Source organism: Schistocerca piceifrons, chromosome 5, assembly GCF_021461385.2.
Source record: "Schistocerca piceifrons isolate TAMUIC-IGC-003096 chromosome 5, iqSchPice1.1, whole genome shotgun sequence".
In the NCBI taxonomy this organism is placed as follows: Eukaryota; Metazoa; Arthropoda; class Insecta; order Orthoptera; family Acrididae; genus Schistocerca; species Schistocerca piceifrons.
The window spans coordinates 650,634,172-650,706,260 of NC_060142.1; the positions used below are offsets into that span (position 1 = coordinate 650,634,172).

Consider the following 72,089-nt stretch of genomic DNA (forward strand, 5'->3'; position numbering starts at 1 on the left):
TTTCTCCAACGGCTACAAAAAAGAATTTCAGTTCCCAGTCATTCTTAAACGACTGAGAACATAGATCTCCCGTCCTTTGCTTTTTCACAATACCTGCCATTACTCAGTACTTCTCTGTTAATGTTACGGTTACCAGGAGTAAACAAGACTGGGTATGTTGCGCTCTCGCTTGTACCACATAAACGGGGAAGTGGAGCCGCCGCCGACATTTAGGACGCATGTCTAATAGCAGCTGTCGCTGTCGCTCGCTGTCGCACACGTGCGCACATGTGCAGCACTTCCGCACGTCTGCACACTGTGCAGCGTTTGGCCGGCCCTGCCGTACACGTTCACGACCATGCATCCGATGGAGCATCCGAGAAAGGCTACCTGTCATCACTCAGTGGACGTACAGATACGGTACTGGTGTGTAACTTCCAGCCTTAGTCGCCGGTGAACAGCAGTCAGCATGGGCTTACGTATCAGGCGCCTTCTGCGGAGTCCTGTACACAATAACATTGGCAGGACGATCGTTGATGAGACACTGTTGGCATTCCCCTGGTTGATCTGGGCGGTCAGTTGCTCAGCATTTGCACGCCTATTCGCCAGTACACATCGTCACAGCCGCCGTTCACCTCTGTTATCTGTGACCCGTGGTGCATCACAGCTCCATCGTCGTTGGTCTTTGAGAGCACCATTTTGCCATGCACGGCATACTTTGACCACGGCGGCGCGCGAACAGTTTGCAGAGTTTGCTTTTTCTGAAATTTCTCCTCCTTTTTCCCGAGAGCCAATAATCTTGCCCTTTTGGACGTCAGATAAATCGTTCCGTTTCCGCATTACGACAACGACTACACTGTTTTCCGCATGTCATCTTCCCCTCCTCCAATCACGCTTTACATATAGTACACTACAGTGCTGTCATCTATCGTCTGTGAGTAATTATTGAACTTTGACGTCGAACACTGGCGGTGATGACATCGGTGTGACTGGGCCGTGTGTACCGTGGCACTGCACAAGCGTTCACCCCTCTCACACAACCTACGAACATACTATTCGTAATAAGCTGGAGGAAGAGACCAAGAAAGCACCTACGCCCAGAGCTTAACCAGAGCGACAGTTAGTGTTTCTCTCATTGTGCCCAAGAATGATTGGCTTCTTATAGGACAGACGTCGTCCAACTCATGTTGTGTATCGCAGAAGAATATTGGCTCTTCCACGGTTGTATTCTTCAGTATAAAACCATCAATTTTAAGTTGTACACTCATTATGTATAAGAAAAATTTGCGTATCATCAAAGGCCTCAAACGATACTGAAGTTTATAAACAAAATTTATTTTTTTAGTAAAAATAAACTTTCACTAAAGTAAGCTCACCGAATAAAATACAGGGCTACAGGGCTACTATTAAAGTATTAATAATACTTTCGTTTTCAGGTCTCTGTATTCTCGGAAGTGTTATACTTACAAATGTTTTTTTGTTGTGGTCTTCAGTCCAGAGACTGGTTTGATGAATCTCTCCATGCTACTCTATCCTGTGCAGTTTTCTTCATCTCAGAGTAACTACTGCAACCTACATCCTTCTGAATATGTTTAGTGTATTTACCCTCTGCACTTCCCTCCAATACTAAATTGATGATCCCTTGATGTCTCAGAGCTAGTCCTACCAACCGATCCTTTCTTCTAGTCAAGTTGTGCCACAAATTCCTCTTCTCCCCATTTCTGTTCAGTACCTCTTCATTAGTTGCGTGATCTACCCATCTTATCTTTAGCATTCATCTGTAGCATCACATTCCGAAAGCTTCTATTCCCTTCTTGCCTAAACTATTTATCGTCCATGTTTCAATTCCGTATATACCTATACTCCATACAAATACTTTCAGAAAAGACTTCCTGACACTTAAATCTATACTCCACGTTAACAAATTTCTCTTCTTCAGAAACGATTTCCTTTCCACTGCCAGTCTACATTTTATACCATCTCTAATTCGACCATCGTGAGTTATTTTGCTGCCCAAATAGCAAAACTCATCTACTACTTTCCTAATCTAATTCCCGCAACATCACCTGATTTAATTCGATCGTCATATTATTTCTAGTTCAAACATGCTCACGTGTCGCTGCTGGTGTAACAAACCCATAAATCCTTCTGTCAAGACACTGTCCATTCCGTTCAACTGCTCTTCCAGGTTCTTTGCTGTCTCTGACAGAATTACAATGTCATCGGCGAACCTCAAAGTTTGTATTTCTTCTCCATGGATTTTAATTCCTGCTCCGAATTTTTCTTTTGTTTCCTTTACTGCTGGCTCAATATACAGATTGAATAACATTGGGGATAGGCTATAACTCTTTTTCACTCCCTTCTCAACCACTGCTTCCCTTTCATGCCACTCGACTCTTGTAACTGCCATCTGGTTTCTGTACAAATTCTAAATAGCCTTTCGCTCCCTGTATTTGACGCTTGCCACCTTCAGGATTTGCGGTCAAAATTATCAAAAGTTTTCTCTATGCCTACAAATGCTAGAAACGTAAGTCTGTCTTTCCTTCATCTACCTTCTAATAAAAGTTATAGGGTCAGTGTTACGACACTTGTCCCAACATTTCTACAGAATCCAAACTCATCTTCCTGGAGGTCGGCTTCTACCAGTTTTTCCATTCGTCTGTAAAGAATTCGTGTTAGTATTTGGCAGCCTTGACTTATTAAACCGATAGGTCGGTAATTTTCGCACCTGTCAACACTTGGTTTACAAATATGATTGATGAAAGAATGGAACGGAAAACTGAACAAGTTTGCATCCTGCATTCAAAAAATGTTCTATGAGTGCCCCTCTAGCCATACGCCAAATGTCTGTGCGGTAGTCCAGCTCGTTGCGTACCTTATGCAGCAGCGTCCCGTCAACTGTCATCACAGCAGCACTGATGCATTCTCTGTGCTGTTCCATTGTTCTTGGCGGGAGTGGGGGAAGATGTAAACACTGTTCTTAATGTATCCGCAACGGAAAATTTCACAAGACGTTATGTCAGACGAGCTGGCGGTCAAAGGAAAAAGAGCAATAGCTTCACCACTATGCCCTTTCAGCGATGTGAAAGTTCGTCGTTTAGGTAGTGACGGAAATCGATACCAAAATGAGGGGTGTCCCATCTTATTGGAAGGTCAAATTCTGGGAAACAGTAGTCTGTTTTGGAAACACAACAAATGCAACATATCTCGGTAAGTCTTACGACTTACAGGCTTCTCACCGGATAACATTTGGTACGAAGGAAATCCGCAACAATTCATAGCAGAATCAATCAACTACTTCAGACGTAAACAGTTTCATTGGTTCAAAAATATGACTAGTTTCGGGTAATTATAAGCTCATCTTCAGGTGTACAAAAAACATGCGGCGCGTCGTCACCAGGCTCACAAGAAAAACGGCGCATACCGCTTCGAATGTAACATTGCACATGAAATATTAACCTTCGCCGAATAGCGCTCATGCGCCGCAATTTCATGAATAAGTTTAGTGCCCCATCCACTCACTTTGTGGGGAATAACCTTTCCAGATTAATGGAAGGTTGCTTAATTACTCAATAACAAAGTAGAGGCAAAACGTTCATTCCAGTGTTCGCTGGTTGCGATGCAAAACTGAAGATGGTGGCCATAATCATTCACTTGTAGTCAATGCACGAGGTTGGTTTGAAATGCAACCGCCGTCGCAAAGTTTTCCACAGTTTGCTGTCGTACACCAAGCTCGTGGCTTGCGCGGACCGTTAACTTCCTTGGACCGCGTTCGAACCTGTACCTCACCCCCTCCTCGGTTGCATCTGGCGTACTTGGTCGACTGGTACTTTTCTGTCAGCAGAGATGACCGGTGTCCCTAACTAGCCGATACCAAGGCACAATGCTCTGTTTACATGGCGGAGTATGTGCGTGTGACTAGGGCCTCCCCTTTTGATAGACCAGTCACCTGGTGCAAGTTTTTTAGTTGACACTACTTCGGCGACCCGCGCGTTGATGAGGATAAAATGGTGATGAGGACAGCACAACAACAATTTCCGAACGAAGAAAAATCTCCTACTCGTTCGGAAATCGAATCCGGGCCCCTTTCATGGTATTTTGTCGTGTTCACCACATTTGTTTAACTTGGTTTATTCACACCAGTGATATACAGAGCTTGACCCCGTTAAAAATGTTACAACTCATACCATTAAAGTGAAAGTCGTTGAAGAGTGGCCAACAGCAGGGTGACTACACTTTTAAAGACGTACATGACATCCATTATTCATTCCATTATTTCACTGTAAGACCGTAATCGGTGCAGGAGATGTACAGCTTCAGGCTTCTTCTTGGAAGGACAGCCGTCGATCAGGTGAAGTGTAGCCGCAGTCGTCTATGCTCGCCTTCGCAGCATGAGAAATCAGAACTCAGTGACTGCTTCAAGTTGGTCTTCTCGAAGAGTAGTTTCCTGGTTTTCCGTTTCGTGTCGGGTATGTATCCACACTCTGGTTTCCCGAGTTTGGGTTTCTCTGTTTATCTTCTCTAAGCTCTCAGCGTCACGCTCTGAAAGATCCTTTCTCCCAGCTTGCCGGCTGGTGCGGCCGTGCGGTTCTAAGCGCTTCAGTCTGGAACCGCGTGACCGCTACGGTCGTAGGTTCGAATCCTGCCCCGGGCATGGATGTGTGTAGTAGTTCTAAGTTCTAGGGGACTGATGACCACAGGTGTTAAGTCCCATAGTGCTCAGAGCCATTTGAACCATTTTTTTCTCCCAGCTTGGGTGCATCAGAATATGAGGAGGATATCACATTGATATAGTGGGTTTCTTCATTTAGTATCCAAATGAATGTTGCACTTCAATGCTATCCGCAACAAATAAATGTAAATAAAAGGAAGGAATGAAACTTCCTGGCAGATTAAAACTGTGTGCCCGACCGAGACTCGAACTCGGGACCTTTGCAAAGGTAGAGCACTTGCCCGCGAAAGGCAAAGGTCCCGAGTTCGAGTCTCGGTCCCGCACACAGTTTTAATCTGCCAGGAAGTTTCATATCAGCGCACACTCCGCTGCAGAGTGAAAATCTCATTCTGGAAAAGGAAGGAATGTTGCTTCTTCTGTGGTGGTAGCTTCTCACCATTTGGAAATGAAATTTACTCCGCAACAACATGTAGCCCTCAGTTTCAAATAAAGAAAATAAAAGCAAAGGAAAGATTTCTCCAACAAATTACATAGCATTCCTCCTTTAACTATTTAAAGTTTTCTTGACAGATGTGTGTACATGTGGCTTTGTCGCCCTTGCACTCCTCAACAATGTGTAAGTTGCCTTTCCGAATACGAAGTAATGCAATGTGGAATGACTCAGTTTTGAGGTAAAGTGCAAATAGAAAAGTTTTGGAACAACTGTTTATATTTAGGATGTTTTTCCAAATTACGATGTTGTTCCTGAATATACGAAATGAATGCATTGAGGTCTGCATATTGTTGCGTAACAATGTGGTACGCAGATTGTCTGAGGAGCCAGGTTCTTCGCGGAAGGGAAGGCGGAACACATGACGGGTTTTTTGCATTATTTCTTCAGACTGCACGCTGCGCTGTTGTAACAGATAAAAATTTCGCATTTTCTAAGACATAAAAACACTTTTCTTGCTTTGTCATCATTTTGTCAAGCCATTGCACTAGTTGGGTCGCTAACATAAGACATTGTTGCAAGGGATCTACAAAACGTTCTTGAAACCAACAAAGGCGGATTATGACGTAATAAATATCGCACTCGAGGTCACATTTTTCAGGCTGAATACAAACTCAGTGTGGTCCAACATGCTGAAAGTAAAGTGCTCCAATACTACGAAGTTGTAAGGTTTTGGTCGTGATGTTGGAGAGAAGTTCGTCAGCACTGACTGAGAGACATTACTTTGCAAACTACGTGAAATTAAACTTAGTGCAGAAAAGCACTCTAACGTGCAGCAACATTGTAATACCTTCAAATACAGCAGCTGTGTGAAGACAAGTGCAGAAAACGACAGCACACAAACGCCATTATTTGACAGAAAGGTCCATCTTCAACCGTGTAAACATTCGTGAACGACTTGCATGAGATGATGGTATCCCGCAACATCAACGCTTTAGACAGTTCTTGAAGAAATATGCAACACGTTCACCTCCAGTTGAATTGAACTATTTATCCGTTTGCTTGGAGGAGATGCTCAAGAAACTGTCCACAACTGAAACCAAATGTGTGGTGTGGGTGACCGTTTTGCTGCAAATTTTGTTGTTGTAATAAGGGAAAGGCAACCACTCATCTATAGTTGATCGATGCGTGGAGCACAGTAACACATAAGAGAGAACAGTATGCACACTAGCTTTCGAGCACTTGTTCTTTTTCCAGCAGAAGTACACACATTCTAACAAACAACCACACAGACACCCAAACGCGCACTCCTGTGGCCAGTGCTCGAAAGCTGGTGTGAAAGTTGTTCTCGTTATGGGTTACTTTGCCCCACGCATAGATTCGCTATAGGCGAGTGGTTGCCCTATTTTATGTATTGCCCATCCAAGAATTTCCAAATGATTTTGCTGTGGTTCTAAAAGTCGACGGGCCTGGAGAAATGTTCCTCCTAACGTGTTAAGCTCTCCAGAGAATAAATACCTCGACAACGGCCCTTTGTTTGGCATTTCTATGAAGCTGCTGTGGTCATATAGTGTGAACGAGACAACGTTTTGCTGCTAGTAACAGATGGTGCTTCATACGTGGCTAAAGCAACCAAGGGGCTTCAGATTCTCTAACCCAATATGATGCAGTCAGCTGCCCTGCACGTGCGTTACACAGAGATACAGAATAGGTGCGATTACCCCGATGTACACAAATTAATTTTTTGGGGAAAGGAAACGGAGCGAAAGCTTCACCCTCCGCCACACACCGTCAGGTGGCTTGCGGAGTATGGATGTAGATGTAGATTTACGGGAATTAGGTGATCTGTGTGTGCAGATGTGGTGCCAAATCACTCCAGTGACCTACCAAGGCCTCACTGCTTCCACGCTACGACGATCCGCCGCTGCTATCCGTGCCAAAGGTGGATATACCGGTTGTTAGGTAGCTGGTCATAACATTCTGGCTGATCAGCGTAGTTTATCCAGAGCGTGGTCAATAACTCTTTTCAACTCAGCCATAGCTCCTCTACATGCTCCTGTCCCGAGCTAAATGTTTCAAGTTCCCGATTAATATTGGACGCTACCACTTCTTTATCTACTTTACCAAACACACAAAATTTTTGTAATTGTTTTAGTTTCCCTCGGTTCTTTGGTGATTTTTGTTGCTACAGCTGCCTCATGGTCATTGATATAAATTTCGATGCGGTCACCCTCAAGCAGGTTAGGTCTATCTGTTTCTATCAGATCTAGTACAGTTTCATCTGGAGTGGGTTTCCAAACTGTCTGGTCTAGACGGATCTCAGGTAAGGCACTTAGGATGTCTTGTCACTCCCCTCACTTACAAAATTGTAATTATCTCAATTCAGCGGTGGGTGATTAAAGGCTCATCTGACGATGATAGCCGTTATGTACGGTCAGTAGTTCCTCGGTTTTTTTTACGGCGAAACGCTCGGGAAATGCGTTAGCTGGTGTCAGAGCGGTAATTGTTTCGCCAAGAGGTCGCCTCAGTTCTCTCGGAGGCATCAATTCTTTTTCTAATAGACGAACAGATTTTTTTTTCGAGTATAGTTATAGGTATAGCGGATAAAGAAGAAGATCGGTGGAGGCACACGGAATATCAATAAAATAGGTTTAATGAACTGTGCCGACACGAGCAGAACACGTCAGTTCTCGGTAAAACCCTGTCAGCAGGTAAGCTCTGCTCAGTGTTTGCGTTGAGCAACCAACGCCTCACGAGGCAGGGTCTCTTTGCCAAGTCGCGTGTGCAAACGAAGCCGAGCATTAGCACCTGGCCGGCTTACGCTAATAAAGGACCGGCGCGGTCTTGCACGCTGCACAGTCGCTGGAAGGCACCGCTCCAGCACTGCAGACAGGCAGCTTCGTCGAGCAAACTGTTGTGGACCGGCCATGGCACGCGTGTCGGCGGGATGGGCAGTGCTGCTGTTGGCGCTGGTGGCGGTTGGCGTCGCTTCAGCGGCGGCCGCCGGCGGCAAGTACACGACGCGCTACGACAACATCAACTTGGACGACATCCTGCACAGCACGCGCCTGCTCAACAGCTACATCAACTGCCTGATGGAGCGCGGGCCCTGCACGGCCGATGGCAGGGAGCTCAAAGGTGAGTCGCCGCCCTCTTCCTCTTTCTTGCCTTATGATTTCTCCTTCTCACCTTCTCCTCCTCCAACTCCTGCACCTAACTCCTCCCAGTCCTCCTCCAACTCCTACTCCTCCTCCTATGCCTCTTCCTCTACATCTACATTTCCACCTACATACACATCTTCATATACATTCCGCAAGCCTCCTTATGGTGTGTGGAGAAGGGTGCTTTGCGTAGGACTACCACTTCCGGCCTTTTGTGTTCCACACGCGGAGGGTGCGCGGGAACGACGGTAGTTGGTAAGCCTCTGTGTGAATTCTAAGCAGTCTCATTTTAACGTCATGGCCCTTTCGGGGGATGTAGGTGGGCGGAAGTAATATATTGGTTGACCCTTCAAGCAATGTACGCTCTCGGAAGCTTAACAGTAAATGACAGAGCATTGCGTAACGTCTCTCTTGTACCGTCTACCACCGGTGTTGGATGATGATGGCCGTGACGCTTTTGTGCTTACGACGAGAACACGGCAAGTGCCATAATCCGATTTCCTAGAAACTTCGCTCGGTGAAAGAGAAGTGAAAATAAGGGAACACCTGCCTCGGCTTATCCGTACATACTCGAAAGTTTCTGAGAAAACGATGGTCAAAGTTTCCGACGTAATTTAGATGCGTTTTTAGGACGCAATAATCTCAGCCGAAACGGTGGCACAATGACTAACGACACGACCTCCCAGTTTTGCGCGCCGTTTTCGAAGCTAGATTACCGTTCTTATCCTTCTATTTTATTTTCATTTATCTATCCATGTCCAAAGAAAGTTACAAAGACGAATCTTTCTTACGAAGTTATGGGATACAGGGACACTATATCAACAGTAAAATTATAACTGCATTTCACAGTAACTGTCATATGTTTATTACATATGTTTCTACGGTTTATTCAGGGTCACAATATTTTTTTTAAAATTCTCCTGTTCTTATATTTCACTTTTGAATCTATTCTTATATGAAATCTTATGTTTTATGCTCATTTTTATTCTTCAGGTACATTTAGTGCATTCCCTTGGATGATACCGATCGCAGAAGCATTCGAAACATAGAAATGCCGAGCACTAAGAGCATCGGGCGAGGGCAGTGGTATTTCTTCGCATCAATCTCACTCGGAAAAGAAACGTCGTTGCTGAAGATTTCACAAGTTGGCAATACTTTCTTGGCAAAACACGCATAACGGGCAGCTTTAACGGAAACTGCATCCATGAAATTTATTATTAATCACGATACACCATAGGAATTTCACCGAAAAAAGTGTCAAGTAATTTTCTCATTTATTTATTTATATATCTGTAATCATTCACCGGACATACAATTAGTAGACGAATAAGGACAACGATATTTCAATATACATTGAAAAACGTTCGTGTAGTAATATTCTAAGGACACGGGTAGAAAAGTGAAAGGCAAAAATAAAAATAGTAATCGAGTTTCGAACACAGGGCTCAAAAGTGTGAAGCTGTGACGCTCTCCACTACGCCAGCTAAGAGACACATAAAGTACCTGTGACGAAACTGCTAAGTAATTCTAAGTATCGGTCGAAAGAGGATTTTGTAAGCTTCCTTCTTAGCAGAACTGCACTCTCTGAGGATTCTTTGAATGCATGTGCCTGACATCCACTTTTCCTGCGATTAGTTCTACGTCGCCGTTCCATTTAAAATTCACCCATACGTTTACTCTCATAAATTTAATGAACGCGTCTCTTTCCAGTGATTATTCACCAATCGTTTACTCGTACAACAACAGGCTTTTCGGTGTGCTTGCCCGAAATTCTGTACGTATGTCTATGTTGAGAGCCAACAGCCAGTCCTTGCAACATGTGTCTATCCTCTGCATCTCTTCCTGCATTGCGCTGCATTCTTATAGTGTTTTTACTTATCTACGGGATGTAGGCCTATCGTAATAAATAGCGAAAGCTGACACAGCTTGAAAATGTACGGTGAAAGGACCAAAAACATTCCAGTAAACCTGAGTCATCAAACCACCTTTTGGCGAGAGAACTGCGAATGTATGATTACAGGCCACCACTGATTTCAGCACGACATACTGTACTGCCCCGGTTTGTATAAATGTATTTGAAACGTAAACCGTAAAAGTCCTCAGCTACCTGCGCTCGAATTTCACACATATGTCTCGAAAAATCCAAGGAAGGTAAAATTACAGATATTCCAGTTAAACGGAGGCTTACCAACAACCGATCTTTCCGCGCAGCTTCCGCGACAGAGACATGAAAGGAAGAAAGTGGCAGTGAGGCACACTGTGTGTTGACTTGTGGAGCATAGAGGGTGTGACAAAGGTAGTAGGAAACATGCCTTATACATAGGGGAAGAGAATATGTTCTATGGACATGGACCCGGAAACGCTTTGTTTCCATGTTAGAGATCATTTTCTAGTTCTTTCATTATCACATTAAACATGGGTAACACAAAGAAACACAAAATACCAGCATTACATGAAACGTTTTCTTACATGAAATGTTCAGTAGAGCGTCTTACGGAGCGTGGGACGGTGAAGCCTACTACTCGCGACTGGAGGAGGGCTAGAAAGTCGGGGGCACAAATTGGAGGAGAAAAGTCTTCGTACACTTTATGAAAACCCTAGTGGCAGCGTAAGACAGCTGTAACAAGTAACGTCGACCACATGGTTGTCTGTAAAGCGATACATAAGAACCCGCTGTATCCGTACCGTGTACAGCGTATGCAGGCAATAACGGCAGCCGATTTTGCTGCACCGCTACACTTCTGCGAATTGTTCACTCAGTAACGTGTCAACTCTAGAGCAAATGGGCTGTTCACGGATGAGCGTTCTTTCCAACGTAATCAGACTGTGAATTTTCACAGTCGACACGTATGGGCTGTCGAGAATCCTTACGAAATTGTGCAGTCACGTTTTGAACAAAGATTTTCTCCCAACGTTGAGGCGGCATTGTTGGCGACTGTTTGTTAGTCTCATTTTCTTCCATCCAGGCTCAACGGAGAAACCATGTTTTCTTGGAGAACAGTGTACTTGTTCTGTTAGAACATGTGTCTTTACGAGTGCCTCAAAACATGTACTACAGGCACGATGGAGCTCCTCCTCATTTCATTGTTAATGTTCGTAGGTGTACAATGTAAATGACGAATTCCTTGACAGATGGATAGGTAGGGGTGGACCAATTGTTTGGGCTCCTCGCTTTCCGGACCTAAACCCACTCTACGCGTCAGGGTTTTAATGCGACGGCGATTTGACTCATATATCCTCGCTAATGGAGCGCAGTTTTAACATTTCATTTAGGAAACTGTTTTATACTGTGCTCATATATCCTTTTCTTGTGTGTTTTCCGTTATTAGTGTGTTGGAGAAGCTGCATCTGTATTTGCAGGTATAGAGGAGCAAGAGAAGGAGGTGGAGAAGTTAGGAACTGTCAGTTATTATTATTATTATTATTATTATTATTATTATTGTTCTTATAATCGTGTCAGAAACATACACATTTAACAAACATTACATTGTATAAAATATGACCAGAAGTCTGCCACTTCTAGTGCATTCTCCGAAGCAGAACTACTGGTAAAATATCGATTTATTGGCGACCCATTTCCCACGATATATGGGCACCAAAATGACAATATCGAGTGCTGATATTTTTTTTTCACAATTTTCGTTAAGTATTTGGATTGATCTTTTGAAATTGTAGTCGAACATAATTTTACTTTAACTACGTGGAGTCTTACTACTTTCCGAGCTTTCATCGGTTCCAGTCTTTCTCCTTGACTGTGCGAAGCAAGTACATATGGCAAAAAAGAAGCGTCCGATTACACTGTGGCGTGGCGGTGCGGACGGAATAATATTTCCGATATGAATAAATATAAGGGGCGTTCAAAAAGAAACAAGCCGGAGGCATAATTACTGGCTCAAATGGTTCAAATGGCTCTGAGCACTATGGGACTCAACTGCTGTGGTCATAAGTCCCCTAGAACTTAGGACTACTTAAACCTAACTAACCTAAGGACATCACACACATCCATGCCCGAGGCAGGACTCGAACCTGCGACCGCAGCGGTCGTGCGGTTCCAGACTGTAGCGCCTTTAACCGCTCGGCCACTCCGGCCGGCTGAATAATTACTGAAACCAGTGCTTGTATGTTAGGAGTATTAACCCTGGCTGTTGAGACACTTGTCCCACCGTGACACAAGGCAGTGAACGGCTGTCATAAAATTTCCGGGGCTGCGATGTTAACCAGTTCCATATGTACAGCTGGACGTCGTCATCCGAGGTGAATCGTTCGCCCCTCACAGCATTTTTAAGGGGACCAAAAATGGCGTAATCACAGGGAGAGAGGTCCCGACTGTATGGAGGGTGGCGGAAAACCTCCCATTTGAATTTCTGCAGGAGTGCCGCGACTGTGTTGGCCGTATGAGGCTTTGCATTGTCTTGGAGCAGAATGACCCGTCGGGTGAGACTGCCCGGTCATTTTGATTTGGCCGCTTGGCGAAAGGTGGTCAATGTCTGCGAGTAATGCTGGTCTTTCACTGTTGTCCATGTGATTACACCATTTTTGGTCCCGTTAAAAAGACTCTGAGATGCCAACGATTCACCTCGGACAACAACGTCCAGCTGTACGTGCGGAACTGGTTAACATCGCAGATCCGGGAATTTTATAACAGCCATTCACCGCCTTGTGTCACAGTGGAATAGTGTCTCAGCAGCGAAGGTCAATACTTCTAACGTTCAAGTATTGGTTTCTGTAATTGTGCCTCAGGATCGTTTCTTTTTGAACGCCGCTTATAGTGCACAAGTTACGTTAAAGAACAAGTTTTAACGCAACTGGCGTGCTATTTCTTCACATCGGCATTCTCCAAAAACAGTTGCTGAAAACTATGAACAAAAATATAAATGACGAGACTGGTCTTTGCGGTGGGCAGAGACATGTGAGGGGAAATGCTGACGTAATCAGCGCTCAACGATACCAACACAAACTACAGCTGCTTCACCACGCAATTTTGACTTTACAACTGCTAGGTCGCTGGCGTTGGCAGAAATGTAAAAACAAGCAGGTCGACATGAAGTGTTCGGAAAAATCCGATATGTGATGAAATCGAACGACGGACCCATCGGACAACTTTTATTGTGCCACTTACATGCAGTTACCATTGTTAGGAAAGTGATTATCGTCAAGCGTGAACGTTCATCGTTCTCCTTTCAATTCTTTCTGTAAGGGCTTATAGGCAGCTGCTAGGTTGTTGACGCACATAATGTGTAATGATAATCAATAGTTAAAAATATAGCTCTAAAACTGGCGGTATATATACAGCGTGCGGCCGATATTTTTATAGACCGGTACGTCGTTTTTTCCATCGATATATGATACTTTCTTTCGATATTTCGAGAGCCGATAATGATATTTTTTTGATTATCTATTTATCGGATTGTCGATACTTTTAAGAATGTCAACAGTCCTTCTCCGAAGCCATTATGCAAGTCACCTTCCGCGTAGGAGTTCGGACACGGTCGACGCTGAATCACATGTTTAACTGCCTGGCCATCTCCACAGTCGCATCTGGGATTGTCTACTTTATTGTAGCTTCATCTTGCTAAATTAACCCTGAAAGATTCAAAGATCCTCGTTATGATCCGGTGGTACAGTTTCAGATATTCATTTCCAACCAGGTGAAGGACGTCCTTTCCACAATCGTAACCTGGCTGTTTCATCTGTGGTTGTGAGTACTTCTGATGTGTGAAAACTCTTGGTGGATCTTACAAGAGGCGGCCAAGACGTTCGTACCATGAGTTTTCTTCAAACTTTGTTTGGATTTAGCAGTCCGTTAGGACAACAGAATGTGCAAGAAGGAAGGCGTACTACTTATACAAGTTCGATAAAATCTCAGGACAAAGCTTACGCGTCGGTGATGTACGGGTGGTTTGCGCCCCTCAGTATGGGATGGATGGCGGTCATGTGGCTAGCTTTCAAGCTCCGTAGTCGGTGGATCGCTAGATCGACATAAACTCATTTTTATTTGCATTTTTTAAAGGTAATAAAACGAAAAAACACTTGTATTTGCATGAACTTTTGTTTCATTTCCACCGTGATTTAGCTGTTTACTAATTTTTATTATTACAACATGTTTTACATTTGTGATTATCGACAAGTAAACGACCAAACGCATAAAGTTTTCCTGAAAATATATACCTGTCCTGATTTGCAAAAGTCCTGATACCTGCCATCGGGTGATTTAACCAGAATTACTTTGCACCTGCGCGCTACGTCGTTTAGACACAAGTTGCAAGGGCGAGGGACAAGCTCCGTAAAGCCAAATCAAACGTCCATAAATAAAGTTGCAAAATGACTTTATTCAATAATAAAATGAATTGAAATATGCCAAAATAGAAGAGTAATGTACGATTAAGCATCGAATGTGCTTTTGACATTGCAGCTTTTATGTTTTCTTCCCATCCATTTGCATCGTCCTTTCTCTTTTAAATTTCGAGAACCTTTTATCTGGAGGTTTTCTAGACCCCACGTGGTGTGTTCTTTTGCCAGCCTCATTACTTTTATTTTTGCCTCCTACAGAATGTATTCGACTGTCCTTTTCGGATGGCTCATAATCCTCATAGTCGTAAAAACCTTCACCTTCAAGGAATAAACCATATTCATCGACTTTGTCGGAATGAACGAGGTCCTCGTTAGTAATAAATACCTTTTCTCCTACACTTCGACAGTATACTGAAAAAGTTCTTCTCCAATCGTTACTGCATCTGCAGAAGTCGGTGTTGATGATTCTGTATCAGTAAGGTCCGCTTCTTGAAGAAGACTATCATAGTACGCGAACGCGTCTTTTAACTCACACTTTGCAGCTGCATTATTCATTGAATCTTCATGACTTTCACTACCTTCAGCACCCGAAGGATCGTGAGTCACCTCCCTATTTTTGGAATAAAAATTTTTGCAGAACTAGCACTCCTGCAAGAAAGGATATTGCGGAGACATGGCTTAGCGACATCCTGGGGGATGTTTCCAGAAAAGAGATTTTCACTCTGCAGCGGAGTGTGCGCTGATAAGAAACTTCCTGGCAGATTAAAACTGTGTGCGGGACCGAGACTCGAACTCGGGACCTTTGCCTTTCGCGGGCAAGTGCTCTACCTCTCTAGATTGCCGGCCGGGGTATCCGAGCGATTCTAGGCGCTACAGTCTGGAACCGCGGGACCGCTACGGTGGCAGGTTCGAATCCTGCCTCGGGCATGGGTGTGTGTGATGTCCTTAGGTTAGTTAGGTTTAAGTAGTTCTAAGTTCTAGGCGACAGATGACCTCAGAAGTTAAGTCCCATAGTGCTCAGAGCCATTTGAACCAAACCTCTCTAGTTCTGCAAGGTATGCGGGAGAGCTTCTGTGAAGTTTGGAAGGTAGGAGAAGGGTACTGGCGGAATTACAGCTATGAGGACGGGTCGTGAGCCGTGCTTGGGTAGCTCAGTTGGTAGAGCAGCTCGCGAAAGGCAAAGGTCCCGAGTTCGAGTCTCGGTCCGGCACAGAGTTTTAATCTGCCAGGAAGTTTCAATAGCACACTAGTTGCGTTAAAAACAACTGAAGTGCTACTTCTTCGCATCGGATACCTGGTTATTCCATACACACTGCCGTCCCCAGCGCAATCGGATTTCTTTGTGACATCTATACTTACTTGAGGGCAACGGCCTTGCCGCAGTAGTAGCACCGGCTCCCGTCAGATAACCGACGTTAAGCGCTGCCGGGCTGGGCTAGCACTTGAATGGATGACCATCCGGTCTGCCGAGCGCTGTTGATGAGTGGGGTGCACTCAGCCCTTATGAGGCAAACGGAGAAGCTACTTGATGGAGAAGCAGTGGCTCCGGTCTCGGGAACTGACATATGGCCGGGAGAGCGGTGTGTTGACCACATGCCCCTCCATATCCGCATCTAGTGACGCCGGTGGGCTGAGGATGACATGGCGGCCGGTCGGTCCCGTTGGGCCTTCCAAGGCCTGTTCGCACAGAGTTAGTACATAGTTAGTATACTTACTTCACACAGACATACAGAAAGACTGGAAGTGATTAAAGATCAAAAAGTAATGAGAATCATTGACACAGTGAAAGTAAAATTACACTCTATTACAGTTTCAAAACAACAACTTCAAACATTTATCGAAAATTGCGGAAAAATATAATATAAAATAAAAATATTGGAACTCGATATTACCCTTTCTATATAGATATTTCGGTGAAAGATATACCTCCATTTATATAAAAGGATATTTTTGGGATAAATATCGATACATGGGTGCATCGGTATTTCAACAGGTCTAGGCGGAAACACCAGGAAGGCGAGAGAGAGAGAGAGAGGGAGAGAGAGAGAGAGAGAGAGAGAGAGAGAGAGAAGAGGGGAAGAGTGAGAAGAGTGGGAGGGGGGAAGAGAAGGAGAACTGCTAGCTACAACCTTTCGTCCTTCTGCCAAGGTCTGTGTCCTTGCGCCATATGTTTCACGTCGCTTACACATTCAACCAAATATTAAAATCGTAAAACTTGTTTTTCGCCTTGTGAACGTTATGTAACCATGACTAGAAATTTTACACTTCCGAAGGGTACTCTGTGATATTTTATTATGTGACCCCGTTCTTCATACAATAGTCATTTAAATGCCATCAATATATTGATATTCTACGCGTGTAAATAGTACTGTATACTTTCGACTGATGACATAACTTTCATATTGTCGCACATTATCATCACGATATACATGGTGAACATAAAACAGACAAACTTCTGGGACGGAATCCCTATTGGAAATGGAGGAACAAAGGTCCTACGAACAAGTGTCCGGAAATGCACCGTGGCCACGGTAGATGGCGCTGACGAATGTAGGTCCCTCTGACCACGTGCCATGCGTTGCATTTGCGTAATTGACGCAACGTACTGTAAGCAGCAGAGTGATTCGGTGTTCGTGTCGGGAACAAGCCGAGATGGTGTCTGTGTACAGCCAAACAGATGGAAATGGTTGAGAGGAAGCACGTCTGCACCAAAACAAGTGCGCTCACACACACCAACCACATCACACAACATTTCAATTCCTTTTTGAGCGTCTGTGTGATCATGGGTCCTTTCAGACAGACGAACGTGCGGGGAGGCGGCCGACTGTGCGTACACCAGATTGGGAGGACCAGATTGTATAGCGCAAGGATTAACACCAGCGGATTTCCTTCCTCGGGAAAGATTTTGTCAGTGGTTTTCACACCAGACCATCACAGGTACGGTATTTCTGTCATCAGTCCTCTTTACCGACGAAGCAACATTTACCAGAACGTGTGAAAGCGTACTTTGTATTCCACGGAGGCCACTTTGAACATCTATTGCGACATGGATGCGATGCAGCTCTGTTCTATGTTATCGTTGCACGCACACCACCCATTTCCGGACACATGTTAAGAGGTCTTTTTGCCTCGCTTTCCAGTCAGGAAAAACTGTTGTCGGTTTTATTAATGTTTACCCTGTATACATCTGTTAAAAGATAGGTTTCATCTGCAGTTTGTTACGTACGATGTCCTACTTTCGTTATTCCCTTAGTTCTTGGTACGATATTCATGCTATCAAACCTGTCAGCATGCTATATCTACTTCTACCTCCTTTTCTGTCTTTAGACCACGTCTTTGATTCAGCGATAGTTTTCCTCAAACAGTTTTTCCTGAGTATGTGTTCGAGTCAGTTCTCTTAACTCGTGCTAAAGTACTTCAGAAAACTGCTTGTTTCATTTGCTCTTTCGAACTCTTTAATGTTCCTTTCCCTCACAGCCCATTCAATTTCCGCCACTCATTCTCCACAGCCAGATTTCAAAGCTTTCCAAAAATTTCTGCCCCTCTCTTTTTAACGTCCAATTTTCTGAGCTACGTGTAGCTATCAAGCACTATGGGTACAGTACTATGAATATGGAATAGATCTACTAATGACCTTCCTGGACATCGAAAAAGCGTATGATAGTGTAATTAGAAGCAAAGTGTTGAATGGTCCGGAGAACAGAGGAGTAGCAAAACAGATTATTTGGAGGATAAGGAAAATGTACCATGGAAGTGTGAGCTATGTGAAAGTGGGAGGAGAGAGATCAGCTTGGACCGAACAGAGGAATGGCTTGAGGCAGGGAAGTGCACTTTCACCATTACTCTTCATTGTAGTGATGGATGATATAATGAGTACAGTAGCACAAGTAACTGGTGAAAGGAAGATGAAAGCTATGGTGTTTGTAGATGATCTGATGATTTGGGGGTGATAAGGAGGAGGAAATACAAGAGCAGTTGGACGTATGGGAACGAACAGTACAAGAATATGGGATGAAATTTAGTATAAGTAAGAGTGAGAAGATTATCACAACAAGTTTCAGGTACCTAGGAAGCCTGATACAGGAAGATGGAAAAAACAACAGAGAAATAAACGAGCGGGGGAGAAAAGCAGAAGCATTTCGGAAGAGTGTCAGAAGCCTGATGTGGAGCAAGGATGTACCCCAAATCAGTAAAAAGGTTATATACCAGTCATACTATGTCCCTATCCTGACATATGCATCAGAGCCAGGGTTATGAAAGAATAGAGAAAAGCAAAGTACAAGCTATTGAGATGCAATTCTTGAGAAACAGTGTTGGAGTGACAAAGATAGACAGGTTAAGAAATGAGAGGATCAGAGAGTTAATGAAGGTGGAGCCACTACAGGAGGAGATAGAGAAATCAAGGCTGAGATGGTATGGACACGTTAAGAGAACGGACGAGAAGAGGATACCCATTAGGATACACGAGATGAAACTGGATGGAATGAGACCAAGACGAAGACCGAGAGACAGATGGCTGAAAGGAGTAGAGGAATGCCTCCAGTAGAAAGGAGAAGACTGGACCAAGGTGAACACGAAGATGAAACTGGAAGGAAAGAGACCAAGAGGAACACCGAGAGACAGATGGCTGAAAGGAGTAGAGGAATCCCTCCAGAAGAAAGGAGAAGACTGGACCAAGGTGAAGACGGAGAGATGGTGGCAAGACAGAAGACGATGAGGAGCCCTATGTTCCACACAGACCCGGCCAGATGCTGGAAACTGTCCAAGATGATGATGATATGATGATGATGAAGCTACCCAACAAATAAAACAATTTTGTATTGCTATTTTCAGTCATTACATATATACACCGAGCAAGTACGATAAGACATTTCAGAAGAACAAAGGTGTGAACAACGATTATCGTGTATCATAAGTAGAAACGGAAATGGAAATCTAAACTAATTTGTCAACAAGTAAAGTGTAGCAATGCTTCAGCTATTGTTGTCGGAAGGGGACGGTGTGTGTGTTGGGGAGGGGGGGGGGGGGGAAGGAGGGGCAGTCGACTTTGAATCGATATTCAGATTGTCCTACAGATTTTGAGCGTATATCCTGGAAGACTTCTGAGCAATGCCGGAACTGCTCTTTATGGAATGCTGTAGTTGATTCATATCCTTTATTCTTAAAAAAAGAGATATTTTTCTTATCACTCACCTTGACGTCGATGAGAGGTTAACCTTTAACCTACTTTATTCTTGTTTCTCCTAGTATATTATTTTGTCATGGAAACGCTCTCACAACTCCCTCATACACGCAATGCAGCACACCAATAACGCCAATTTCAGTATGAAGTGAGATACTCATTTGTGTTGCTATGCCCTGTTATGACACGCAGTGCACTTCAGTCGCTTAGCAATAGACCCACTATTTCTTTACTTGGTTGTCCGATGGAAATCAGTAGTTACTACTCGGAATGACGCCTGTATTCTTGATGTAAGTCTGTTCCTTTTGTTCTTCTTCTTTCACTATCACCAGCCTCCTCCTGGTTTGATCCTGTCCTTCACATTGCGCTGGGGCATCTTGGTCTCAGACTATCCTTTAAACGATCAGTCCACCTACCTGGATATGTTCCACGTTGTTTGCCCCTTCACTCCGCCGGCCGGAATGGCCGAGCGGTTCTAGGCGCTACAGTATGGAACCGCGCGAGCGCTACGCTCGCAGGTTCGAATCCTGCCTCGAGCATGGATGTGTGTGATGTCCTTAGGTTAGTTAGGTTTAAGTAGTTCTAGGGGACTGATGACCGCAGAAGTTAAGTCCCATTTTTTTGAACGCTTCACTCTGCGATGGTATATAGCAGTTTAGTCGACAAAAGCAGCGTTGACGAAAATTAGACTAAATAGCTACCATGCAAATGCCACATAACTCCAATCCATGGGCAGTAGCTGAATTTTAGTTAAACTATCAAGCGTTCGGGGTTCCTGCATGACTCGTTTGAAAAAAATGTCTAAACTTTCCTTTAACCTTTAAGTTCGTTTATTGTCTTTAAAACGCGGAAAGTGGACATCAAGTCCATATTTAATATGAATGTTCACACGCGAATATCTCCTAGAAGAAACCACTCCCAAAGTACAGACTTTCACAACATACTCAATGCTATAGCCGCCTTTCGTCAACGACGCGAGAACCGATCAAACGCTCGAATTTATTCATTTTGGTGCAAATTTGGTGACCGTGGTTTAACATAGATGTTTACCAGGAGACATCTCCCGAGCGACTCCATCGACTCCTAGATCTCAGGCACAAAGCCCTACTCAAACGCGCTGATCTGTACTAACGCTATTTACGATGTTTCATAGTAACTCCAATATGTTCGTCCCAAACAGAGATCCTCATTTCGTGTCTCCTCTATCGCCAAACCGACTACTCCTGGATGCCTTATCGCATGTCGTACAAGTAGGCTGTTTCTCGGGGTACTAGTTCCCCAAACTTTAGCTACAAATATATTGCCTCTACACTCTATACAAATAATTTTTGACACCACTTCTAACGCAATATATCTTTTTTGCTACTCTCCTGCTGCTTACGTTTCTCTTTGGTATGTGCTAAATACAAAGCAAACGGCTTAAGGGACTTTCACCTAGCGAGATGGCTTCTGGATCCTAGTCACGGTATGGTGATTTTTTAACATTGCTTCAAGCAAACGATCTCACCCATAAACTTTTTCTTTAAAAAAGAAAAAGCTAACTAACTGAAATTTCCCATTCGAACGAGATTTTTCTCTTCTTTTTTTTCCTTTACTTGAACGTTAGCCCGTAAAATTGAAAAATTAAGTGACTTTGATGCTATAAATTTTATTTCAGTGAATTCTGGCATAAATTGTTTAATGGTTATACTGTTTTCGACTGGACGTATCAATAGCCCTAAAGCCCTGCAACCCTTTAAAATATGGGGTATTTATTGTCAATAACGATATATCCCTATAATGCTGTAAATATAGGGCTAGTCATCATCGTTAGCGCTATAGCCCTGTAACGCTATAAGAATATAGGGCTATTGATGTAGACCAGTAACTCGAAACCAGTAGAACCATTAAACAGTTAATGCGCGAATTCATTGAAATAAACTTTATAGTTAAAAGTAATACACTAACTGTTGCCCTCTTCCAGTGATATTACAAATGTAAATATATATTTTTTTGAAATTTTCTAAGACTTTGCATGTTTTTCTAAAATCTACGTCTGCATACATACTCCGCAAATTGAGTGAGGGAAAAACGACTGTCTGTATGCTAATGTACAAGCCGTAATTTCTCTTATCTTGTCTTCGCAGTTCTTATACCAAATTTGCATTGGCAACAACAGAATTGTTCTGTAGTCAGCCGCAAATGTCGGTTCTAAATAGTGCTCCACGAAAAGAACGTGGTCTTCTCTCCAACGATTTGCTTGAGTTCGCGAAGCATCTCTATTATACTAATGTGTTGATCGAACGTACCGGTAACAAATCGAGCGGTACGCTTCTGAATTGCTTCGACGTATCCATTCTGCTGGGGACACGAACATCAAAACAAAATATTTGTAGCTAAGCAAACGAGATATTTTTGTAGAGCACTGATGAGGCAAAACGCAGTTAGATATAATATGTTTGGTTAAAAATAATAATAAAAATTGAGTTGCAACAGAGAATTTCGATAGTTCTTATTTACAAGACAAACTACATAAACTGCAAATATTTGTCGGATTCGTAAATTACCAATTTCATACATACACGAAACTACCTCCTGGGAATCTGATTTTGTGACTCAGTACGTATTTCGGTTATGCGATTCAAATGGATTGGTTGAAACTGTGAGTCAACAACATCTTTACCTCGAAACGTCGGCAGCTGTAGCGTTGGTGCAAAATCTCTGACGACTTGGTACTGCGTCAGAAAGAGGGCAAAGGTTAAACACCAACTAACTTCGTGCGAGCGGCCAAGCACGGTAACTATGGTTCCAAACCATCATTGTTGACAATAATGGGAAACTTCATGTAAGAGATTAATTAGATGCTTCGTTTCTGGCTTCAACTGCGACCTTAAATTGTCAAAAATACTCTAAAGACGTCGTGAACATTATAAATAAAACGATGCAAAGAGATGACAGGGTTAAGAAGAATGTTTGAACGATATAGGTTCTGTGTTTTTAGTGCGCTTCCCAGTTCTCCGTGTTAGAAATTCTAACATCTATGAGTTCAGGAAAGCACTTCACTTTTTGTCTTTGATACTATAGCAGACTTCTTTGTCATTATCGAGTCCTTCGAAATGTCGATAACGTTTTGTTACGATACGAGATGATACATTATTGTTATCACAGCAAAAGGTAGTCGATCTTGTCATCAACTTAGATGTGGAGAACCAAGTAGGATGGAGAAAGAGGAGGAAAGAAACGATAGCCGTGATGACTTGAAAGAACCAGAGTATATTAGGGGAACCACAGGAGGCATTTGAACCTCGTTTCTCCAGAGAGCAGGAACACTATATATAGCACTCAGCCATCAGCCTCGCGCGGTACTTACCGCGTTTAAATCGCTATTAATTATTTGACCGGTGTTCGCTAAAATGGTTCGTCGATTCATGAATCGAGCAAATAAACAACTTCTGCAGATGCGGTTAACCTGTATTTCAATCGGTGTCATGCTTGTTAAGCAATAATATATGGTAATCAGACCACGACAGAAAGTACATGAAAATTGGCATTTGTCGCGTGAATTTTGAAAATAAACTTGACAACCCAATAGTGTAAAGTCAATTTCACATAACGAACGCTGTGCCATAACCATTAACTCAGTAGTGTGATGTGATGTGGATACGAGTTCGAAAACGGTGCAGCCATGCGAAACGAAAGCGCAGCAGGCCAAACGTTAACGCATCGGAGCAGTTCGCAAAATATTACCGCAACTGTCGCATACACGAGTTATTTCGTAATCGACAATAGCCTCAATTTAGCGTGTGCCACGTGAAGCAGTTACTTGCTATAGACCAGCAATGTGAATACGGAGAAAAGTAAAGTAAGTTTCGTGCATTGCATGAATAAGGGAGAAATGAACTGTTCCGTGGTGTTAAATACGCTAACCGTCAAGATCAGCGGAACACGGGACAGGAAAATTCTTGATAACAATATTCGTTTTAAGGTCATATGTAATTCATTCCGAACAAACAGTCAGGTGAAAGAATGAACATCAATCGACCTGTGCTGTTGGACATTCATCATATGCGAGCACTACACTGTGGAATGGGACTCGAAACCAGGTCACTGACCTGCCTACGTAATACTCCAAAAATTCAGTTAAAGGAATAGGTTTCGCGCACCTACTCTTTGTTACAAGTTACCCCAAGTTCCAGTCTACTCTCTCAAAACTCAGCAGAAGCTCGGAAAAAAAATAAAAAAAACGTAGTTGAACTAGCACAACCAGGAGACAAAATACATGGCAGAGCGTTGTTGCGAGAAACAGAAACTTGCTTTACCCGGGGATGTTAATGCAACTATGTTCGAGGACAGCCTCATTAACGTATCGAAGGAACGGAGAGAAACTGATAGTAAGTCGAGAGAGAGAGAGATTTGGGGGGGGGGGGGGGAGAAAGGGGCATTTCTTCGTACAAATGTTCAAATGTGTGTGAAATCTTATGGGACGTAACTGCTAAGGTCATCAGTCCCTAAGCTTACACACTACTTAACCTGAATTATCCTAAGGACAAACACACACACCCATGACCGAGGGAGGACTCGAACCTCTGCCGGGACAGCCGCACAGTCCATGACTGCAGCGCCTTGGACCGCTCGGATAATCCCGCGCAGCATTTCTTCGTACGTTAGATTATTTAGTATTGTCTGATTTTGACATATAAATGTGCCTGATCTGTAGCTACGTCTACATCTATACAATTACTCAGCAATTCACAATAAAGTGCCTGGCAGAGGGTTCATCGAACCACCTTTAAGCTACTTCTCTACCGTTCCACTCTCGAGCTGGGAAAATCTAACGCTTAAATCTTTCCGTACGATCACTGACTTCTATTTTTTATTATGATGATTATTCCTCCCGATGCAGGTAGGCACCAAAAAAATAGTTTCACACTGTGAGGAGAGAGTTGGTGATTGAAATTTCATGAGAAGGTCCTGCAACAGCGAAAAACTGCTTTGTTTTAATGACTGCCACCCCAATTCGTACATCGTATCCGTCGCACTTTCTCCCTTATTTCGCGATAATACAAAACGAGCTACTTTCTGTGGACTTTTTAGTTGTGCTCCGTCGAACATAACTGATGCGGATCTCACACCGCACAGCTGTACTCCAGAAAAGGGCGGACAAACGTAGTGTAAGCAGTCTCTTTAATAGACCTATTACATTTTCTAAATGTTCTGCCAATAAATAGAAATCTTTGGTTTGCTTTCCCCGCAACACTATGAATGTGATCGTTCCAAATTAAGTTATTTATAATTGTAATCCCTAAGTATTTAGTTGAGTATACACCCTTCAGATTTGTGTGATTTATCGTGTAACAGAAATTTAGCGCATTATTTTTAGTGTTCATGTGGATGAATTCATACTTTTCATAATGTAGATTCAGTTTCACCATTCAGATGTCTTCTCTAAATGATTTTGCAACTCGTTTTGATCACTGATGACTTTACATGAAGATAAACGACAGCATCATCTGCAAACAATGTAAGATACCCGCTCAGATTGTCTCCTATATCGTTTATGTGTATCAGGAACAACTGAGGGCCTATAACACTTCTTGGGAATTCTAGACATTATTTCTGTTTTACTTGATGACCTTCCGTCAGTTATTATGAACTGTGACCTTTCTGACAGGAAATCACGAATACAGTGACGCAATTGAGACGATACTCCATAGGCACACAATTTAATTAGAAGTCGCTTGTGACGAACGATGTCAAAAGCCTTCTGGAAATCTAAAAATATGTAATCAATTTGACGTTGCCTGTCGATAGCAATCATTTCTTCATGAGTATAAAGAGCTGGTTGTGTTTCACAAGAACGATATATTCTGAATCCGTGTTGACTATTGGTCAATAAACATTTTCTTCGAGGTGGTTCATAATGTTCGAGCGCAATATACGTTCAAAAATCCTACTGCAAATCGACGTTAATGATAGGGTCTGTAATTCAGAAGATTACTCGTATTTCCTTTATTAGGTATTCGTGTGACTTGTGCAACTTCTCAGTCTTTGGGTACGGATCTTCAAATGATTCAAATGGCTCTAAGCACTATGGGACTTAACATCTGAGGTCATCAGTGCCCTAGACTTAGAACTACGTAAACCTAATTAACCTAAGGACATCACACACATCCATGCCCGAGGCAGGATTCGAACCTGCAACCGTAGCAGCAGCGCGGTTCCGGACTGAAGCGCCTAGAACCACTCAGTCACAGCGGCCGGCTGGTACGGATCTGTCTACAAGCGAGCGGTTGTATATAATTGCTAAGTATGGACTACATTATCACTTACCGTGCGGCTGCCGTAATATTACGTCGCGGGCGGAAACGAAGAAAATGCGGCCGCCGTAATATTACGTCCCGCTGCATTCCACATTGTTTTAGTGTTTCAAACGCATTGTTAGCGTTCCCGCTACAACATGCAGGTCCTGTAATGCTTGTAGTTCATCGTATTAGCGCTAGATCGCAGCACCTAGTGAGGTAATGCCATATATCCGTATATATTTCCGAACGAATTCAAGTGTGTTTTTCACGCGTATGTTACGTGTTCTGTGGTGTCCTGTCGCTTGTTTACCGTTGATTTTGGCGCTAGTATTTTGGTTTTTGCTTGTTTATCTTCTTTTTACTCACAATGGCGAGTGATGAGGATGCAAAACTTCGAATAATGATTGAAGAAGTACTTGCTGAGCCTACTGATGATGATTTTTCGGATTTCGATAGTGACAGTGATTACGAAATGTCGGAAAATAACGATAGTCCAGGTAAGTCTAACATCTTGCTAAATCGATGCAGAACAGACAGTTCATGTTGCGATTTGTTCTGTTACGTTCTGTATTATTTCGGACACAGATTTGTCGTCAGATGAAGGTGAGAAACCGCCTGTGTTCCCCCCACCCATCATCGAAAGAGGCCAAGATTGAGTGACATTTCACAGGATGACTGGACTATAGTGGATCGAACACCAAACATTTTGTTATTTACAGGGTCTCATGGTGTGCTAAATAATGTAGGACTCGGTCAGTTTAGTGAATATTTAGATTTTTTCCTCATTTTATAAATGACAGGGTTATTTCAATTATGAAGGAACAAACAAACCTATATGCTAGGCAGAAGCTGGCCACACTGAGAGCACAAAACAAATTAGGGCCCAATTCTAGATTCAAGCAGTGGAGGACGCTAACAATTGCTGAAACAAAGACGTTTCTGGCTATTATTCTCCACATGTCAATCAGTGAGAGGCCAAGTATGGCCAGTCACTGGTGTAGTGATCCAGTGGTTAGCTGCAATTTTTGCCCCAATATTATGCCAAGGGATAGATTTCTGAATATTTTGTCTATGTTCCACATAAATGACAATTCAAAGCAGAAAAAGAAAGGTGAAGTAGACTTTGATGCCTTTCATAAGGTCAGGCCTCTTCTGCATGATTTGGTAAGGAATTTCAAAGAAAGTTATCAGCCAGGTGAAGCGCTAACCATTGATGAAGGTATGTGTCCTTTCAGAGGGCGTGTAGGTTTCAAAGTTTATATGGCTAATAAGCCAAACAAACATGGCATTAAGCTATACATTCTTGCAGGATCCAAAACTGGGTACATATACAACTTTGAAGTTCACCACGGAAGGGACGATAAACTGGACAACAGTGCTTCTGCAGTGGTAAAGCGATTGCTCGGCTCACTCCAAGGTAAGGGCCACACTGTATATGTTGACAGATTTTACACCAGTGTTCAGCTAGCCGAAGAACTGGCTAGAGCCAACACTGGTCTTGTAGGGACTGTAATGCCAAACAGAAAAGGATTGCCCAAGGCTCTCAAAGAGGGTAAACTCAAAAAGGGTGAACAAATATTTCGCCGCAAGAACGATGTGCTAGCATTGCGATGGAAAGACAAGAGGGATGTGTGGATGATAAGTACCAGGCACACATCCTCAATGTTGCCTGTTGCTACAAGAGAAGGCAATGAGAAGTTGAAACCAGTGGCAGTGCTGGATTACAACAAACATAAAGCTGGTGAAGACCTTTTTGATCAGCGTCTTTCATATGGAGCACTTGATCACAAAACAGTGAAGTGGTGGAGAAAGCTTGCCTTCCACTATATAATTATGGCAGTTTCCAATGGTTGTATTTTGCACAATTGCATCAATGAGAAGAAACTGAGCACTCCTAAGCTTACACAGGAGGTCTGCACTGCGTTAGTGTTACAGAGGGGAGAGAGAATTGAGGATTCTCATGGATCTGCAACGATTGCTCGATTGTCGCAGAAACATTTTCCGAACCGTGAGGAAATGGCAGAAGGGAAGAAGAAAGCACAAAGACGTTGTGTAGTGTGTAGTGGAAAACAAAAGAACATAACTGGGAAAGCTGGGAGGAAAGATACTTCTTATGAGTGCAGTGAGTGTAATGTAGGTTTGTGTGTCACCCCGTGCTTCAAGCTTTATCACACTGTTGTTCACTATGCAAAATAGCTTATGTGTATTTGACAAAAATTTAGTTTCGCAAAATCGAGGAGAAGTCCGCATCACTTCTTGGAAACAGTAGATGCCCCATACACATGACTGTTAACCCATGTAAAGTTGAAACCTTAAAGTTTTAATCCACACTTGTAGTTTTTATGTATCTCTAACTAAACGTCCTTTACAGCTATTTAAAGTCTGTTGAAAATAGAAAAAATCATCCAGCACACATGGAGTGGCATGCAGTTAAGTGCTTAGCATGGCAGTGTTATGAAAGGAACCTAGCTTGCATAAAATCTTGACTCGGAAACTCTGCCTCTCTTAAGTGTTTAAGCTGCTTCGCTACACCGGGGATGTCTACTTCTAAGTTACTCATGTTGGCAGATGTTCTTGATTCGAGTTCTGGAATATGTAGTTTGTCGTCTTTTGTAAAGGAACTTCGGAAAACCATGTCAGTAACTCTGCTTCAGTGGGTCTGTCGTCAGCAATATAACCGTTGTTATCGCGCAGGAGAAGGTATTGACTGCTTCTTGCCACTGGTGTACTTTATATACAACAGACTGAGTTTTGTGCGAGATGTCGAGACAGAGTTTCGTTGTGGAAGGATCTCGCACTGAAGTTCGTATTAGAACTCAAAGAATCGCACAGAATGAAGTGAAGAAAGAGAAAATGAAGAGTGCGAATACCAATAGATTGTTTTGTGGACTGGCAAGACAGCCAATCCACTAGGACGGGAGGCCGAAGGGCACGCGTTTAAGGTCACGCAGGATGGCGTGAGGTCTGGAACAGGACAAGGTCTTTATAGTAGCAAAAATAGTACGTAGCTTCTGGAATACTTAACTTTAATCCATAATTGGTGAACATCGGTCTGACGGTACATGCATCACAAGATAAATAGCAATTGATAATGGCGCCTTGCTAGGTCGTAGCAAATGACGTAGCTGAAAGCTATGCTAACTATCGTCTCGGCAAATGAGAGCGTAATTTGTCAGTGAACCATCGCTAGCAAAGTCGGCTGTGCAACTGGGTCGAGTGCTAGGAAGTCTCTCTAGACCTGCCGTGTGGCGGCGCTCGGTCTGCAATCACTGATAGTGGCGACGCGCGGGTCCGACGTATACTAACGGACTGCGGCCGATTTAAAGGCTACCACCTAGCAAGTGTGGTGTCTGGCGGTGACACCACAGATTGTTCCGCGAGACGTAACAGACGTTAACAGCACGACGTAATCACTCTTCGTGATTATAAAGCTAATCGCTACTGAACAACGTCAACAGATGACGTTTCCTTAATTTGTTCTACTTTTCTTCTCCCATTTTTCATTTAATAATTAGATATTCTAGTTTCCGTTTCTCTTCATCATTGGTATCTTTCGGAATACAAAACTATCCATAATACGGCGACAGAATTACTCTTACATGCAAGTTGGTTTAGCTGGCGTGTAGGCTTTTTATGTAGATATAATGCCTGAAAATTTGAGGTCAATATTTATCATCGATGAATAGAAGGAAAATATGCTGTCGGAGAGAATAATTGCTGCATATTTAAAAATTAGGTACTACTTCTGCGGAGAGAGCCCAGAAAGTCATAGTAGACAGAGAAAAACATACACCCACATAGTCGAGTATGCCCAACGTAAATGTTGCACTACAATAATTAGTGTTCCATGAACATAATGGATTAGCAGACAGAGGTTTTATCCAGATGTTGCTACTTTTTACCTGAAAGTATTGTTGTTCCGTAAGGATAAGTACAAGTGACACTAAATGTCAGATATCTCTAAATTTTTAAAAAATTAAAATAATGCCCATAATAAAAAAGAAAGGATCCGATCTCGGGGTTAGTGGTATACCTTTAGAGCTTGTGGCACTGTTCAAATATCTATACGAAATATTTCTAAACAAAATGGAATGAACAAAACACGAGAAACCAGTTGCGGTGTCCCATAACGAAGAAAATTTTTCAAATATCTGCCATTTCTGTTCTAGGAAACTGGCAGAATTGAATCCACGATTTTCACCTGTTTTCTTTGTGGTTACTAGTATAGCGCTGCACGACAGAGCGTTTTTATCACAATGAAAACTTATTCCAGATGTGGTGAATGTTGTGCAGAGACCATTCACAAACTTCGTAGACTGTTTGGTCAAGAATTTACTGAATAAGTCAACTGTGACGAGAATGATTGATAAATTTGAGAAAACCGGTCCTGCGGTTGAAATTAAACCCTCGGGAGTTCCTCGTGTTAGATGTAATGCGGAAAACAGCGCCTTAATGAGAGATAATGTGCTGCAACTCCGGTGGAATCCTTTCGCCAACGTCCGCAACAACTGATACTCCCAGAACCAGCATGGAACGAATTCTGAAAGCAGATTCTCCCCATTGCGCCTATAAAATCCTACTGACACAAGAACTGAAACAGAGAGCGGACAACAATTTCATCAAGAAAAAAATGTTCACTGATGAGTTACACTTTCTGTTGAATTACTTCTCGGGCGAACAGAATTGCAAAATGGCTCTGAGCACTATGGGACTTAACATCTAAGGTCATCAGTCCCATAGACTTAGAACTACTTAAACCTACCTAACCTAAGGACATCACATACATCCATGCCCGAGGCAGGATTCGAACCTGCGACCGTAGCAGTACCGCGGTTCCGGACTGAAGCGCCTAGAACCTCTCTGCTACAACGGCCGGCGAACAGAATTGCAGTATTTGGCGAACTCATTACATCTACGAGTGACTGTGTGGTATGGCATTTGGGCTGAGGTCATAATTAGGGCATTAACAGTGGAATGTGAAGGCTGAAGCAATTTGTTAAGATAATTTTTAGGGTCTAAAGTGGATCGTGTTAATACTGAAGAGGTTTCGTAACTTAAATTGCAATAATGTATAAATTATTAATTTCATCAAGAAATTTTGTATCATTAAGCACTCAAAAGCTGTGTTCCTTATACCATACCTTTTAGGAAAGGTGGATGGAAGACGTAGATTATATAATAACACTCTAATATATCGGATGCATCTTTAAACAAAATCGAGTACGAAACCCAGGCGTGGCCTGCTCTGAGCTATTAGTCCAGTTTTTTCGAGTCCTTGTCCAGCGAGCACAACGGAAAACATCGAAGGAATTCGGAGACTATTACTAGGATTGTAATACGCCATAGGAAAGTGTAACGGAAATGCTCGGTGAAGTATAATGGGAGCCTCTATAAGACACACGACGCTGTTTTCTTGAAGCCGTGTGGGTAAATATAGAAATGCAATATGCAACGGTTCTGGTGTCTCCATGGCATGTCCTGGAATAAGGGTGAAGTTTGTTCCATCCGCCGCACACCGTACGATGATCTTAGGACTGCAGGTGTATATATAGGTCAGAGAGTGACAAATAGTGGTGGAAAGTACCCGCAGTCAAGAAATGTACGGTACATTATGTAGACGCAGACATAAAATTTCCATTTAGACGGTGTACTAGTGCAGACTGAAAATTATGCGATGTAGAATTCGTTTCTGTTTCACAATATACTCTCCTGCCAAGGCTGTACGCAGCGTTACTGCAATTTTTTCGTACTGTCGTGGAAGTTGGGTTTCTCAGCCTTTTAAAATTAAACTGTCTGTAAATATCACTTCATCGTTTGACGAGGGCAACTTTCAAGGTAGGTCACAGGAAGTAATCACTTACGCTCTATGTCAAGAGAAACAGCTAGACGAGAAACCATTTCGAATCCCAACTGATCACCATTTTAGGCGCCACAGTGTTTACTGAAGCGATGTTCAAGACAAAGACCACTTTCCTGTGTGTCAGTCGAGGTCGTAGTAAAATCAAACTCTGGTTAAGACGACCTCGTAACGCAGCACTTTAGAAGGTAGTCGTGGTTTCTCCTCCGTCCTTGTCTTCCGACAGGATTATACTTTGTGAATTCTAGAATGTAGTTCTCGCTATCTTCCCATGCAACAATACATCCACCTTTTTCAGATGAATTCTCACAAGGCTTTTGTTCGCGATTTTAGTGATTGCTCTGTCCGTCCACGAGAACAGAAAGCTGTAGACACAGGAAGACATTCTATACTATTCCGCACGCCCTCCTAATGAACAAAACATGAGCGTACGGAGTATCAGCCCAACAGTGGGACTGGACTGAAGAGTTTCTATCAAACAGAATACTCGAATTCATTCTGAACGGGGAGATGTCTTCAGATGTGAAAGTAACCTCGGATCTGCTCCAAGGGAGTGTTCTTTTTTTCTATTCTGAGTCTTCAGTCTTCTGTGTGGTTTGATGCGGCCCGACACGAATTCCCCTGCCGTGCCAACCTCTTCATCTCAGAGTAGCACTTGCTACCTACGTCCTCAATTATTTGCTGGATGTATTCCAATCTCTGGCTCCCTCTACGGTTTTTGCCCTCTGCCGCTTCCTCTAGTGCTATGGAAGGCATGCCCTGATGTCTTAACGGATATCCATCATCCTGTCCCCTCTCCTTATCAGTCTTTTCCACATATTTCCGATTCTGCGCAGAACCTCCTCATTCCCTACGTCATCAGTCTTGGCATTCGCCTGTGCACCACATCTCAAATGCTTCGATTATCTTCTGTTCTACATTTCCCACAGACCACGTTTCACTACCATACAATGCTGTGCACCAAACGTACATTTTCAGAAATTTCTTCCTCAAATTAAGGCTTATGTTTGATACTAGCAGACTTCTCTTGGCCAGGAATGCCGTTTTTGTCAGTGCTAGTCTGCTTTTGATTTCCTCCTTGCTCCGTCCGTCATTGGTTATTTTGCTGCGAAGATAGTAGAATTCCTTAACTTCATCTACTTCGTGACCATCTATTCTGATGTTAAGTTCCTCGCTGCTCTCTTTCCTATTACTTCTCATTACTTTGTCTTTCTTCGATTTACTCTCTGTCCATATTCTGTACTCCTTCCGCTGTTCATTCCATTCAACAGATGGTGTAGTACTTCACTTTCACTCAATATAGCAATGTCACAAGTGAATCGTATCATTGATATTATTCTTTCACCTTGAATTTTAATTCCACTCCTGAACCTTTCTTTCATTTGCATGACTGCTTCTTCCCTGTCTTACACTCATTTCAGTCCGAGAACTTCTTTCATGATCGTCCACTTTTATTATTCCCTCTTGGCTCTTGCACATATAGTATATTACCTGTCTCTTCCAATAGCTTACCCCTATGTTTCTAAAAATTTCGAACGTCTTGCACCATTTTACACTGTCGAACGCTTTTTCCAAGTTGACCAATCCTTTGAAGGGAAGTGTGATATGACCATTACTTTTCGAAGTATCTATAAATGACCTAGTAGATAACGTCGGAAGTTTCATGAAGCTTTTCGCTGATGACGTTGTATACAGACAGGTAGCGACGCTAGAAAATTGTAGTGAAATGCAGGATGACATGCAGACGACTGACACCTGGTGCAGGGAGTGGCAATTGACGCTCAACACAAACAAATGTAACGTACTCCGAATACATACACAGAAAAACACTTCACTGTATGATTACACAACTGCAGAACAATCATTGGAAGCAGTTACTCCTCTAAAATATGTAGGAGTATCGATACGAAGCGATCTGAAATTGTACGAGCACGTAAGATTAACCGCGAATAAGACAGATCCAGACTGAGAATCCTCAGGATATGTCGTTCATCAACAAAGGAAGTAACTTACCAAACACTCCTTCGACCAATACTGAAAATTGCTCTTCAGTATGAGATCCGTACTAGATAGGACGGATAGAGAAAACGGAAAAAAATCCAAGGAATAGCTGCGCGTTTCGCTGCAAGTTACTTTAGTAAGTACGAAAGCGTCGCAGAGATGTTCAACCAAATCCAGTGGCAGACGCTGCAAGAGAGGCATTCTGCATCACACTATGGTCAACTTTTTAAGTTCCTAGAGCGTACGTCCGTGAAGATAACATTGGAGAGATTCGAGCCCACAGGGAGGCAACGGTTATTCCAGCGAAGTGTTAGCGACTGGACTGGGAAAGATGGGGAATGACAGTGGTGTAAAATGCACTCTCCACCACACACCTCAACGTGGCTAGCGGAGTATAGATGTAAATGTAGATCCTGCACAAAAAGCCCTGTGGACTGTTCCTGTATATAGTTAGATTCTGGGTAAAAAAGTTTCCCGTAACGTTCACCTTTTTTTTCATTAAAAAAGTATGCCTGTAACATCATTTACGTCAAGCACGTGCCTTTTTCAATCTCTATTCAACATATAATGAAGCTTTTCTACCATTTCTTGTGTGGTGACCACCACAGTGGTCGAATATGTAATCTTCTTTTTATATGCTGTCTCGTGACCGTGCAAGAGTGGGCACATCACTCCTATGCACTCTGTAGCAACCATTTATTCGAAGACAAAAGTTTCGATCACTCGGATTACACCTGAAAATCGTGATATTCGCTGTGAGGCCTATAAAATGCATCCGGTGGGGCTCTATCGTAGAAACTGAATAGAATACTGAGCAGTAATACATGTATTTTCTCCCCGGATGTACTAAGTATCTGCACCCAGACTTTACTGTAAACAAATTTTAATTAGTCTCTAAGATTTTACTTCCTCTTCCAATATAAAATAAAATTAAGCTACATCTACAAATAATACTCTTACTTTAGCTTTCGGATTCATTCGTCACGAAGGATATTGCGGAGACATGGCTTAGCCATGGATAAGCCATGTCTCCGCAATATCCTTTCTTTCAGGAGTGCTAATTCTGCAAGGTTCGTAGGAGAGCTTCTGTAAAGTTTGGAAGGTAGGAGACGAGGTACTGGCGGAAGTGAAGCAGTGAGGACGGAGCGTGAGTCGTGCTTGAGTAGTTCAGTTGGTAGAGCACTTGCCCGCGAAAGGCAAGGGTCCCTATTTCGAGTCTCGGTCCGGCACACAGTTTTAATCTGCCAGGAAGTTTCATATCAGCGCACACTCCGCTGCAGAGTGAAAATCTCGTTCTATCGTCAGACTGTAAAAACTTATCTGAAACTGCCTCTGCCCCACTTCGCGACCTCGATGCGGCAGCCACGAGTGCTGTACTGGAACTGACAGTGGGGTCATGAGCCCCGCCTAGGCAGACACAATACCTTGCGCCTTCGCATAAACTGTTTGATAGGTACTTGTTGGGACAAGACGCGAACCTAACTCCTGACCTTGAATTTACTAGTGAAGTGAAATAAAAGAAAGGTACAGCTGAGGAAAAGGGCGTATATGTTATTCTGTGCAGAACGTACTTAGATCGTAAATAATTACTATTAAAAACAGTCTTGATCACGATTTATTTAACAAGGTGACCGGTTTCGACCACTACTGTGGTCATCTTCAGACCATTGAGTAGGAACCCCTTTCTGTTGGAAAATCACAACAGAAAGGGGTTCCTACTCAATGGTCTGAAGATGACCACAGTAGTGGTCGAAACCGGTCACCTTGTTAAATAAATCGTGATCAAGACTGTTTTTAATAGGTTTTTTTTTTTTTTCCCAACAGAAAGGGGTTCCTACTCAATGGTCTGAAGATGACCACAGTAGTGGTCGAAACCGGTCACCTTGTTAAATAAATCGTGATCAAGACTGTTTTTAATAGGTTTTTTTTTTTTTTTTTTTTTTTTCCCAACAGAAAGGGGTTCCTACTCAATGGTCTGAAGATGACCACAGTAGTGGTCGAAACCGGTCACCTTGTTAAATAAATCGTGATCAAGACTGTTTTTAATAGTAATTATTTACAAGACATTGATCACTGCTGTTCCCGTAATGCATTCAAAAGTACTTAGATCGACTGTCTTAACACTTATGACGTATTCGTTGGTCATGATATGAAGAAGACATCACGTGCTTACAACGTATGGCCTGTCTAGGAAAAATTTGTGCTTAAGCGCGAAGTTTAATCACCTAAAAATAAATTATTATGACTAGGTCCAAAAAATTTTTTGAGACGTAAATTTTAAGCATTTGCTTAGTTTTGGTTACAACGGATGAACATCCTATTGACTTAGCACACAAATGGTCATGAATGAACTTATGAACAAGTCTACATCTAATCTGTAACATCCGGCAATACGGGTCATATAAAATTGAATGTCACACTAGGCTAATTTGAGGCCACTCTGTCGAATGGACACGTAAAAATCCGCTTTCAAAAGAATTTCGTTTTTGACGAGAAACAAACAGACGTCTTCCGTCAACACTAAGCATTGCTTTAAGGACGTGGTGAGCAGTACATGTCTGAGCTGACTCCAGTCACATGTTGCAAAAACGAAAAGATTCGAAACTTTTCGTAAAAGTATCCGACATATGCGTTGAAGTTGAAAGGCAAGGTTGCAGGAATTGTGCTTTGTGGTTTAAACATCAATACCCTTACCTGTCGACATGGGGCTGTCACAGCATACTTGATTGTAATAATAAACGTTACTGAGATAAAATATGTATTTGTTGCCCCTACTTTATGCGGAGTATGTAGAGGGTGAGCTACGGGTGTTGTAAATAGAACTGCATGTCAAATTAACAGCATATCAGAAGTGGCTTCGGAAAAGTATGTCAAGTGTGTGAAGTAACTTTCATTATTTCTTGTTTTCGTTTTATTGGATTTGACTTCCATATTCGCAATATACGAAAAACGCTCTTATTTACTTTGAGTATCATATTTTCACATACCTGCAAGGCAGGCGAGTTGGCCATGACGTATTTAAACAGAACTGGTTAGGTTAAAGATATCTGGTGGAAACATAACAAAACATAAAAATTATGAGAAACAGTCTGTCGTACAAACGAACAAAAAATTCATAAAGCAAAGTTCCTGTAAAGTCTTGCCCCTCTTGTCCGGAAGAGCTATGCACTGTGAGAGATTGAATTTCATCGCCGCAAGGCAATTCAACGATAATCTGAAAATTTTTATGTCCGCTTGAAACTTATCTAAATAAATAAAAACAAGACTGAAGTGTTGTTTCTGACTGTAAGATCTGAGATGTAATAATGTATGAACTGTCGTAATGAAACGTGTACTGTTGTAATATGAAGACAAAGCTCCACTACAGTAATAATAATAATTATTATTATTGCTGGCGGATTTTCCCTTAAAAGGAAATCGTTAAGCTTATGACTTTGAAGGCTTGTTCTTCTTGTCCTTCCAGTACTCCTTCATTCTCTTGGAGAGGGCCTCTTTTCTCTCCTCAGACCATTCTTGTTTGGTCCGCTGTTTTAGCGCTTCTGACTTTACTTCCCAATTGTCTATGTGTTTTCGGAAGGTGATTCTGTCTGTGGTGTTTGTGGTGCCAATTGCTTGTAGGTCTTTTCGGACTCCTTCCATCCAGGGTGTCGAGACTTTAAGTGTCTTTATGTGTTCTAGAATTTTCTTCGTGAGTCTTGTTTCAGGGAGTCTATCTAAATGTCCGTAGAATTTAAGGCGCCTTTTTCTCATATCGTTCTCGATGTTCGAATATGCTTCTACTGTTGAGTTCTTCTGTAGTCTGTAGCCATCTGGTGTGGGTCTTCCTCCTAAAATTTTCCTCATGATTTTACGTTCTCCTTTTTTGATTTCTTCAATTTTGATTTTCCTGTTGAGTGCTAGTGTTTCGCTGGCATACAGTACGGCGGGTTTGATCACTGTGTTATAGTGTCTGATCTTGGTTTTTCTGGAAATGCATTGTTTGTTGTTGACGTTTCGTACCATGCCTAGTGATTTCCGTGTCTTCTGTTGTCTGTCTTCGTAAGCCAGTTTCTCTGTTCCGGTCGGTTCGATGATTTCGCCTAGGTATCTGAAGTGTGTGACCCCTTTAATTTTGCCGTACTTGGCTGTGATGTCGTCGCCTTCTCTTGTTAGGACTTGCGTTTTTTCAAAAGAGATTTGTAGGCCGACTTTCTCGGCGCATTCTTTCAGGATTTCGATCTGTGTTTTTGCTGATGTTGGGTCATAGGTCAGTATCGCTAGGTCGTCTGCGAATGCTAGGTAAGGGATTTCCAGTCTTTTCCTTCCTAATGTGACTGGTCTCCAGGTGTTTTGTCTCCTGACTTCAGCTTCCCATTCGCTCATTACTTTGTCCAGGACGATGTAATAATTATTGTAATGTAAAGTGAAGACTTCCATAATGTAAAAGTTAATAGTCTGACAGCAAGAGTCTTGAACAGTATAAACTGCGTGAATAGTGTACTTTGACGTAAAACCTACGATAAATAGTTTTACTCAAGTCACTGCTGGTGCACCGGTTATTCTTTGTGTTTCATTGTTCTTGTCGGCTATTGTACCAACAAAACAGCATTTGCACGAAGTGTTTCTCTTCTGCTTTCATCTCAAGAAATCTGTTGCGAAAGTCATCGTTCGCTTGTGGAAGGGTATGGACAACACGCTCTGTGCCGGAAGTAATGTGCGGGAATGGGTCTCGAAGATTCAAAGACAACGATTCTGACGTGAGTGAGAAATGCGTCTGCATCGGTGTTGTGCACCATGAGCTGCTGCAGCCTGGTCGGACAGTGAATGCTGGACACTACGAAGCACAAATACTCCGTCTGGGGATGTCAGTCTGGGGATGTCAAATTGATTTCATATTTTTAGATTTCCAGGAGGCTTTTCCGTCTATTACTACGAACTGTGACCTTTCTGACAGGAAATCACGAATCCAGTCGCACAACTGAGGCGATACTCCGAAGGCACGCAGTTTGGTTGGAAGACGCTTGTGAGGAACGGTGTCGAACGTTGCAAATCGAAGTATTTTCGGAACACATTTGGTTCCTTTTCTACTTTTGAAAAAAACCATGATCAATTAAAAATTGTAAGAGAAAAGTAGGTGAAAAATGGCGCTGCAGTAATAAAAGCTGGCCAGAGTGGCCGAGCGGTTCTAGGCGCTACAGTCAGAAACCGCGTGACGGCAACGGTCGCAGGTTCGAATCATGCTTCGGGCATGGATGTGAGTGATGTCCTTAGGTTAGTTAGGTTTAAGTAGTTCTAAGTTAAAGGGACTGATGACCTTAGAAGTTAACTCCCATAGTGCTCTGAGCCATTTTTTTTAATAATAAAAGAGTGACTTCAAAAAACTTACCTTAGAATTCGTCTTGACGTAAATAAAAGATTCCATTACACTTCCTACTTCACAGACCAGTTACAATTACATAATTATCTTAATTAAACACATCGATAAATTGAGACTACGTTTGAAACATAAAATTACAAATGCTTCCTCACTTTAACACAGCTAACCACTATCTGCCACTGCACCTTCGCGCACACCAAAGATAAGAACCTAACTTTCGCGATACAGCTTTACAACATCGCTGCTCGCTCACAATCGGTTCAGATACCAAAATTATACATGACACCTATCACGCAGTAACTAGGAGCGTTTTGGTTCAAATGGTTCAAATGGCTCTGAGCACTATGGGACCCAACTGCTGAGGTCATTAGTCCCCTAGAACTTAGAACTAATTAAACCTAACTAATCTAAGGACATCACAAACATCCATGCCCGAGGCAGGATTCGAACCTGCGACCGTAGCGGTCTTGCGGTTCCAGACTGCAGCGCCTTTAACCGCACGGCCACTTCGGCCGGCTAGGAGCGTTTTCACGCTGAATAGTATGTCTCATGCTCCTCAATTTCTGGAGTAGTGCGTCAGGCGCTTGTTTCCGTCGTTGACGCCAAATTCCCGTGGGATTCAGACGTTCTTTGCCTCCGTATACACAGCAGGTATAGTCCGTTCCTCCTGAGTCAGCTCAGGAGTTTGTTGCAGAGTCCGTGATTAAATAAAAAAAACTGTTAGCGTGAATGATATTAAAAACAAAGCAGAAACCGTAAGTTAAGTGTCAAACTTCACCACAAGATACCATATAACTACATCACTCAGTTTTGCAAAGTTTTCTGTGTGGAATAAACATTACAGTACAAATTGTGTCAGCCAGAGTGTCGTATTATTGGTAAGTAACTACTTATGAACAGTCTTCAACCCATTTACAATTGTTTCAACTGTGTGTGAATTCCTAAGGGACCAAACTGCTGAGGTCATCGGTCCCTAGACTTACACACTACTTAAACTAACTTATGCTAAGAACAACACACACACCTATGCCCGAGGGAGGACTCGAACCTCCGACGGGAGGTACAATTGTTTGTTATTTGGTTATTTGCAATAACGTGCCCTGTTATGTTAACGTATTACTTTATGCATGAAGTGTAATTTCTAAACTTTCATCTAATTCCGCTTTCAAAGCTAATTTGCTGTATCTTGTCAAGCACCTAACACTTAGGAGAAACGGAGGACGTTTTAACGGCCACCCTTTCAGGAGGACTAATTGTCATTCCTGTTTTCCTTGTGCAGACAACCTGCCGGATGCCCTGCAGACGGACTGTTCCAAGTGCAGCGAGAAACAGAAGGACGGCGCTGAAAAAGTCGTCAACTTCCTCATCGATAACCGGCCGGATCAGTGGAAGGAGCTGGAGGCGAAATACGACCCCACTGGTATCTACAAGCGCAAGTACGAGGCGCGTTTCAAAAAGCAGTAAGAGGCATCGGTGTCACGACGTACTGCTGTGACGTGAGCACCAGCGACGTGTCTGACAAGAACCTCTCTCATATATGCAACTCACAAAGAAAGATACTTTGTTGTACGCCAGTTCGCTCTATAAATAAATAAAAGCACCTTTCATTTCTTTTATTGTACTTTTTAAATGTTGTAATGAATGTGTGTGAGCATACCAGCGACAGTACATCTACCACGGGATATTACAATGATTTTTATTTTTAACTATACTGATGGGATGAAAAGTTTTGTTCTGTGAACTCCTCGGCGAAACGCTACCAGACTAATACTCCAGTAGTTCCGTGACTGTGTTGTTTTTTCCTGTAAGTTAGAGTGGGCAGAGGTCATTGTTGACTACAGGAATAAAATAATAATTGGATCCCTTCACCGACCTCATAATTCAGATGATACAATTGATGAAAAATTGATTGAGAACTTGAGTATGACTTCGAACACATACACGACTCATACAATTGTAGTTGGTGATGACTTTAATTTACCCTCAATATGTTGGCGAAAATACATGTTTAATTCCGGAGGTACGCATAAAACACCATCCGAAATTGTGCTAAACGCATTCTCTGAAAATTATTTCGAGCAGTTACTTCATGAGCCTCTAGCGAATGGTAAACTTTTGTGAAAACACACCTGACCTCTTACCAACAAATAATACTGAGTTAATAATGGGCATCAAAAAGGTTACCGGGATTAGTGTAGTGGTTAATAAAAAAATGGGAGAAGAGAGACCGTGAAAAAGGGAAAGAATGAAAGAAATGCAGATCGGACTTTGTATTACGGAAAAGCTATCGGGCTTCGTTATTCGGAAAAGCTATTGTTGGGGTGGTCCTTGTGGCGTTTTTGAGCAAAAGTTAAACCAATTTTCACTACAAAAGTTATTGAAAAGAAACAGAGAATAACAGAATGTAACTGACAGGGGGAAATGGCGTAGCTGAAGAGTTCATTCTTTACCAGGTTAACATGTCTTCTTTCGGGCGGCGTCCACGTCTTCAAAAATCTCCTTCATTTCAGCGTGAAAAAATCTGCTCCGAAATCTTGTAATAGTCCAGGGATCACTAATTTATACCAATTAAAATCATCTTGATACTGTATGCAATTTAATTCACTTTGCTACTTCCATCCACCGAATTTCTTAATAACTTCCACAATGTCTACACATTACAATCAGATCAAGATTAGCCATTAAGTTTTTACGTCAGCATCCGATCACGCCTGCTTTAAGCTACCGCTATCAAGAGACAAACAAAAAACGGATAGAAAACAAAAAAAGTGTTACCATTTTAGTATTTTCTCTGCCGTCGAGCGCTCATACCTCTGCGACGGGATATTTTTTATCTGAGGGAACGAGTGTAGCGCGGCGAAATTTAAAGCCCCGCTACATCGCCCCCTCGACTGTCACGCTAAAACATTTAGCGTGGCAGGCTAGCAAACAATAGAATAGATATACCTAAATATCTATTATACATATTTTCCCAGGAAACGCCACGTGCATACTTACAGGATTATCTTTGCCAATACTTGGTTTCTAAATCTATATACTACATACACTTGTTACAGTTTTGATCCTTTTTAGACAATTAATATATATATGTTTACATAGTGTGTGTTTGAGCAAGCTGCTCACCAGCGCAGTTAATGTTGTGCGCTTCCAGCGTTGGTTTCCCAATTAATCTCTGGCAGCACGTAGTCTGTGCGCATGCCCAATAGCATCACTGAATTTCGCGTGCGGCAGTTTCAAAATCGCTGTGTTATGACAGTCTTCAACAGTATTCGCTCTCGCATAGTGTTCATTACAAGTTGTTATTCCAGCATAAATGGCGTGTTAAGTTCGGTGACACCATAAGATTGAGCGTGTGCGTGATCTGAAGCAACATCCATGTCTTCTGTTACGACACAACACTCCAGGTCCTTGTGCGTTTTCATGACTATTGTTCCCGGGGCATATATGGTCGATGTAGTTTTTAGCCTCCACATCGCCTACGACAGGTGCTGAGTTTATTGTCTCCAAGCATCTGAAGGCCGGCCAGGAACAACGGCGTCGATGTTCGCAAAGGTAGGTGTTTCACCACATTGTCTACACTTGCCAACAAACGTTCATTTGCAGTGTGAAAATCCTCATTATCGTCGAAGTAAATTGCAGTTTATATCGATTTACAAACAGTTATTTGGTTTATGCAACATAAGTTTCACAAACAACACAAAATTCGTCGTTTATAACGTTCACAGTTTAACACAGTTTGCAACACTTTTTGCCACATTTACATTTTAACAGTTCACTTTGTCCAAGCATGTTTACATCTTTAATTATGAAAGCTTACATTTCGTGGTCACGTTTCAAAATATGTTGACAATATGCAAAGTTTTAACACATATACAAATACATATAAATTTACAAGAATATACACGTGAAATATTTACACTAAAAAAATTATACTAAGTCCCATCAGCTTTCTTTTATTGGGGTTTATGGTCATTTTGATTTTCTTTATTAAGGTTTTGACCTGCCAAGGGATATAAGACTTAATGTTTAAAGCACGGGCTTTCCTTCATTTATTATTATTATTATTATTTATTTTTTTTATTCCATATCTTGGATAGTGGTTGACCAGGCTTGTAATGCCGTACTCAGTTTTCTTAATGTCTTTTTATTCATACCTGAAAGTTTACTGTCACACAATATATTCTTACATTCCATAAACAAACAATACCCAGCTGCAGGAGGTGGTAGGATAATGGAGAAAGAAAGAAAGATAGAATGGAAGAAACTATTCACTACCTAAAAACTACCTAATCCTACAGCTAATACATTAAAAAGAGTACACAATACGTTATAATGTTTGCATCACCTTCAAGGGGTGTGTGAAAGGGGGTGCTTACAATTTGCCAAATCATGGGTAAATGTAAGTGTCCTTACGTCAAGTCTGTGTAGTGTAACCTCGTGACAGATTCTCTGTTTGTGTTCTGACTGTTCATATGACTAAGTGTATGATACCTTAACAAATCCTTGCATGAGTAAATCACATATCTGCTCAGTACATCCTCAATATCTCCACTTCTTGTGGATACCGTCTATACAAATGGAAAATGTATCTCAGAGATTGTCTCTCTCATAATGTGTATTATATGATAACATATCAAATTTCCTCTCAAGAGTTCAACCATGAACTTTCTTCTACTTTAATGAAGGTTAAACATTATGTATGTTGTGTGTATATACATCATGTCTATCTATAAATCATAAATAAAGAACATATTATTATAATTGACAGTAAAATGTCTCTTTCTCACTGTCCGTTGCTCGATGTCGGTTGCACGGGTGGTCACTGCTCCTTTGCACTTACCTTGCATTACCTGAAAAGTCAAATGTTGTCTTTAACGTAGGTGTAATTTTGTCATCTGTTCGCTTAAGTGGAGGTGTTGTACGAGTCGCAAAACAGCCTTAATAACTCTCCTATCTTTTGCTTCCTCAGGGTTTTCTGTCATATATAATTATAATAAAGGCTAATATGGCACTAAATTTCACTTTCGTATTTTTTTTTTTAAACAAATGCATTCACATGAGGGCTGTGTAAAAACTATATTTCAACTTAAGTTCCTTAAAATATCATTCTCCTGTCTGAACACGAACTATAAATGTTTTCTTCCACACAATGGCTTAACAAAACTTAACGAAATGTTACAAAGTTACACTTCTGAAATAAATTAAAGCTAATGTGTTTCCAAGTTACATTCTTATTACGCTTCTTTCAACAGCTGTAATCACCATTATGTTCACTCTGCTTTTCTTACATTCGTTCATTTTCAAGGGCACTGTAAATAGATTCACCTTTAACGCCTTGTACTCACGTGTTTTAACTCATCACAAATGTTTTCTTTCAAACTGAAATCCTTATGTAATCTTAAAGATGTAGACTATTTACTCACTTCTCTATGTAGCACAATATTACCAAAACATTCTCACTCATTCCTTACTCACATATTCATCATAATATATATATCCTTATACATTAAACATATTCCTCATCAAACATTAATATATCACATACGTGGGGCCATTTGGCCCTTCCATTCTCATAAAACTCCAATAATATTTTCCTCAAATAATCTCTTGTCTCCATCAACTACTTCTCAGTAACTTACCTTCTTATATTAACCTAAATATTAACTCATTCATACTGATCATTCATTCTTACGTCCTCATTCATTCTGCTACATACATATGTCATTACTGATCTCAATAGCTATTATTTCCTCTCATTGTAGTGCCTTGAAATAACTAACTAGTTGTTGATTCACCTTATAATTTACAATTAACAACCAATGTAACCTGCGTAGGTCTCATTCCTATATGAATATCTTTTCTCATTTAGTAAGTGTACTCACCTGGGTTTACTTTCTCTTCATAATTATGTGTACAAGTGTAACTGCAGTATATAATTTCCATAAATGAATGTTTGTGTTCTTATGATCTCGTTTTCACAGCAACTTGCTCATGTTCAACTTAGTTATTATTATATTATGTTGTTTTAGTGCACAAAGGGTTTCAAATGTCTGTGTGGATGCAGCCCCCTCGGCTTGTGAGATAACGGGTATTCTAGGGAGTAACAACCTGGGTGAGGTATGCTTGCTATTCTGAAAGGACCTGAATATAATAGCTGTCATTTTGTCGTCGTACCTGAGGAAACAAACCGTCTCAGCCGTTGCGCTCGTACAACACCTCACGACCGAAGCACGAGCGCTTAGCTCGGTCGTCGACTGTTTCCGTCGTCTGCTGTGTTTGGCCGGGTTCATTGACCAGCTCCACTATGTTTACATTCCGGCCGGTTGGCGCCCACGCGTCAGCTGATGGCGCGCCGCAATTGTTATTGCTACTTCGTGGCGGGGAGAGCAAAACTGTACTGGGGAACGGGGGCGGATTCCGTGGAGGGTTATGATTTGTCATGCGTGAATTTTGTGTGTTCCACATATTCTGTCGGTGATTGTTGGGATTGTTATTGTTTTGATGGTAATTATGTCTGTTATATGTCATGTTCCTGTCAAAGTAGCCCGGGTTGTACCGGTTATTCTCACGTCTCCTATTGTTGTTGTTGTTGTTGTACTGTCTGTAATTTTCATTTTGCTTGTAGTTACCATTTTGATATGGGTGATAATTATTGTTATTATTCCACGAATTTCTGCGGTTGTTCCTACCGTCATACACGTTTCCATTTGAGTATGTTTCGCGCGCAGGCACCGTATTGTGTCGCGGCCCGGACGGATGGTTCCACCAACCACCGTCACTACGGTTCCTTTGGGGTGGGTGCTGGTTTTGGTTACTAATATGAATAAAATTTGAATGGCGTGAATCGCCTCTGTAAACTACGTCCATTTGATCTAAGAAGTTTAAGAAAGTCTTAACGTCATTCTCCGGTACTCCTATTAATCTGTCTCGGTATGGAAAGGGTAAGTGGCTCTTTAAAGTGTCAATTATCGCTGACAAGTCGGCTGGTTTGGACCAGTACAGTGTCTTGTCTAAGTACCTCTCAAAGTATTGTCTTAATGTCTCTTTTTTAGGGTCATAGGTCTCGGGGCTGCACACTTCTCTCCTTAGACTCTGTTGCTCATTCTCGGACCAGAATTCGTCCAAGAAGGCTTGTTCGAACTGTTCAAACGTAAGGCACCGCCGTTTCATAGCGGCACCCCACTTAGCTGCTCGTCCTCTCATGAGATTGGTGACGTATCTGATTTTATCGACTTCTGACCAACTACGTGGAAAAACACCGTCAAATGATCTAATAAACACAATAGGGTGGACTTTGTGCTTGTCCTCACTGGAAAATGTCTGGAAATGCCCATGTCTTACAAACGTGTCATCGCCCATGCCGGTTGGCATAACTGTATTGATGTGATTTAGGTCATTTGCTACTCTAGGTGTAGTAACGTAATATTGCTCGTTCGGTGGAAAAGAAAGCGGCACATTGTAATTTTGATTTGAAATAGGTGATTCCACAATAGGTGGTGTTCTGTCTGTGTCATTAGCCATGGTTTTAGCTGTTTTGTCGTTTCCTGACGATGCGTTTGCACCTATCGCCAAACACGGCACAACATTGTCTCGTAATTTTGTCACTTCGTCTTGTATGTGTTTTGTCTCGTCTTTAACATGTGTCTTTGTTTTTGAAAGTATGTCCTGTGTAATTGTTTCAAGTTTTTTGTCCAGGTAGTCGTCACACAATTTACATTCATGTACAATTCTTTCGGCCATGTTGGTGTCGTTGTTTAGTGACGCGAGGTCCGCTCGATCTTCTAGTTTTTCTATCTTTTCTTTGAGGTGGGTTTGTTCAAGAACTACCATTGTAAGTTGTAGGGTAATATTTCCCACTTCTTCAGTCAGCTTTTCTTGGGTGGAGCTAGCTGAAGTGTGGGCCTGAGCTAACTCTTCCACACGGGTGTTCACTTCCTGCTGCACATTAACTATTTGAGTTAACTGATTCTCACATCGGGTGATATTGTGTTTTGTTTCGTGTGTGAATGTAACCAAAGTTTCTTCCTGTTTAGTGACTCGGTTGGACAAAGTTTCAAATCTCTGGCTGAGCTTTTGAGTGGTGTTATTTAATTCTGTCATCTGTTTTGTCGTTCGTTCAAAATTTTCAGTCATAGTACGGTTTAATACGTCAAATTTTTCGTCGCTTTTATCTAGCCTTTGTTTAAAGTCCTGACCAAGTGCGTCCAGTTTTGCGTCAATTTTCTGACTAACGTCTCGTTTCATGTCTGCAAATAACTCTAATAGTCGGTCCAGTTTGTCAGTTTCCTGTGTCCGATTTGTGTCACATTGCTGAATTTGTCTCATATTCGGTTCTGACATTGATGTTAACAATGGCGCTGACGGTCTAGTCTCGCGTCCATTCCACATTTCGTCATTTAAAGTCGCCATCTGTGTATTATCACAAATGTTGCGAGTTTGAGGCAAAATCATTGCATTGATATGTGAACTGGTCCATAGAGGGGAACGCGGACTTTCTTGTTGGTTGAAAGATGAATCTACTTCACTTAACTCATCTGCCGAAACTATCTCTACCTTACCGCGTTCCATTGTAATAGAATGTATAATCGTAAGTCAAAAAGGGAATAATATAAGTCTGATTAATAAAAATTTGACTCGAATTTAGGTTGAAATATTCTCTCGTCAATGTAAATGATTGCTCTATTGCAAACAATGATTGAGAAAGCTGCAGCAGGGCGTACAAAATTTTTCGTAACAAATGACTGTTTGGCTGTCAAATTCACGATCTTCATATGCTACAACAATACTATAATTACCACAAACTACAATAGAGATAGATAATTTTAGAAAAATCTAGAAGAAGACTACAGGATGTGTGGAAAGGGAAAAATGGATTCTGCAGTTGGCTATTGAATGCTTGAATGAAACATAATTGTGTGACTCACCATTAAATTTTCTGTCCTGCAGCGGCTGGTCAAACACTTCTGCGTAAATCGTATTCGTCAAAATATGGATTTTCTTAATACATCTCCATCGGATAATCACCAAAAGTCCTCAAAATAACAGTTTTGCATCAACATATGCCATGCAAAGAAAAACAGATTGAATTAGTTACAAAAATTCTTTACAATATTGTTGTATAATCATTTGCTTAGGTACAATAAAGTTGGTGTTTTCGTTACCCTTTAAACTTCAGCATTTTTGGTTATTCTCTGTTGGGAAAAAATACAAATTAAAGTTTCAAATTTGCTCAAAAACGACACATCCGAAAATTGCGTCCTGTCGCGGGAGCCAGTTGTAGTGGTTAATAAAAAAATGGGAGAAGAGAGACCGTGAAAAAGGGAAAGAATGAAAGAAATGCAGATCGGACTTTGTATTACGGAAAAGCTATCGGACTTCGTTATTCGGAAAAGCTATTGTTGGGGTGGTCCTTGTGGCGTTTTTGAGCAAAAGTTAAACCAATTTTCACTACAAAAGTTATTGAAAAGAAACAGAGAATAACAGAATGTAACTGACAGGGGGAAATGGCGTAGCTTAAGAGTTCATTCTTTACCAGGTTAACATGTCTTCTTTCGGGCGGCGTCCACGTCTTCAAAAATCTCCTTCATTTCAGCGTGAAAAAATCTGCTCCGAAATCTTGTAATAGTCCAGGGATCACTAATTTATACCAATTAAAATCATCTTGATACTGTATGCAATTTAATTCACTTTGCTACTTCCATCCACCGAATTTCTTAATAACTTCCACAATGTCTACACATCACAATCAGATCAAGATTAGCCATTAAGTTTTTACGTCAGCATCCGATCACGCCTGCTTTAAGCTACCGCTATCAAGAGACAAACAAAAAACGGATAGAAAACAAAAAAAGTGTTACCATTTTAGTATTTTCTCTGCCGTCGAGCGCTCATACCTCTGCGACGGGATATTTTTTATCTGAGGGAACGAGTGTAGCGCGGCGAAATTTAAAGCCCCGCTACATTAGTGAACACAAGGTTGTCGTCACGAGACTGAATATTGTAACCCCCCAATCCTTCAAGAATAAGAGAAATATATACCTATTCAAAAAAGCAGAAAAAATTTACTTGACGCCTTCCTGAGAGACAATCTCCACTCCTTCCAAATTAACAATATAAGTGTGGACCAGTTGTGGCTTGAATTCAGAGAAATAGTATCGGCAGCAATTGAGAGATTTATACCAAATAAATTAACAATCGATGGAGCTGATCCTCCTTGGTACACAAAAGTGATCAGAACACTCTTGCAGAAACAACGAAAAAAGTTGCCAAATTTAAAAAGACGCCAGACGCAAAATCTCCAAGACTGGCGATCTTTAACAGAAGCTTGAAGTTTAGCGCGGACTTCAATGCGAAGTGCTTATAATAGTTTCCACAACGAAAATTTGTCTCGAAACCTGGCAGAAAATCTAAAGAGATTCTGGTCGTATGTGAAGTATGTTAGCGGCAAGACACAATCAATGCCTTCCCTGCGCGATAGGAGTGGAGATACTATCGAAGACAGTGCTGCCGAAGCAGAGTTACTGAACACAGCCTTTCGAAATGCCTTCAAAAAAGAAGACGAAGTAAATATTCCAGAACTGGAATAAAGAGTAGCCGCCAACATGAGTAACGTGGAAGTAGATATCCTCGAAGTAGTGAAGCAACTTAAATCACTTAATAAAAACAAGTCTTCTGGTCCAGACTATATGCGAATTAGGTTCCTTTCAGAGTATGCTGATGCAATAGTTCCATACTTAACAATAATACACAATTGTTCGCACGACGAAAGATCCGTACCCAAAGACTGGAAAGCTGCACAGGTCACACCAATGTTCATGAAAGGTAGTAGGAGTAATCCACTAAATTACAGGCCCATATCATTAACGTCGATATGCAGCAGGATTCTGGAACATATATTGTGTTCCGACATCATGAATTACCTCGAAGAAAACGGTCTATTGACAGAGTCAGTACGGATTTAGAAAACACCATTCTTGTGGAACACAACTAGCTCTTCAGTCGCACGAAGTGTTGGGTGCTATCGACAAGGGGTTTCAAATTGATTCCGTATTTTTGGATTTCCGGAAGGCTTTTGACACTGTGCCACACAAGCGGCTTGTAGTGAAATTGCGTGCCTATGGATCATCGTCTCAGTTACGTTACTGAATTCGCTATTTCCTGTCAGAGAGATCACAGTTCGTAGTAACTGACGGATAGTCATAGAGTAAATCAGAAGTGATTTATGGCGTTCGCCAAGGTAGTGTTATAAGCCCTTTGCTGTTCCTTATCTATAACGTGTGTTCAAAAAGAATCAGGCCGGAGGCATAATTACAGAAACCAGTACTTGTGTGTTAGAAGTATTGACCCTGGCTGTTGAGACACTTGTTGCACTGTGACACAAGGCGGAGAATGGCTGTCTCATAAAATTCCCGGGGCTGCGATGTTAACCAGTTCCGCACGTGCAGCTGGACGTCGTCGTCCGAGGTGAATCGTTAGCCCCTCAGTGCCATTCTAAGGGGACCAAAAATGGCTTAATTACATGGAGAGAGGTCCAGACCGTATGGAGGGTGGCCGAGAACCTCCCACTTGAATTTCTGCTGGAGTGCCGCGACTGTGTTGGCCTTGTCGTGTTGGCATTGTCGTGGAGTAGAATGACCCCACGGGTGAGATTGCCTGCTCGTCTTGATTTGATCGCTTGGCGAAGGGTGGTCAGAGTTTGCGAGTAACGCTGGGCATTCACTGTTGCCCCGTGCTGCAGGACGTAAATCAGAAGGGTCCCTTTATGGTCCCCTTAAAAAGGCTCTGAGGGGCAAACGATTAACCTCGGACGACTAAGTCCAACCGTACGTGAGAAAGTGGTTAACATCGCAGCCCCGGGTATTTTATGAGACAGCCATTCACCGCCTTGTGTCACAGAGGAAGAAGTGTCTCAACAGCCAGGATCAATACAGCTAACACACCGGCACTGCTTTATGTAATCATGTCTTTGGCTCGTTTCTTTTTGAACGCGCCTTATGTATAAACGATTTGGGAGAATCAGAGCAGCCGTCTTAGGTTGTTTGCAGATGACGCTGCCGTTTATCAACTACTAAAGTCATCAGAAGATCAAAACAAATTTCAAAATGATTTAGAAAAGATATATGTATATGAGCTGTGAGACTGCTCAAATTACGTGCTAGAAAAATCAAAATTACAATCTAACCACAGCTACTAAAAGAAGACAGGAAGCTATGGATCTTTGCTGATGGACAAACTTGTGATTGGCACATAATTTTAATTTCCACTAAAGAACAAATTTCATTATTGTGGAGTTACAAAACTGGAATAACAACATAAAATTTAATTCAGACCTTTGTCCTCTTAAGAGAATATACAACTGACTTGAACAGTCTGCCATGCTTTAATAGGCTATAACAAACAATACTTTAAAGTAAATAATTAGATCTGATTGCAAAAGGACCACAGACAGTCAGCACCATAAGCCCAGTGTTCAGTTCATTGCTTACGTAACCAAAATTTACACAATACTAATGATTCACTTTGAGTTACTTATAAAAAGATCTTTTCCGTCCCGGCAGACGAGCCAGATACTTAACTAAAGGATGGGAGCACGGCTTATGCACGGTGGTACTCGGAAAAACGAGTAGAAAGCACCACCAAGCAATTTCGAAGATGATCAGTCTGCAAACCAGGACAGAAAACACGCAGCACGCACACACACGATCTCCGCCTGCCCGCCAAGGCGACGAACCCCGTCTGCCCCGCATACCAGACCAATCCTGCAACAGCAAATAATTCACGCGGCAGACAAATTCAACTCGTGATTCAGCTTTTCAAGACCACGCTAGGCTTACTAACTAGACGACTACCTGTAACATAACTGACAAACAAACTGAGACATTTACCGAATAAAAAAACAATTAAAATTACACTGACTTACGAAGCTCTGCCCTTCATACAGGGTGTTTCAAAAATGACCGGTATATTTGAAACGGCAATAAAAACTAAACGAGCAGCGATAGAAATACACCGTTTGTTGCAATATGCTTGGAACAACAGTGCATTTTCAGGCAGACAAACTTTCGAAATTACAGTAATTACAATTTTCAACAACAGATGGCGCTGCAAGTGATGTGAAAGATCTAGAAGACAACGCAGTCTGTGGGTGCGCCATTCTGTACGTCGTCTTTCTGCTGTAAGCGTGTGCTGTTCACAACGTGAAAGTGTGCTGTAGACAACATGGTTTATTCCTTAGAACAGAGGTTTTTTCTGGTGTTGGAATTCCACCGCCTAGAACACAGTGTTGTTGCAACAAGACGAAGTTTTCAACGGAGGTTTAATGTAACCAAAGGACCGAAAAGCGATACAATAAAGGATCTGTTTGAAAAATTTCAACGGACTGGGAACGTGACGGATGAACGTGCTGGAAAGGTAGGGCGACCGCGTACAGCAACCACAGAGGGCAACGCGCAGCTAGTGCAGCAGGTGATCCAACAGCGGCCTCGGGTTTCCGTTCGCCGTGTTGCAGCTGCGGTCCAAATGACACCAACGTCCACGTATCGTCTCATGCGCCAGAGTTTACACCTCTATCCATACAAAATTCAAACGCGGCAACCCCTCAGCGCCGCTACCATTGCTGCACGAGAGACATTCGCTAACGATATAGTGCACAGGATTGATGACGGCGATATGCATGTGGGCAGCATTTGGTTTACTGACGACGCTTATTTTTACCTGGACGGCTTCCTCAATAAACAGAACTGGCGCATATGGGGAACCGAAAAGCCCCATGTTGCAGTCCCATCGTCCCTGCATCCTCAAAAAGTACTGGTCTGGGCCGCCATTTCTTCCAAAGCAATCATTGGCCCATTTTTCAGATCCGAAACGATTACTGCATCACGCTATCTGGACATTCTTCGTGAATTTGTGGCGGTACAAACTGCCTTAGACGACACTGCGAACACCTCGTGGTTTATGCAAGATGGTGCCCGGCCACATCGCACGGCCGACGTCTTTAATTTCCTGAATGAATATTTCGATGATCGTGTGATTGCTTTGGGCTATCCGAAACATACAGGAGGCGGCGTGGATTGGCCTCCCTATTCGCCAGACATGAACCCCTGTGACTTCTTTCTGTGGGGACACTTGAAAGACCAGGTGTACCGCCAGAATCCAGAAACAATTGAACAGCTGAAGCAGTACATCTCATCTGCATGCGAAGCCATTCCGCCAGACACGTTGTCAAATGTTACGGGTAATTTCATTCAGAGACTACGCCATATTATTGCTACGCATGGTGGATATGTGGAAAATATCGTACTATAGAGTTTCCCAGACCGCAGCGCCATCTGTTGTTGAAAATTGTAACTACTGTAACCTCGAAAGTTTGTCTGCCTGAAAATGTACTGTTGTCCCAAGCATATTGCAACAAACGGTGTATTTCTATCGCCGCTCGTTTAGTTTTTATTGCCGTTTCAAATGTACCGGTCATGTTTGAAACACCCTGTATTAAAAGAAAGTATAAAACCAAAACTGGGCGGAGAGCACACTAATTAACATAGTCCATGAAACTGACGTTGCAAGGAACCTTTAAAACAAGCAGTAAACAGCACTTGGAAGCCTTAGACTTCATAAGTTCAGTATGACACACTCTTATTCAGAACGATCATTAGCTGATCTCCGGCAGATACCACATGCCACCATAAGCTTCGCAAATCTTCACGGGTTAACAGCAGCATATGAATCATACGTAACTTAAGCTCCAGTTACGCGATGAGAAGATGTTCAGCCTGAGATGACGGACCCGCCACCGTTTCGCACGCAAACGCGTCGACTATTCAGTACCGTACACCAGGCACGCGGCAAAACGGCGATGACGGCCGTCTCCAGGCACAGCGGATAGAAACCAGGGCCTGCCTTCAAAACATGTTGGCTCGTTGGAACGCCGACCAGCGAGAGAGAGCTCGGCCACACGCCAAGCCGGAAAACCAAAGGCGGAACCGTCAGAGATATAAGAGCAGACGAGTGTCGATATCAGCGACGCAAGTTGAGCAGAACTAGCGACAGTCGCCAGGGCTCAGTACGATGTGAGAATTGGCAGCTGACCTAAATAACGATAAGTGTGAAGTCATCGACACGAGTGCTAAAATGAATCCGTTAAACTTTGGTTACACGTTAAATCAGTCAAATGTAAAGGCCGTAAATTCAACAAAATACCCAGGAATTACAATTACGAACAACTTAAATTCGAAGGAATACACAGAAAACGTTGTGGGGAAGGTTAACTAAAGACTTTGTTTTTTGGCAGGATACTTAGGAAATGTAACAGGCCTACTAAGGAGGCTGCCTACACTACGCTTGTCCATCCTCTTTTAGAATAATGCTGCACTGTGTGGGATCCTTACCAGATACGGTCGACGGTGTACATCGAAAAAGTTCAAAGGAGGGCAGCACGTTTTGTATAATCGCTGAATATGGGAAAGAGTGTCACTGAAATGATACAGGGTTTGGGATTAACATCATTAAAACAAAGGCGTTTTTAGTCGCGGAGGAATCTTTCTCACGAAATTACAATCACCAACTTTCTCCTACAAATGCGAAAATATTTCGTTGACGCCGACCTACATAGGGACAAACAATCACTATGATAAAATAAGGCAAATACGAGCTCGTACAGAATGATATAGGTGTTCGTTCTTTCCGCGCTCTATATGAGATTGGAATAATAGAGAATTGCGAAGGTGGTTCGGTGAACCATCTGCCAGACACTTAAATGTGATTTGCAGAGTATCCATGTAGATGTAGATGTGTTGTGGTGATGAAAATTTCACCCTGCAGATGAAGAACTATGTGAGTACATGACGGATATTGACTGTGTCTGACATTCTTGAACTCTTCAGTTCAAAGGCCTATCAGGAGGGCGTGCACGCAGCACTTACCACCGTCCGTCGAACTTAGAGAGTGGTCAAACCATTGGCGAGACGGACACGGGAACTCCATAGCGACAGATAACAGCAGAGACAGCTGACTGTGGTACAATGACTGCGAAACAAATGGTGACGAGTTAGATTCAGATCAAAAGTATGGCAAGAAGAGTAGGTAAAGGTCCTGCAAGAAGAACTATGGAACTAAAAGATCGTGGAACTGTTGGGCTGCCTCTGAAGAATCGAAGGTTGACATATCTGAAATCCGGGCAGTGGTACCAGGCATTGTGTCACGACGATCCGAATGGAACAGGTTACTGGAAACTGGGCTGAGATCTTACGATGGGGCATTTTTACCACTGTTGGTGCTCACGTGGCCCACGTAATTTATTAACTCTGGCGCTACTGCTTATCCAAGGTAAATTTGTAAAATTTGCAGTTTCGCATTATTCTTCGGCTCTTTTGTCAGGAGGGAGACTGTACACTCATCGTTCAAGAAATCTTCCAACTTCTCTAAGTTTAATCTCGTGAACTGGAACTGGACTGGACTCCTGTTCTTTATAACTCGTTTATCTGTGTTGTAATCCTGAATTATGTAAGTGTTGTAGTTACGAAATGCTCTCTGATAACTGATTCACCCAACTAAAATTGTAAAACTATGTTTTAATTAATTTTACCACAGAGCTTAGAAAACGTAACTGTATCTCAAATAATCTGTTGTGTGAAATTCTGTTGTGCAGTAAGTTGCGCCGCTACAATGCGTGACGTCACAGTACGTGACTTGCAGCTGTCAGAGCAAAAATATTACATACATTAATGAACGAATTTTGAAAGAATAAATCACCAAAACTTTTCTACACTGAAAAGCCAAAGAAACTGGTACGCCTGTCTAATATCCTCTAGGAAACCCGTGAGCACGCAGAAGTGCCGCAACACGACGTGGCATGGGCTCGGCTAATGTCTGAAGTAATGCTGGAGGGAACTGACAACATGAATCCTGCTCAGCTGTCTGTAAATCCGAAAGAGTAGGAGGGGGTGGAGATCTCTTCTGAACATTACTTTGCAAGGCATCCCTGATATGCTCAATAATGTTCATGTCCGGGGAGTTTGGTACCCAGCGGACGTGTTTAAACTCAGAAGAGTATTCCTGGAGCCACTCTGTAACAAGTTTGGACGTATGGGGGGGGGGGTCGCATTGTTCTGCTGGAACTGCCCAAGTTCGTCGGAATGCACAATGGGCGTGAATGGATGAAGGTGATCAGACAGGATACTTACATACGTTTCACGTGTCAGACTCGTACCCCTCCAACTGCTCACGACCCACACCATTACAGAGCCTCCACCAGATTGAACGGTCCCCTGCAGGGTCCATGGATTCATGAGGCTGTCTCCATACCAGTACACGTCCATCCAATTGATACAATTTGAAAAGAAATTCGTCCGACCAGGCAACGTGTTTCCAGTCATCAACAGTCCAATGCCGGTGTTGACGGGTCCTGGGGAGGTGTAAAGCTTAGTGTCGTGCAGTCATAAGAGATACAAGAGTGGGCCTTCGATGCGAAAACTCATATCGATGATGTTTCGTTGAATGATTCGTACGCTGACAGTTGTTGATGGCCCAGCATTGAAATCTGCGGCAATTTGTGGATGGGTTGCACCTCTGTCATGTTGAACGATTCTCTTCAGTCATAGTTGGTCCCGTTCTTGCAAGATCCTTTTCCAGCCGCATCGATGGTGGAGGTTTGATTTTTTACCGGATTCCTGATATTCGCGGCAAACCCGTGAAATGGTTGAACGGGAAAATCCTCTCTTCATCGCCATCTAGGGGATGCTGGGTCCCATCGCTATAACATAACGTTCAAACTCACTTAAATCTTGATACCCTGCCATTGTATCAGCAGCAACTAATCGATCTAACAACTGCGCCAGACACTTGATGTCTTATATAGGCGTTGCCGACCGCTGCGCCATATTCTACCTGTTTACCTATCCCTGTATTTGAATGCGCATGCCTATACCTGTTACTTTGGCACTTCAGTGTATATAAATGCTCTATGAATTTACGTACACAATCCCACTGAACAAAATTCCAAACTCAGAATAATGCACACGTGAATGTAACACCGTACTGTGAAAATAAAGCTGTCTGCAGGCGAAATGAAATCTGAACTGAACTTTGCCTAAACTGACCCGACAGTGGATATTGCAAAGCAAAGCTAACTGACTGATCTAACTGTAACCTGACTGTAACGTAAAATTGACCCTAATAATTTCTCTTGCCTTGCCTGTGGAAACGTTTAACTTTCCCCTTCCTAACCGGCCTAGTGGATTGCGATGTAGCTGTCAGTGATCACATCTGCCTAATGAAATTTTACAGTGAATAAGGCTATCGTTACCGAAGGAAAATGACACACGTTATATGGAAGAAAGAGTACAACAGACTCTTCTGAAGCAAGAATCTACTCTAAACTTCGCTAGGGCAATGAATCTCTAGAATCTTAAGAAAGGTAATGGCAAAGAAATTTAAGCAAATAATCTGGAGTGGCAAGAGGAGATTGTCACGCTTTACCACAGCACAACAGTTCACGAGAAAATAAATGAATTATAAAGCACTGAGCTTGCAGTTACTTATTCCGAAATACTGAATTTTGAAAGTAAAGTTAAACGGAGTTACTGGTTAAATAAATGACTGGCTTAACTTAAACTTTACATTACGCGTAACGTAACGCAAAATTTAGGAAAAGGCAAGCAATTTACTTCTGATTATTGAAAGACGAGTGACTTTACTTAAAGCAAGTGAGAAACTGATTTTACTTTTAATATAACAACAGTGAGATACATACCAAGCCAGCAGAAGTCACTTGCTAAGCTAAATACAGAATGAATGAAATTGTGCACTCTTAATTTGTGCTGTATCTTTAGTTAATAATTTTGAAAGTGATATTTTACGTCACGCTAAGTGAATGAAGTTTATACTTAAAACGGCATATTATTTACGCCTCTGTTATGCAATACAAAAATGAACAATTATTGAGGCAGAAAATTTAGACTGAAACTGCTCGTTAGCAAACAAAAAAGGCTGGTAGTAAATATTTAATCTATCTTAATATTCTTACGACACTCGGTGATTGAGTGAGAAAAAAAAGGGACGCTGCTTGATAATAATGTCTGAGGACAATGACAACACAGGTGTCCTACGAGTTTTAACTATTGCAGGTTGTTATTCAAGTTAGTCATAGTTGCCCGCCCGGTTAGCCATGCTGTCTAACGCACAGCTTTCCGGGCGGGAAGGCGTGCCGGTCCCCGGCACGAATCCACCCGGCGGATTAACGTCGAGATCCGGTGTGCTGGCCAGTCTGTGGATGGTTTTTTAGGCGGTTTTCCATATGCCTTGGCGAATGCGGGCTGGTTCCTCTTATTCCGCCTCAGTTAAACTATGTCGGCGATTGCTGCACAATCATTTCTCCACGTTTACACTCTTTCTCTCTCTCTCTCATACACACACACACACACACACACACACACACACACACACACACCATTACTCTACCACGCAAACATTGCGGTTACACTCGTCTGGTGTGAGACGTTACCGTGAGGGTCTACTGGGGGCCGAACCGCACAGTAGCTCTGGGTTCGGTGTGGGGCGGCGGTGGGGTGGGTGGACTGCTGTGGCCTGTTGTGGGGTTGTGAACCACTGAGGGCTACGGCGGGGCCGAAGCCTCTCCGTCGTTTCTAGGTCCACAGTTCAATAGAATACAATACAAGAGTCATACTTTGTGAAAGAAATGCAAGTGGATAAATCCTGTGTTTTACTATATCTGTCAGTTAACAGTCTTACTATGTTGTAACCGTGCGGACGACGAAGAATGCAGCTGACGACAATGCTGAGCTGCCTCTGGTGCTGTTGCTGGATGAGATCCCCGAGTCGTCTCCAGAGCCACGGATAGTTATGGTCAGGCAACAGTTAGAACTGTAGCTTCCTCCGCCTGTCCACTCCTACCGTGCTCTCAATACTCACAGGTTAACGAACTACGCACGCCTTCACTGGCGCGAGCATAACTGCACGCCACGTCTGCGGGAGAGCCCAACAAACACTTCGGCACTCTTTCATGACTCGAGCTGCTCTGCCTCCTCTTTGGTCGCAACGCGACAGAGACTCTCCATACGCAAAGGTATCCAACGGCATAGCTACTACCATTTCGTCGTTGCTACCGACACATTTAACCAAAGTTCGTTTGGCTATTACTCAGCAATTTACAATATTTTCGTTACAATTACAATCAGTTATATACAGCCAGAAATAAGTACACTATTACATCGATTACTTATTAAATATAATTTATGTAACACGGCTTACAGATTCAGGAACAGAAGTACAGTACAAGTTATCAACGGATATTAAACGGCAAACATTTTTGGATGGTGTAGAAGGTATTTTATCTGCATTTTCGGTGTCACAAACGGAAACCCCACACTGCTCGAAGTGTTGATCATAAAAAATACAGCAAAGCTGCAAGTTAGCTAAAAGGAAAGTATACCTTGCTTAGTGCAATGCGAAGGCAAGCAACTTTTCTAAGTGGATCATGCTTGACTTTTAGCTACTGTATTCCGCAAACTGCAATGCTGCAACACACATAACTGGAAAAAGGAAATTCTTTCGTGAGGAGACGGCGAAAGAATTTTAATTTGCTAAATGATTGGAAGTAATGTATCCTAAAAAACTGTATTACGGAAACCGAGCCGGCCGGTGTGGCCGAGCGGTTCTAGAACCGCGCGACCGCTACGGTGGCAGGTTCGAATCCTGCCTCGGGTATGGATGTGTCTGATGTCCTTAGGTTAGTTAGGTTTAAGTAGTTCTAAGTTCTAGGGGACTGATGACCATAGTGCTCAGAGCCATTTTTTTGAACGGAAACCGATAGACGTTCCTCCACAATAACAGTGTTGTGCACAAAAATTTTCCGTTGTAACAAAAATATCTCTGCGATGAAGTTAATTACTAACAATGGTAAAGGATGATAAAATCTGTGAATGTAAACTATATGAATTGCTAACTTTATACTTATTTTGGTCTGAAGAATGAAAGCAACTGATCCAAACCGACAAAGAAAAATTTCACTAAAGCTTTCAGTTGTTCAGACACATCACAACTGCACACAAATAAGGAGTGCAGCAAGAACTGCAACTGGACATCTTCAGTTTCCAAATTACTATTTACCAAATCATATTTATCAGTTCATCATCCTGTGTAATTTTCTCTCTGTGCACTGCGAGCTAGTTCAAGAGCGCTCAGTAGCGTAGCCAACACCAGACTCTCACGCAGGCTTCTCTTAGAATGCTTACTGTAGCGACATAACGGAAATGTTTAGCGTACAAATTTGAAGTATGACACATTCAATGAAAATGAAAAGCTCACGTCACTTTCTCTCAAGTACCAAAAATTAACTAGAAATCTCACAACCTACTGTGGTGAGCTGCTGTTCGAATGCTACATTGAAAACAAGTGCGAACAGGGTGCACCAGGAGGAATGGTCAGTTTTAAGGATGCGAAAGTAACGAAATAGTCTAGTAAACATGGGATATAAAATGCATACCTTTAGACCTATGAGGACTTGTGCAGTACGAGAGACGTGTTCTACATGGCCCACACGATCACCTCTTAAAATACGGGAAGCAAAGAGCTTGTAGTATAAGAGATTTGTTTCACAATATCGAAGAAGAAGAAGAACTGCTCATAGCTCTTAAGGTATGCATTTTGGATCCCATGTTTACTACACTACTCTTATTTTGCTTCGAATGATCGCTCCTGCCGTATGCCTGAAAACTGAGCATTCCTCCTGGGATACACTGCTTATGAAGAGGTTCATCTGAGAAACCACCAATGTTGTAGCCCATAATGAAATACTAACATTTAAATTTGTTTTTATTGTTATGTCAGACATATCTCAGTTACAGCAGCACTGCAAGTTAGTGGTAAAGCTGAATGAATAGATTGAGACAATTCATTACTGATAATCGCGATTCACAATTCCAGGTTCAATATGCTGCTGACAACTCTCTCACATCTGCCGACGGCAAGAGACCACCGCAACACGTTCGAATACGAAGGGTCACTGCCGACCACCATTCCAATTTAAGTTGCTCGTAATTGTAATACCTAGGTATTTAGTTCAATTTACGGCTTTTAGATTAGATTGATTTATCGTGTAACCGAAGTTTAACGAATTCCTTTTAGCACTCATGTGAATGACCACACACACTTCGTTATTTAGGCTCAACTGCCACTTTTCGCACCATTCAGATATATTTTCTAAATGGGTTTGCTATTAGTTTTGATCTTCTGATGACTTTATTAGGCGCTGCAGTCTGGAACCGCAAGACCGCTACGGTCGCAGGTTCGAATCCTGCCTCGGGCATGGATGTTTGTGATGTCCTTAGGTTAGTTAGGTTTAACTAGTTCTAAGTTCTAGGGGACTAATGACCTCAGCAGTTGAGTCCCATAGTGCTCAGAGCCATTTGAACCATTTTTTTGACTTTATTAGTCGACAAACGACAGCGTCATCTGCAAACAACCTAAGACGGCTGCTCATATTGTCTCCCAAATCGTTTATATAGATAAGGAACAGCAAAGGGCATATAACACCACATTGGAGAACGCTACAAATCACTTATGTTTTACTCGATGACTTTCCGTTAATTACTACGAACTGTGACCTCTCTGACAGGAAATCACAAATCCAGTCACATAACTGAGACGATATTCCATAAGCACGCAATTTCACTATAAGCCGCTTGTGTGTTACAGTGTCACAAGCCTTCCGGTAATCCAGAAATACGGAATCGATTTGAAGTCCATTGTCAATAGCACTCAACACATCATGTGAATAAAGAGCTAATTATGTTTCACAGGAACGATGTTTTCTAAACCCATGTTGAGTGTGTGTCAATAGACCGTTTTCTTCGAGCTAATTCATAATGTTTGAACACAATGTATGTCCCAAAATCCTGCTGCATATCGACGTTAACGATATGGGCCTGTAATTAAGTGGATTACTCCTACTACCTTTCTTGAATATTGGTGTGACCTGAGCAACTTTCCAGTCATTGGGTACGGATCTTTCGTCGAGTGAACGGTTGTATATGATTGTTAAGTATGGAACTAAAGCATCAGCATACTCCGAAAGGAACCTAATTGGTATACAGTCTGGACCGGAAGACTTGCTTTTATTAAGTGATTTTAGTTGCTTCACTACTCCGAGGATATCTACTTCTACGTTACTCATGTTGGTAGCAGTTCTCGTTTCGAATTCTTTAATGAGGAAGGATGGGCAGGCAAGTCGACCACGCCCTTTCAGCAACAATCATGGCATTTACCTGAAGCGATTTATGGAAATCACTGAAAACGTAAATCAGGTTGGCCGGGCGCCGGTTTGAACCGTTGTCCTGCCGAATGCAATCTCAGTGTGCTAACCACTGCGCCACCTCCTTCCGTAGGACCGAGGTGGAATGATGATTATGTGCGTGGAGCACTGTGGACCTGCAGGAGGCGAATAGAAGCCAGGGAGGGGGAGGGAGAAAAATAAAACGACTGTGTGAGGCGGAACGTTTGTAATTAGTATTGGAAAGACTGGTATACCGCGAGACGGATTTCATCGTTGAGGAGTGGGAATTGGTTGAAATTCCGATGGGACAAGGTGGATAAAGCGTGGCTATGTATGGAAGGTGGAATGGGGATGCAGCGACGTATCAGTGTACATAGGTTGGCGATTAGTGAGTGTGGTACTTCTGCCGGGACTCGGTTTTGTGTGTAATGTATTGGTTAGGATGGTGCTCCAGCAAGAGAAAGTGTGGTGTGGGAAGTGGATGAGTTGATCTAAGATGCAAGGTGGGATAAGTAGTCGGATGCGAAAGGCGAGGAAGAGTGCATGTCTTTCGAAGATTTCAAGGGACTTGTAGAATTTATGGGAGGCGGAGATTCAAGGAATATTAGTGGAGGTGAGGTTGTCGCTGATGAAGTATTTATAGGTGACGCAAATAGTACAGGGATGTAGACCCTAGGTGAGGGCTGTTAGTAGGTTTACTAGTTTAGTCGGGTTTGGGTTCTGTGTAGGATGACTGGGAGGCGTGTTTTCCACATTAGTTTCTTGTCAGCGTTAGTCTTAAGTACTTTGCTATGTTAGTATGGGTTGGTTTTAAATGGAGAAATGAAAATCTGGAAGACAAAAATTCCGAGTACTCCGACGAAAGATAGGGGGTTGGTTTTTCTGTGAATTTGCACAAAGTTTTAGCATATTACAGCAATCGATGTCGAGATTCAAGTGGCCCTGGTGGAAGGCACCTGAGAGTTGAAGAATGTGGCGAGAGGCCAGGTAGGCGGTGTCGTCAGCATACTGCAAGAGACAGGTGGTGTGGTGGGGGTCGGGAATCTTTACAGTGTGTAGTATGTAGAGGAGGGGGTTAGGACAGAGCATTGAAGAACATCTGTAGAAGGGGTGAAATATGCGACAGCAGGTATTGTTGATTGTGACACATGAAGGACGCTGGTGAAAGAAGAATGCTATACGGCGGGTGCAGTTTACTTGGAGTATATAGGTTTGTAGCTTGAAGAACAATCCAGAATGCCATACCTGGCCAAAAGCATTTTGGATGTCAAGGGAGACAAATATGGCAGATTTCCGCTTATTTAGTCGACTGGAGATAGGGAGGGTAAGATAAAGAAATTGGTCGTTGTGAAACTCCTCTAACGTATTTAGTTTATTAATTTTTTGGCTGTCGGACTTGTGTATGGGAGCTTTACGAAGAGAATAACTTTCGTTACTAAGTAAAGTCTCTCAATTTATAATGGAAAGAATGCCACTTAAAAATAATAAGAGTGCAGATCATACTGCTTCGTTTTATTATCCTTTAGGTATTTAACAGACTCTTCAGTAATGGCTAAGATCATCCACTCCTGTGCTAATAATGAAGTTAATTACTCACTATCACTGAAATAACTATTTGCTGCACTGCATTTCCACATTAACTTTACGTGTTAACACTGTTCACGGAAGCCGTTTTGCGTCGATCCCAATATCAATATATTCCGTCGTTGCAGACTTTTGATCAACAACCACGATGCTGTATCTCCCAAAATATTTATAAATAATTCCGTGTGCCTTTCCGTGAAATAAACCGAACCACAAATTACTTTTATCCTTGGGACTAACGTAATACTTTCACGCTCACAATCAACTCCTTAACAAAATTGTGCAGACATTTTATGCGAGACGCAGTGCTCGCGACGCTCCTTATGGAATCCAAACAACGCCTCTCGGCTCACATACGTGGGCGTGACCAGTAGCGTTTGTTCGTTTTTGATGTTAAATGGCGAGATAGTGCCTCTGACAGAGGATACGCTCGCTCAGCCTCAAAAATTACAGAAGGCAGCGATGAGTACGGACTATCATATTACTATGTCATAATACCAAAGACAACGATACTCCTTACAACGCGTAGAGTATGTATATGTATGGAGTAAGCATCGTCTACTAGGCATGTCCCCAACACCAAACCAGACTAGTCACGTGATTTTGGGACGACGCTGCATGTCTACAATTCGCTGTAACAACGAAACTTGAATATTAAACATATTAGCCTTGACTGAGCTTTAGTAACAGTTGTGGCACAGAACTGTTGTTGCTACGGATGTAAAGAGAAGCATGAGAAAGGAGGAGAACTTACTTTTCGTAGGTGTGTATAACAAACGTCTAACTGCAAATGTCATATTGGTGTGAGGTACTTTGTATACTGAAAAATATCGAGAAACGGTATTATCAAGTCCTGTGTTGTAGAGATAATTTTTGCGATCTTATGTTCAGTTGTCTACGAGAAAAGTGCTAGATAAATTTGCTAGTGTGATTGACTAAACTGTCAGAAAGTGTATAAATTTATCCATGTCAGTCTGATTAATTTCGTCTAATTTATGCAGGTTCTCAAACATTTGTGTATAGCTAAGTTTCCCTGTATGAGTCAGATCCCTATACAGTGTCACTGTAACATAATTAACTGGAACCATTTCGAAAACAGAATCAGTGCAATAGAAAACCTAAAGAAAAGTATTGTCGGCTGTTATTCCCTTTATTACTCCAAAATTCGAGCACTGATCTTGTATTCTTTATTTTTTTGCGTAGTGTATGGTTTTACTTTTCCTGTGAGATGGCGGAAAGATGTTATAGATATTTTACTTATCTGTAAAAAGCAGAAGGGTAAATAAAGAAAATATTAAAATAATAATGGATAAGCAGGTGGTGCCCGCTTACCGCATTTACTGAAACAATGCCATAGTTCGAAATACGGTTTTTTTGGTACACTTCTGCATCGTCTAAGGTGTCATTGTTACGTAACTAATTAGAAAAGAGATTCGACAGTATGAATAAGCGCAATAGAAAACGCAAAAGTAATGGGAGTGGAATCTGAGCCATGATATTGTGGCGAAAAAGCACAATACCATTGCTCTTCACATCATTAAGCCAGCTTCAGTTCCTGGTGTCTAACAGTTAAGATGGCTGTAAAACAAAAACTAAAAAGTTCCACAGTACTTACGAAGGTAATCAGTCTGTAGCAGCGAAGTAATACGCTAAGGGCTATACGGGATATAATGCGCCGTCCCTAAATCACGTAACTTGAGTTACAGTAGTTGTTGCAGGCAGAATTTTCGTTCTGCGCATCCGAATACTCACTCCACAGATATTTATACTTTATGTCAAATCGTCGATGGAATAGATGGGACGAGAGTCACTATGGGTGCGATGAGATGGCTTCGTTGGGTAAAGATGATTCCAAGGATCTTCCTGACAGCTGCCGTGAGGCTGATACATCGATAGAATGAAGGTTCACATGGCTCTAAGCACTATGGGACTTAACATGTGAGGTCATCAGTCCCCTAGACGTAGAACTACTTAAACCTAACTAACCTATGGACATCACTCACATCCATGCCCGAGGCGGGATTTGAACCTGCGACCGCAGCAGCCGCGTGGTTCCGGACTGAAGCGCCTAGAGCCGCTCGGTCACCGCGGCCGGCTGGGATGAAGGGTTGCAAGGGAGGTTTATCACAGTTCATGAAGAAGTGATCCAATACTCAAACTTATTTTACGCCGATGAGCCATAACATTGGGACCACTTGTTTAACAGCGTGTTGGTCCACTTTTCCAATACAGTACAATAGCAGTTCTGCTTGGCATGGAAGTCCTTCATAGGTTTCCAGAAGTATGTCGCACCAGATGTCCAGTCATAGGTCATTAAACTCCAGCAAACTACGGGACGGTGGCTTGTGGGCACACAGTTGGCGCCCCATATGTGTTTTAATAGATATAGGTCAGGGGCATTTCCTGGCTAAGACGTCAGCTCACTATCATTCTCCTCAAACCACTGTAGTACGATTCTGGCCTTGTGTTGCGGAGAGTTATCCTGCTGGAAGATGTTACAGCCGTAGGGGGAGACTTCAAGCATGAAGTGATGCAATAATGGTCACTTAGTTCACTGCAGTCACGGCGTCTTCGAGTAGTAAGATAGGCTCGATAGTAATCCAACTCAGTGTAGCCATAGCACAATTCTGCTCTCACCGGACAGTATCTGTGGCGCGGTGTACGTTTCAGGCAGCCTTCGCCTGGATGACGTCGTGAGAGGACCCAGCCATCCACAAGGTGTTTAAGAAATGCGATTCAATCGGCAGGCGACACGTTTCTATTGATCGACGATGAAAACTCAATGATGCTGTGCCCACTGCAATCGTATCTGACCATTAATTGGGTCAGCACATGAACACGTAGGCGTCGTGTAATGTGGAGCTCCATGTTCGACATTGGCCTTCTGCTCTTTCTGCTACCATTTTAGTGCAACTTGTGATCACACATTTTTCTAAACTTGTGTTCACACAGTTTTTTGTGAGCAAATTTTAATGACTTTAGTAGAAATGTCCCCGAAAATAAAGCCGCAAGATGACGACCATAAGAGATAGAAAATGGCCTTAGAAATGAAATGTAAAATCATTGAAAAACGCGAACGTGGTGTGATTTAGCACGCACATACAGTCGGTATACATAACTATATATTATGTCCATTTCGTGGATGCGAATGATGGGAGGCGAGAAACAGTTGCAATGCTTGATCCCTGGTGTGTGCGGTGCGAAGTTTGGCCATCTGCTGCCTGAAGGTTCTGACAAAACCTTTCGCTTCGCCGTTCGACTGTAAATGGAACGGTGCACTAGTTAGATGCTGTATGCCATTGCGTTCACAGAAAGTTTCAGATTCGTATTACGTGAACTGAGGGCCGTTGTCCCATAATATGTCTTCAGGCAAACCTTCTGTAAGTGGGCTGCTTCTTTGTTGGCAGCGCTGTGTAGCGCTTTGCATTCGATCTCTGACTGAGCTTTCTTTGTAAGAGACTCTGTGGCTGGTTGGACTCGTTGTTGGAAGTTAATCGCCAGTAGTGTTGGGCAGTTGGAAGTTAGTCGCCAGCAGTGATGGAAGTACAGTGGGGCAGTTGGAGGTGAACGGCCAGCAGTGATGGATGTTAGATGTGAGAAGTTAGCATTGATGGAGGGTAGAGGTCTGAAGTATTAGCGAAGAAGATTGAAAATTATTCATGATTATATATTTTTGTACTGGATGTCAATGACGATTTATATTCGTGTTTGAACTGGATGTCACATTATTAAGGTAAAAAATACATTATTGGGTTTGCAACAAAATCTTGCCTTTGCTAACTGTTGTGTCTAGACAAGACAGCCTAGACACAATGAGAGGAAGCCGAAAGGCACGCGCTTAAACTCACGCAGGCTGGCGTGAGGTCTGAAACAGGATACGTAATGAATGCTATAAAGAAAAGTACGTAGCTTCTGGAACACTTAACTTTAATCCATAATTGTATAACATCGCTCTTGTACAGACATAATCTCCATTTCAATATACTTGGTGATGGCGCCTTGCTAGGTCGTAGCAAATGACTTAGCTGAAGGCTATGCTAACTATCGTCTCGGCAAATGAGAGCGTGATTGTCAGTGAACCACGGCTAGCAACGTCGGCTGTACAACTGGGCCGAGTGCTAGTAAGTCTCTCTAGACCTGCCGTGTGGCGGCGCTCGGTCTGCAATTACTGACAGTGGCGACACGCGGGTCCGACGTATACTAGCGGACCGCGGCCGATTTAAAGGCTACCACCTAGCAAGTGTGGTGTCTGTCGGTGACACCACACTAACCACATGCCTATTAGTAGTTAGTAGCTTGAGTAGTTAGAATCTTTTATTTAACTGGCAGTATTGACGCTTGTGTTGCAATAGTTTGCTCAATGAAGGTTTTTGTGAGTAAGTGCTTAATGAAATGTATAGGTTATTCTTAGGATTTATTTTTAGTCAGGACCATTCTCTTGAATTAATTATCTGAAGTCAGGTTGTAATTTTTTTGTGCAGTCAGATGGCGTTGCGCTAGGATATTGTGGGTCTCAGTCATTTAGCAATTTACGTACAGCCACTCTCATTTAAATAAAAAAATTTCACATCGAAGCAAAAAACAGAAGACGTTGTCAAGTTCACTGGCACAGGAAAAGGAAACTTGCGGCAAGAAAAAAATGGTTCAATTATCTGAAGTCAGGTTGTAATTTTTTTGTGCAGTCAGATGGCGTTGCGCTAGGATATTGTGGGTCTCAGTCATTTAGCAATTTACGTACAGCCACTCTCATTTAAATAAAAAAATTTCACATCGAGGCAAAAAACAGACGACGTTGTGAAGTTCACTAGCACAGGAAAAGGAAACTTGCGGCAAGAAAAAAATGGTTCAAATGTCGCCCTTTGCTTGCATCACATCTGTGCAATTGTCAAAGTTAAGTATTGTCATTTACATTTTGTAATAAAACTCAGTAATACGATTTGTTTGAACTGTTTGTCTAGCGAACCGGGTATGTAAGGTTCCCAGACTCCACGACGAGCATGGAGACACAATATTTGGGATTGTTCGTACGAAACAGTTAGCGCGTCGACACTGTACTTCGCAGGGTATGGACACACAATTACAACGGATGACGTCACAGTGACACGCATGCGCTGAAAATCAGTCCGCTCCACCACAAAAATTCTTTGCTTGGCCTAAGTCGCAATCAGCATAGCAACGTGTGCACATGGACTTTGCGGGACCTTTTGGAACACTCGTTGGTTGATTCTGGTAGACACTTGCAGCAAGGCGGCAGCGGTGGCCGTGCGGTTCTAGGCGCTCAGTCCGGAACCGCGTGACTGCTACGGTCGCAGGTTCGAATCCTGCTTCGGGCATGGATGTGTGTGATGTCCTTAGGTTAGTTAGGTTTAAGTAGTTCTAAGTTCTAGGGGAGTGATGACCACAGATGTTAAGTCCCATAGTGCTCAGAGCCATTTGAATGGCGCTTGGGAAAAAGGAACACCCAAATCTTTCTGTTCAAGCTCTGATTTCTCTTATTTTATTATGATGATTATTTCTCCCTACGTAGGTGGGTGTCAACAAAATATTTTCGCATTCGGAAGAGAAAGGTGGTGATTGAAATTTCGTAAATAGATCTCGCCGCAAAGAAAAAGTCTTTGTTTCAGTGACTGCCACCCCAACTCGCATATCATATCAGTGACACTCTCACCCCTATCGCGCGATAACACGAAACGAGCTACCCTTCTTTGCTCTTTTTCGATGTCCTCCGTCAATCCTACCTGCTAAGGATCCCATACCGCGCAGCAGTATTCCAGCAGCGGACGGACAATTGTGATGTAAGCTGTCTCTTTACTGGGTTTGTCGCATCTTCTAAGTGTTCTCCCAAAAAAGCGCAGTCTTTGTTTCGCCTTCCCCACAATATTATCTACACTCCTGGAAATTGAAATAAGAACACCGTGAATTCATTGTCCCAGGAAGGGGAAACTTTATTGACACATTCCTGGGGTCAGATACATCACATGATCACACTGACAGAACCACAGGCACATAGACACAGGCAACAGAGCATGCACAATGTCGGCACTAGTACAGTGTATATCCACCTTTCGCAGCAATGCAGGCTGCTATTCTCCCATGGAGACGATCGTAGAGATGCTGGATGTAGTCCTGTGGAACGGCTTGCCATGCCATTTCCACCTGGCGCCTCAGTTGGACCAGCGTTCGTGCTGGACGTGCAGACCGCGTGAGACGACGCTTCATCCAGTCCCAAACATGCTCAATGGGGGACAGATCCGGAGATCTTGCTTGTCAGGGTAGTTGACTTACACCTTCTAGAGCACGTTGGGTGGCACGGGATACATGCGGACGTGCATTGTCCTGTTGGAACAGCAAGTTCCCTTGCCGGTCTAGGAATGGTAGAACGATGGGTTCGATGACGGTTTGGATGTACCGTGCACTATTCAGTGTCCCCTCGACGATCACCAGTGGTGTACGGCCAGTGTAGGAGATCGATCCCACACCATGATGCCGGGTGTTGGCCCTGTGTGCCTCGGTCGTATGCAGTCCTGATTGTGGCGCTCACCTGCACGGCGCCAAACACGCATACGACCATCATTGGCACCAAGGCAGAAGCGACTCTCATCGCTGAAGACGACACGTCTCCATTCGTCCCTCCATTCACGCCTGTCGCGACACCACTGGAGGCGGGCTGCACGATGCTGGGGCGTGAGCGGAAGACGGCCTATCGGTGTGCGGGACCGTAGCCCAGCTTCATGGAGACGGTTGCGAATGGTCCTCGCCGATACCCCAGGAGCAACAGTGTCCCTAATTTGCTGGGAAGTGGCGGTGCGGTCCCCTACGGCACTGCGTAGGATCCTACGGTCTTGGCGTGCATCCGTGCGTCGCTGCGGTCCGGTCCCAGGTCGACGGGCACGTGCACCTTCCGCCGACCACTGGCGACAACATCGATGTACTGTGGAGACCTCACGCCCCACGTGTTGAGCAATTCGGCGGTACGTCCACCCGGCCTCCCGCATGCCCACTATACGCCCTCGCTCAAAGTCCGTCAACTGCACATACGGTTCACGTCCACGCTGTCGCGGCATGCTACCAGTGTTCAAGACTGCGATGGAGCTCCGTATGCCACGGCAAACTGGCTGACACTGACGGCGGCGGTGCACAAATGCTGCGCAGCTAGCGCCATTCGACGGCCAACACCGCGGTTCCTGGTGTGTCCGCTGTGCCGTGTGTGTGATCATTGCTTGTACAGCCCTCTCGCAGTGTCCGGAGCAAGTATGGTGGGTCTGACACACCGGTGTCAATGTGTTCTTTTTTCCATTTCCAGGAGTGTATGTGGTCTTTCCAATTTAAGTTGCTCGTAATTGTAATTCCTAGGTATTCAGTCGAATTGACAGCCCTCAGAGTTGTGCTATTTATTGTATACCCAAAATTTATCGGATTTCTTATAGTACTCATGTGGATGACCTCCCACCTTTCTTTGTTTAGTGCTAATTGCCACTTTTCGCACCATACAGAAATTCTCTCTTAGATCATTTTGTAATTGGAATTGATAGTCTGATGATTTTAACAGACGGTAAATTACAGTGTCATCTGCAAACAGTCTAAGGGGGCTGCTCAGATTATCACCTAGGTCATTTATATAAATCAGGAACAGCAGAGGGCCTATGACAGTACCTTGCGGAACGCCAGATATCACTTCTGTTCTACTCGATGATTTACCGTTTATCACTACGAACTGTGACCTCTCTGAGAGGGAATCACGAATCCAGTCACACAACTCAGACTATACCCCATACGCAATTTGAGCAATAGTCGCTTGTGAGGAACGGTATCAAAAGCGTTCTGGAAATCTAGGAATATAGAATCTATCTGAGATCCCTTGTCGACAGCACTTTATTGCACGGTATCCAGGAATATATGGCTCTGTACGACAATATCGTTTATTTTGAGACATGCATATTGTGGTGTCACCGCCAGACACCACACTTGCTAGGTGGTAGCCTTTAATTCGGCCACGGTCCGTTAGTATACG

General features: G+C 42.6%; 1 protein-coding gene across 1 annotated transcript; it reads left to right on the plus strand.

The window, feature by feature from the left end:
- The first annotated feature begins 8,008 nt into the window (after positions 1 to 8,008).
- LOC124799177 (ejaculatory bulb-specific protein 3-like) lies at positions 8,009 to 40,674 on the plus strand. Its single transcript, XM_047262713.1, has 2 exons — positions 8,009 to 8,219; positions 40,490 to 40,674. Exons 1-2 carry the CDS (start codon positions 8,009 to 8,011, stop codon positions 40,672 to 40,674), a joined length of 396 nt encoding a protein of 131 aa, XP_047118669.1.
- Positions 40,675 to 72,089: the final 31,415 nt, after the last annotated feature.

What these genes read in the sequence shown, in the direction of transcription:
- LOC124799177 (XM_047262713.1), top strand. Translation starts at nt 8,009, where the DNA reads ATGGCACGCGTGTCGGCGGGATGGGCAGTGCTGCTGTTGGCGCTGGTG. An exon ending in CGATGGCAGGGAGCTCAAAG is followed by an intron (nt 8,220 to 40,489) that starts GTGAGTCGCCGC and finishes TTCCTTGTGCAG; the next exon opens with ACAACCTGCCGGATGCCCTG.